Source organism: Melozone crissalis, unplaced genomic scaffold (assembly GCF_028551555.1).
Source record: "Melozone crissalis strain CALT ecotype California unplaced genomic scaffold, PUWL_Pcris_2 ptg000036l_1, whole genome shotgun sequence".
In the NCBI taxonomy this organism is placed as follows: domain Eukaryota; kingdom Metazoa; phylum Chordata; class Aves; order Passeriformes; family Passerellidae; genus Melozone; species Melozone crissalis.
Window position 1 is genome coordinate 5,586,300 of NW_026535814.1, and position 72,089 is coordinate 5,658,388.

The following is a 72,089-nucleotide window of genomic DNA, read 5'->3' on the forward strand; positions in this document are numbered from 1 at the left end:
CTTTCCAGCAAGAGAAATTCACATCAGAAATAAACACAGCTATAACAGCTTTTCAAAACAGCTTCTGTGTGACCAATTTGGATAAACAAGCATTTGTGGATATGCTTGTGAATCATGTCATTATAGTGAGACTCCATGTGAACCACAAGGTCTTCTCAGCAGGAGCAAGATCTGATCTGCGTGCCTGCAATGCAGAAGGCTTCATATTCAAAGTCACCTTTAGCACAGTAGAGATTGGAAAATGCCTGATCCAGACATCATTAGATTTAGTACTGAGATTCCCACTGACTTTTATACAGTCTGGATTTGATGCAGTGCTTACACAGGACCAGGCTTTTTCTGCTTCTCACCCCACGCAGCCAGAGAGGGGCTGGGGAGAGGACACTGCCAGGAGAGCTGAGCCCCACTGACCAAAGGGACATTCCACACCACTGGACAGCATGCTAGGTATATGAAGGGGAGGCAAAAAGAGGAAGTGAGGGACCTTTGGAGTGGTGGCACTTGTCTTCCAAGTCACCCCACTGTAATGGGGTCTCGGTCTGCTGGAGAGGAATAAACACCTGCCTGCCCATGGGAAGCAGCAACCTTGGTTTTCTTGTCTTTTGCTTTACCTTTCTCTTTACCTTTTTGCTGTATGCTTTACACTGTCTTTATCTCTACCCACACTCTTTCTTTTTTACTCTGATTTTCTCCCTTATCCCACCAGAAAGCGAGGAGGAAAGAGGAGAAATGGGAAGAGCAGAATGAGCCAGTGGTTGTTTGGAGCTTAGTTACTGGTGTTAAACCCTTTAAACTCTTCTTCTTTCTTACAAAAATATATATCTATACCACTGCACTGTACCAACTACTAGGAAGAAAACTAACATCAATCCAGCCAAAAAACCAGGACACCTGAGATAAATGAACAACTTGCTATGTCTCAGAAAGTCCTCCAGTACTTCAGAAAGATACCTGGTGCAGTGCTGTTCTGTAAAGCTGCTCAATTGTAATACAGACCTTAATACTAATTAAAACAACATGTTGGCATGGATTTGAATGGTCTTGTGCACATAATTATCTGCTAGAGATCACCAGTCAAAGTCTGAAATTAATTGTGGAAGAAATAAGAAGGAACTCTGAAAACCTCTGAGGAGGAGTGGCCCATAAATAGTTTTCAGGTCTCTATTCCCAAGCACTTATGATTGTACTTTGTCCCTCTCATGACCACTCTTCTCCAGGACACACACACACAAACATACACACACACTCAAGAAGTGAAGGGATTGAGGAACCTCCAAAAGAGAAAAAGACAAACCACAAATTCAAATGCTGCTGCTGCTCTCAAACTCAAGTGATTCCAAATAACCGTATCCTAAATATTTAGCACTTTTTTGTATACTTTGTTGACAGTCTTCTAGTTGCTGACTGATGAAGAAGACATTAATTCTTTTTAAAGTACAGATTCAGATCTTTCTTTCAAGGAAAGGACTGCTTATCATGCATTATACTCCATAGTGAACACTGTGACTAATTTTAGTGAGAGGCAAACATTTTATTATATTGGTACGTATGGATCCCCAGGTGTATGCTGATCTAGCTTCTTACACATTTGTTCAGTGTGTGTCAGCAAAGGTCTGCACTGAATGTTTTACAATAATTTATGGTTTTAGTGCTCACAGCTGAGTTTGCTGTGACACTGAAACAATTCAGAAAGCACATGCAGTACACAAATGTATTGGGTCTGGCTGACATGGAGCTGACTTTCTACAGCAGCCCACAAATGTTACTCATGGGAAAGCCCTGCTCTTCTGGTAGCAACTGAACAGCTCCTGGAAGTGGAAAGTGTATTTCTCTTTTTGATTTGCAGTGCCCCAACACCCATTGTTTACTTTATATTTTACTTTCAGGATTATGATTGGGATTAGGGTTGGGTCTCAAGCTGTAATTATCTCACAACTCTCCTTAGATTTCTTCTACCTTTTCCCATGCTGCAGAGAACAAAGCTAAGAAGCAACTGTGTGAGCATTTGGGTCTCAGTTATGGCTAGCCCACCATGGTAAATGAGCAGGTGATTTTTGAGAAGGAATTCGTAACAGGAAGGCAGACTAACTCTTTTCCTTTTCTACCTACACTTTTTTTTTCCCTAACTAAAGAGAAAATGAAAAATTGTGTTGGTTCTGACACACACATTCATGTCCTCTCAACTAGCAACTCAGGGTTGCTCCTGAGAAGCTGCTGTGGAAAATGAGAGTTTTTGGTTAAATGTGACGTGCTGGCAGTACGTTTTAATTTTTAGATTTCTTTCTCTCTCAACAACTCTACACCAGGTTCTCCAAGATTTCTGGGGAAATTAATGAGCTGAACTTAATCTTACTATGTGTAATCCTTTGATTTGTGTAATTTATTGTGTTTATGCAGTGTTCACTTGTTTGGTTGGTTGGTGTGGATTTTATTTTTATTTGCATGTGTATGTTCTAATTAATTAAATATTCACATTATAAGAGGCCAACATACAGTATGAGGTCGCCAGCTCTGACTTTTGGAAACTCAGCACTTGGCTCCTTGTGCTACTGCAGCTGCATGTGGGTTAACCAGGCTGCCAGGCTGGGAAGTACAGCCTTTTAAGCTTTCCCTACAAACAAACGCCACATTAAAAACAGGATTTCCGGCTCAGGTGTCTGCCCTTGCCCTGAGCTCCTCCCCTAAAGCTTGCTGGAGGTGTGGGTGGTCTGGGTCGCAGCTCAGCGCGCAGACCGAGGCGGGCCGCATCCCTGTGAGATAACAGCCCTGTAAGATAACAGATAAGAGGAACGGAAACAAGGCCCCCAGAGACGCCCAGCCTGGCGCACCACCGAGCAGCGCCAAGCTAACTTGCGAGCAAACTTTTCACTTTGTTACAGTGACACCTGGTGTTGCAAGGTAGCTTAATCGAGAGAGAAGCGTGAGGTCGTCGGTAAAAGCAGCAACACAAAGCTTGTATTTTGGCACTGACAAACAAATGTTCCAATTTGCAAACACGAGGTTTTTTCAGCTCTGCTTTCTTCCTTCCGCATTTACTAAGTGGGGAAAAAAATAAAAAAAAGGAGTCACTGTGACTTCGTGCATCTACTTTAGATGATTTATGTATGCATTATACTCTGGAGCAACAACTGTCACACAGTTTTGGGAACCTTCTCTTTGGGAACAACGAGACAGCAAAGCAGTCATCTAAATATAAATAAAAACTCCAACCCAATTCTTCATTGAAGTATGTCAAACATGAAGCCCACAAGGCTATCTTGATGTCAAATCAATTAGGGAAGACGTACTTAACTAACAGTATAGTTTACTCAAGGTCAGTAAATCAAGCTCCCTTCCAACATAATTTACCTTCGAGAAGGAGCACAACATTCTGTCCTGGTTAGGCAGGATGGGGTAACCAGGTAGAGTTACCCTCTACCTGGGGTAGAGTTAATTTTCTTTACTCAGGCTGTCATGGGGCTGTTTTGGGTCTGTGCTGAACAGAGGGCTCATTGTACAGAGATGGTTGTTATTTCTGAGCACAGGTTACACAGAACCAAGGCCTTTTCTGCTCTTTATGCTGCCACAGTGGTAGGGTAGGAGTGCAAGGGAGAATTGGACGAAACAGAGCCAGAACAGGTGACCCAAACTGACCAAAGGGACATTCCAGATCATCATCCTCAATATATAAAGTGGAGGGAAGAAGGAGAAAGGGGGGACATTTGGAGTGATGGTATTCTTCTTCCCAAGTCACCATCATGTGCCATGGGGCCCTGCTTTTTGGAGATGGCTGAACGCCTGCCTGCCTGTGAGAAGCAGTTGATTAATTTCTTACTTGGCTTTGCTTGTATGTGTGAGTTTTGCTTTCCCATCAAACTGCCTGTATCTCAGCCCACTCAAGAGTTCTCTGGCCTTTCCCCCTTTGATTCTCTCCCCAGTCCTGCAGGTGGGGCAGTGAGTAAGCACTAGCTGGGGCTTGACTGCTGGCTCAGGTTGAGCCTCAACACATTCCCCAGGTGCAGACTAACAAAACTCAGAGCTACTAAAGCAGTAGCTCTGTGAAGAAAAGATCTACACTCAACAGAGTCACTAATGGTAAAATGCTTTAATGTTAAGAAAAGCGAAACAACACCTGAACTCCTCAAAAAAATCCAAACATAAAACCCAAACAAAAGCTCTCTAAAAAGTGTCTCAAATTATAAAGGTAAAGTAGTGATAACTGTGTTTTGTCACTGTGAAGGTCTAGTGTTCAGTTCTATGAGTGGGATTCTTAATCCAAATCAGTCTTTTAAAGGCAAGTACAGGCTGTGTGCACTTCTGTACTTCCATACTCACAAGTTGCTTCCTGCCACACCTTCCCCTTCTTCCCACCTTCCCCCACCCTCTGCCTCTAAATGGCATTTTGGACAAACTTGGCTGAACAACCCTGCTTGGCACTGTCAGATATTTGACAGAGGCCCTTCTCTCCATTTAAAGACTAAAGCATGTGCATTACCCTTCCTTTAGAACCACACACTCTGTTCCCATTAATGGCACACTTTAGTGGCAAGGGACAAGAATGCCCAACAGGACTCATTCTGAGTGTCCTGGGTAAGTGCTCCAGCATGGAACAGGGGATATTGTTGTTATTGTTTTGTTCATTTTTGTTTTGAATTTTTGTTTTATTTTTGAGTTTCATTTCACTTGGGGGAGGACTCTTTGGTGGGCTTTTTTTTTGCTTTGTTTTGGTTCTGTTGTGAGGGGGGTGTAGGGGTGTTCACAAGCAGTCAGCTGCTAATGCAATTTTTTGAAGTAACATGGCCAGCCAGTACCTGTACTTGGTCTCCGTAGACCTTAGGTGCAGTTATGAGATGAGGATGAGAAAGAAGCAGCTAGTTAGGTGTGGTGATCCAAAATGCAATTCTTTCTTGAAGGGAGAGTTCATAATGCCAGAATTACTAATACCCAAATGCACCTCAAGAACAGGAAATAAAGAAAAACTTCCTGCTGAACCACAGTGGAAACCATAGCTCTGAGGTTCTGGTCCCTGCATGGTTTTGGGATGGCTTAAACCTTAAGGCAACTATTTCCTAAAATGGAAAGATTATAGCAATACAGCTTCAGTCTTTCTAGGTATTTTCTAGGCAAATTCCTTGTGATCTTTTAAAAGCATAAGATCAGTTTCATAACATAACGATTGCATTATGACTTTTCTCTGAGTAATGCAGGTACAACCTTGCTTCATTCTGGAAGGTTTCATCACTAACTTATTGTTAGAAAGAGAAAGCTGCTACTGAAGAGTTATTTTCTGTGGAGAATGAGATATTAGCCATTTCCAGAGAGACTTTTAAAATCTTTGTCATGTAGGTAATAGTAAATCTGCTGTTGCTTAAAAGAATAGAAGTTGTCTTCTTTATGGGTCTTATTTTTTCTTGGATACGGAAGCTTTGGAATTATTCTGCATTTCTCTAATACTATAAAAATATTGTAGCACCTTTTAACCTTTTCCCCCCAAGACCCATGGCTTTATTTCACTTCACATTCACCTCATAAGTGTATTTTGTATTGGGTTTGCATGACAAGGTTTGGGTCGTGTGGGTGCCACAGGGTTGCTCTTTCTGAGAAGCTGATCTACCATCTTCCCCTGTGTCTGATGAAGCCCACACAGTCCATCTCCAAGGTGGACCCACAAGGTAGACCAGTTTGTTTTACAGTTGTGGCATCAATTCTGTTCCTTCTACTTACTGGGAATAACCTGGAGTAATACATTGTTGCTGACAGTCAGAGGCTGTACAGCTCTGATGCAGCTAGAAACTTCCACAGTGCAGCGGCTCTGGGAAAAGTATACTAAATAACCCTAAAAGGAACATAATAGTCAGGAGGAAAAAACCATCCAGCTGTTACACATGTAGCTTTAAAACTACATATTATTCAACAAATGTTACAAGTTTCACTGCTGATACATTTAGTAATAATTACCCCATGGATACTTTTCATAGATAGTTTTGACACAGTGTCATATTTGCTCACATGAGATTAGGGAAACTGCAAGTCAAGTGCAAGAAGAAGAAGAGATATTACTATCTTGAGGCCCAAAAATGCAAGATGTCCTTAAAAGAGACTTCAAGTGAGTGCTGTCATTCAGTAACAGGCATAAACCTTTTTTTGTTGTTTGTATAAAGACATGGTATTCTCTGTTGCAGTTTAAAAGCAATTATTAAACTATTAAGTGCTGTTTTCAAAGCACTTACAAGAATATGTCTGATCCCTTCAATTTGGGTTTCTGAAGTTATGACAGAGGCAAATGCAAGGAGAGATTCTTCAGATAAAATCTCTCCTTGCAGGAGTCTTTGGCTCTTGTTTTCATGTCCTCAAATTATTATTGATGACTGAATTATGAGTATTACCCCCATTATTACAAATAGATGTTTTCTTATTGGCTTCAGAAAAAAAAGAGATAATTTTAATGTGACTTCATCTTAACTATTTTTAGGGGCTCCAGCAGGAAAGTTTGCTATTTGAAATAAGCCAAATATTTTATTTCTAGTCTGTTACGGATAATTTGTCTGCAAATGTGTTATCAAGCCACAGAAAGATCTCACTTCAACAGTTTCAGAGTTTAGGAATCTACTTTACAAACTCTCTGTATGTGATGAGTATGTATGGATTGGTTTTGAGTTCATGGATTGTTTTTCACCAAGAGTTTTGAATTGTATTAGCTTTCAGATGAAATGTAGGCAGGAAATTGATGTGGCAGTTTGCGTGAGCAGCTCCCTAAACATCTGATAAAGAAAAGCATCTCTCCCTGCCACTTACAAAGCTTTCCTCATTAACTCTGTAAGTCAGGCTAATGATTCCAATAATCACTTAGTTTTGCATTTTCTACCAGCATACATTTACTTATGAGAACTCCTAAACAAAGAAAACATACATAATTATAGGGCTAGAGGTTTACAAGGTGGCTCACATTTGATGACCTGCAATATTTTCTTCTATTTTCCTTGCTAATGCTGTGATTTACATCTCCACATCCAAGTACATGCCCATTACAGGGAGAAAGCAAGCTGTACTTTTCTTAATTAACCGGTAGTTCTATAAACCTTCAGAGGCTGGTATTATTACAGTATTTTGGAGGAATACAGATTAACGAGTAGCCAAGACAAGAATAGAAGAGCTCAGCCCATGCAAAACTGGAAGTAAAATCATGGGGCAATGTTTTTTGCATTACCTGATCCTGCAAAACATTTGATGATAGGATGTCTCAGAGATGCCTGTGAACTTTGACAAAGAAGGTTGTTAAGGAATTATTCTAGAATGTAGCACTGTGTCCACATCAGATTCTCATCATTCTGCAATAAATCCAGGTTGTCTCAAGAAATCCTTACACATAGGAATTTGGTTCCCAGAAATGTGTGCAAGTCAAGCATGTTGAATTCTGGCAGCTCCAGCTATGATGAGCATTTCCCCTTGTGGAGTAAGAATCATCTGGCATGCCTGCCTCACACATACCGGCAGTCCACAACCTCATGAATTACTTCAGTGTTGAGTCATGGCAAATGACACTCCTAAGGGCAACCTGGTAACAGGAACTCAGCTGTCAGCGACATCACTGCATCACTACTGATGCATCAAGTATTCTTCAGATGACTAATTAACATCTATCATTTTCTTCTTCAGTAATGTACTTGGTGAGGCACTGCAAGGTCCAGACAAATCCCGGAACCTCCAATCAGTCACACTGTTTAAACTGCATCTCAGTATCCTGCAGGCACTGTGGTATTTTTCATTTCCTCTCATGTTTATAGAAACAAATTCATTATTATTTGTGAAAGAATAGGCGGAAAGGTTTCAAAATCTCAATTAAAAACTAAAAATAATTCCATCTAGATGACTACCCCAAAGATCTCAAAAATCTTTAATGACTTTTGATCACCTTTTAAAAAATATTCTCATTTCTATATGATTATACTGAAGATCAGTATTTAAAGGGGCCCACTCCCGCATTATCCTCTGTTCAATAAGTTCCTCAAAAAGAGACAAAACCAAACTCCTGATACCCAGAACTCTTATAGCATGAGTTATAATAGTTTAATGCAGTTCCAAATAGATCCTAATCTTCAGTAAAATGCAAACTCCTTCTCCCTTGCAAAGCTGCCATTTTATAAGCTGACTCACCACCATGACAACCACCATGTTAAACGGTGTTGCAGAAATGATTCCCAGCAGTATGTCCTTCAGCCACAGCTACAACCAAAGACAGAAAGCTTGCCAGAACCAAAACTGTCTGCAGACAGGCTGGACGAACACCAGCCAGCCACCACTGCAGCTGTGCTCACCCACAGCAGTTTCATCAGCTATAGCACCAGCTCTGAACAGAGCATCAGGAGTGTGACATGAAAGCTTGACAGGACTTTCCCATTGTACAAACATTTTTGCACTGTGTTGCAACACATTGTTTATCTCTTTCACTCTGCTCGCTCCTGGTACTGACAGGTTTTGTCACCACTATGAGAAGAGAATTCTTCCCCTTATTTTCTCATTATACAGCTTCTGCCAGTTCCATCACATGCTTTCCTATCATTCCAGGATTTCCTCTCACCTTTAACAAAGAACAAGGCCATTATGAATTTTTCCAACTGGATGAACATTTCCCACACGTATGGCACTTTCAAAAGCCAAATTCACTTTTGGTTCTCCCTTCAGAGAGACCCTTTCTGAAGCTAAATCCAGATTACTTATTAACTTCCTTCCATGCAGCCTCCTACCTGATCATCTGCGGTGTGTGCATGGGATATTCCTTGTTTACTCTGCCATTGTTGACGTCAATGGGCAGGACAACAGATGTGACACTAAGTCAGATGTCATTGCTGTGCTGTTGGGAGGACTTATCTGTCAGTGAAACCTCCAGATAACCTTTAGATCCAACACTTCTGAACACACCTGACAACTCCTTTTCTGCCACTGAACACTTGGTGTTTTCCAGCTTGACAGGAAAGACATCGGGTGCTTATGTGCACCCAAAGAATCAAGTTTCAGTATTTCCTTCATTCCAAGGCAGGGATGGGCAACAATCTCAGAGCTAAACTTCCTCACAGAGCATTTGAAAAATGTAGTTTGAGAATCAAATTTTTCCATGCTCACTATAGCAAATCAGGCAAAGCAGCAAAGCAGATGTGGCATAGCATATTGTCTTAGGTTAATGTATATATATACTGTTAGTTAAATGTAAAGAGTAGGAAGACAAAAGAAATCAAGCCCTCCTAAATCCTGTAAAGACAGCTACTGCAACTTCAGTTAAGTTCTTTGTACACTGGAATAGAAACTGGGAAGGGAGTAACTTTATATGCATAACTCCACTATGCAAGTCTTTTCATATCAGAGAAAACGACATCAGAGTCAGATGAATCTCTGAATTCTGAAAATAAAATGAAAGTGTGATGAGAAATTCTAAAGCCTGCAGGTTTCTTCTTTACAAAATATTGGTAGCAAAAAGGTCAGAAATCTGTAATGCACACTTATACATGGTAAATAAGCTTTAACTGTTCATGAACTGTACTGGTGATGGCATTTATACACTTGTTTCTGTTTTGTGGGGAAAAAAAAATGAACAAAATCTTTGGCCTAGGGTAAGACCCCATTTGGAAACTCATTGACAGCATGCTGCAAGTTCTTCCTTCAGAAAACCACTATAGCTGCTTTAGCTCTTCCTATCTGTGTTTACTCTAGACTTTCAGGCAGGTTTCCAGGTAGCAATAACACTTCTGATGGTCACATAATACTGAATTTCAAACAATCACACAAAGAGACTTTATTCCATAAAAACAGGAAGTTGTTATATGTATGAAATAAATAACTGTGCTTACAGATAGAAAATGGAATATTTTCTGAATATTTTCAAAGAAATTCTGTTCCTAATACATAAAAATGTGTATTAATACAAATCCCCACATGCATCATCATACACAATGCCAAAATTAACATACAAGGACCTTAGATGTCTAATCAGGGTTTGGAGCAGTTTAAGGGCAAGCACTGGTTTACCACATTTGATGGCATATAAACTCTTGCATAAACACAGCCTTTTAGCTCTCTGTTTTTTCAAAATTCATACTTTTAAATTGTTCTTCAAGCACATCAGAATCTTCATCACTGTCTGCACTACTGAAATTTGTATCAAAATCCAGCTCATCCTTCAATTTAGTGCTCTCTTGGCCATCTTTAGAAGTCTCACTGTCAGTTCTGTCTTGTCCTTTATCAATCCTGTAGAAAGCAAGAGGGATATTATCAGCACCCACTTCTGGAATTTCAACAAGAATGGGATGGAGGATAGAATATCCTCCTGGCATTCCATCCCAATGTAGGATGGAAGATGGCAGGAGATGGGAAGAAGGAGGAGGGGCAATAAAAGTCCCTAAAGTTACTTCATACTAAATAGGAAGGATATAAAACACAGTAAAGTATGCATAAAATAGTATTTAGTACAGAAGAGACTGCAAAGAAAGAAAAGTAAATATTTGAACAGCTTGACCAAGCAAGCAACTGTTGGATTGTTGTCACAAACTACTAAATTAATTTTTCATGTGTCATGCTCAATAGAGAGTAAAAAAAGCCAAAAGCCTGCTAAATGTACCGTGGTAACTGTGCTTAATATCAGTCCTTGTTTAGTTCTTCGGTTCACTAGTAACTGAATCATCAAGTGGCAGACAAAATGCAAACAGTAAAGCGGCTTGTGCATATTTTATGATGCTCTACACCAAAACCCATTTTGAAGTGCTTTGTTAAGAAGAAATACAATTTACCCATTGGTGCTAAAATGTCTTATCCAAGTAGGACTTCTGTTGTCTCAGCCTCACTAACATCAATAAGCATTTTACCCCCAGTTGCATCTGAAGAAAGTGAGGAAAATGACTCCTACTGATTCATGTTGGGATAATTGAGAATATGGCATAAATTATGACAGCTTCTTGGCAGTTTCCAAACAAGGCTTATTACAAGGGGAATTATCAGAATAGGACTGAAACTATGTACTCTATGAGCTACTTACGGAATCACTATTTCTTCTTGTTTCCCACACTTAGCACAAATTTCTAGTTTACCAGCACATGGTCGACAAATAATATGATAAGGATCTTTTACAGTCTTCTGGAGGCATTTCACACTGTGAAGAGAAATAAAATATGATTCAAAAAATATTGTGGACATTTACTAAACATTCTGTGTTCAAATACAATATACAAAAGAGGAACAAACACTCACAAAAGAGGAACAACACATCTTCGGCTGATTTCAAATTAAACACTCAATGTTTTATCAAGTAGCATAATCAAAATCATTGCCATTCACCCCTCTCCCTTAGTTTCCTCAGGAAGAATTAAAAAAACAAGTATTGAGAAAGAAACATTAAATAAAGAATTTTATATTTAAGTTGACAGAATAAACATTTCCATTCATTTCAGTAGGCAGTTTTTACTCTAAAATTGCACAACTTCCAGTTTAAGGATAAAAGCAGCATATGGCATAAAAAAGTACATGGACTTTACAAATAAAAAGCTTTCAGCTGAAACACTGAAATGACTTCCTCCTGAACTTCCCAGAATATAAACTGAGTGAGTGCTAGACTTTGTTTTCTATGAACATAAGCCTGCATGGAATAGTATTCTCAACAAATCCAACCTAATAAGGTAGAGGGCTTGGGCTATTCTTTTTCAAAATGTGATAATATTCTGTGGATTCTGTAATTTCCAAAATTCTATGGCTTAACATTCAGCTGGCATTTCTAAAGCCTTGTATATCTGGAGAACATAACTGGAACAATATACCCCATGTAATGCTGATCTCTTGACAGTAATTTTTAATGCCTCAAAAGTTCTTCTCAGACATGTCTTACTAAACAGAGGCAATACCAATGCAAGGCAGATCTATATATATTTTTGAAAATAGTTTGACTTCTAATAATTAAACACTCAGAAGTAAAGTAGGGAATACTCGTGGTTATACTAAGACTCATAATTTTAAACATGTTACAAAACTAAAAATAATTGAGGTATTAATTGAGGTACAGGGAAGTCCTCCATCCCCATCTTTTGCAATAAAAAGATTCTTTTTTTTTTTTAAATTGTCACATTTTTAATGTCTTTCACTTCACCCAGAAGCTTCATATGTTGAAAATTTTCCTGGTCTTGTCCTTTCAGAACAATGGCTCACCCAGCCATTGTATTGCTGGCATAGAAATCATGACCTGTAAAGTCAGAATGCTCTGAGAAACAACTTCTTCATTCAAAAATATGAGAGAGAACATCACATATTCTTTTATAAGCTGCTGTTCTAAAATGTAAGTTCAGAACATTTAGAACAGTTCTTCAAAACAGTTGTTTCAACAGTTCTTTAAACAGTTGTTTAGAACAATTAAGAAGCTGTCCAATGCTTCCCTAATTTACATGAGGTTTTTCCCTCCTCTCTTCCCTTTGGGAAAAAAAAAAACCAAAACAGGATGCACAAATAACATAGTTATTTGAGAAAAAAGTGGAAAACCCAACTTCATCTGTGGTGCACAGAACATAGAATTCTTATTTTTTATTCAGCAAGCCTTCTACCTAATGATTTATTCTTTACAAGAAAGGGTGAAACTGGTTAGTAATACCAAAATACAAGCTACTGTGACAAACCTGGCTGTATTGTGCGCACAGCCCAACTGTGGTTTCTCTGAGTTCTATGTTTCATTGCTGAAACACTGGCTGTGTCTGCTACCGCAGGAGGTAAGGACCTCTGCAACAGAGCAAATAAGAAGGAAGCACAGAGCATCTCCTTCAGAAAACTAAAATAATTATGTGTTTGTGATAGGTTAAAGTATTTATCATCTTTGCCATAGAGTTACACAAAAACAAGCAATACAGAACTCTATGCAAACAATGCCAACATTTGCTACTTAGGATTATAGTTTCTTACAGAAAAGGAGAAAACATGCTAAGAGGTAATGAAATGCATGTATTGCAAACATTAGCAAAGTACAGAAGTCAAGAGATGTGCAGATCCCTCTAATACAGATGTGAAACAAGACCTTAGAAAATTGTGTTACAACATGGTCAGTAAGACTTTTTGTTCAGGAAGACACTGACAGTCTTGGAAACCTACAGGTCCACAGTTCAACCAGTTTTAACAGCAAAGAGGGAAGCAGTTGCTCTTCCTCTGTGTCTCCTTTTCAGAAGTTTGCAACAAAAGACTTAAGAATTAGAAAATTAACATTGCATAATACCAGCTTCTTCTTCTGAGTTTCCAAAGCCAGATTATTTTCCAAAAGCTCACAAACTACATGACCAACGATTAACAAAAAATATATTTACTCACCATTTTTTAGGTTTTGTCAGTAGCTTGTACTTTCTGAATTTTACTCGCCACTCCAAGATACCTTTGCAATGCTGACACACTCCATCGTGAAGCTTAGCATTTATTTTCTGAATAAGTTAAAAAAAATACATTGATGACTTCCTGCTGTAAAGAGTAAAATCTTGCCTAGAAAGTTTTTATCCATCTTATAATTGATATAGTACTATAAACATGTTTGCTTGGTATTAAGCTTTTCATATACATTTGTCTACAGATTTTCTTCAATGGAAAGGATACCTTGAAATTAAAGGACAGATGACGATGATTATTATTATTTTAATTATCTTAATACTCGTACTTCTTTCTGTTATTGTAGTGCTGAGAATTGATTACTGTAGGTATTTAATTTTTTTCATCTCTAGAAATTTTACAAAATGGATAAAAGAAGAAATAAGCCCTGAAATACACAGCTTTTGTCCAAAGAAGACAACTTACAAGATGTAGCATTTAACTTATTGCTCAAGCTATCACTATACTACATAGTTTAAATAGTCTCAGGATTTTTCCTCAGATAACAACGTGGAATCCACATACTACTTGCAGTCAAATTATTCAATCTCTCTCTAATCCTAGCCTTCCTTTATGAAAAATATTTTTGCTCTCTGCATCTAAGATAATGGTTTTTTAAATGGTAACTTAAACCATGGTATATTTTCAAGACAACGAAAAATTTACCTTAATATCTCCTACAACATTTTGCATTTAGCTTTCTCAGAAATATAAAATGTCAACTGGCTAGTAGTATTTGCACAAGAGAAGTTATTCTGAGATGGGAAATGGTACCAAATCACACTTTTACCTTAAATAACATGCTATGTCGTTGTAAGCTCAATCCAATTTTATTTCTTCTCTATTTAAGAATGCCAGTACTAATGTTGTCTATCATATGGGTGTTCAAGATAATTGAGAAATTTAAAACTAGAAATTTCAGGGTTAAAAATCTCATATAATAAAAAATGTATTTTTTAAGATAGTTTAAAAATGGCTACCACATCAACATTGCATTATTAAAATTGTTTAAACCACATCTACTTCTTAGCATACCTAAAAGGAGTGATTCTGCATTAATCTGGACTTCAATTGATGTTACTCTTTCACAAATAAACTGAAAAAAAAAAATTTCTATGAATACAGCATCTTCTGAAGTAATTTCCTGCTTTTATGACTCACAAGAGTTTCTTACTACTCCAAAGAGCTCTACTTCAATACATAAGACCAAAAAAACAAGGCAAGCTTTAAAAACTCAGTATCTTATTCTATTAAAAAAATTTATATGGCAGAGGAGACACTACTTTCAAGTGAAACTATACTCTGCAACTTATGTTCCATTGTCTCCTTTTTCATTAAACTTGCTCATTCAATATGAGTTTTCCTGTGGTGTGGTTAACTGAATGTGTGGTGCTTTCTGGCTGCTTCAGTTAAAAGAAAATTATTTTCTAAATGATCAAATACAGACTTGGCATATTAAGAAGCCAACAAAACAAGGTATTGCATACTGCTTGAATTTTGAATACAGAAAGTTGTGGTTCTGATGCACTATGGATATATTTTCCAAAAAATACCAACAATTGCTTAATCTGCAAAATTTCTGAGAGAAGAAAATCATCATGAAGTTCCCAGTAGATAGTTGTTAAAGGCAATTTAATACCTCACAATTTAGTATCTTGCAATTCAAACTGCTGTGAGCAGTGCCTGTGTTCAGTCTTTCAAAATTCACGCAGTTCAAAGACAAGCCTTGTTTTCAGCACTTGACCAGCACGAAGCAAGGCTCCAGGCACTATGGCCCACAAGCTCCTCACAAGGTGCAAACTAGCATGAACTTCCCAGCGCTCCCCCTCACTCCCCGGACTTGCATTGACTGGTAATGCAGGAGGCCAGTAAGATACACTATAATTTGTTTTTCCAGGTAGGGATACATTTATTGTTACCAGCTGGTTTTAGATTTGCTAAGGCAGAATCCAGTGAAAGTCAAAAGACTGGAGAAGCTTAAGCTGAAGGGAGATGGCTGTTCTTTCAAAGAAGCAGTTAGCTTCCTGGATGAAAATGATGCATATTCCCTTAACACATCCTGACATCACAGCTGGGGCTGGGGTTGGGAGCTGTGCCATGGAGTGATCCAGGGGCAGGCTCAGCAAAGCCTAAAGCTCCTGGAATGCAAGAGCCTGTGTTCAGGACTACACACCCTGAAGAATGATCAGAAACTGCTTCAGAAACCTCTCATCTGAAGCAAATCCAAAGTTCATCAAAAAGGCAGCCTATTAAAAATTCTGCTTAATATTTGCTATGGAACAAAGAAATACACATAGTCATTGTTCATGGAGCTTTATAAAGCTCTTCCCCACCCCAACACTCTCATCACCTGGCTCCAGAATACACAACAATCACACAGGGATGAGTCTCTTTTTTCTTCTTTTTCCTAATCAAACTGAAACACAGACCATCCCAAAAGCTGAAGATGCCAAAGATGAAGGGACAGTACAGCAGGGCACAGGCAATCCAAGAGGTTCCTCACGTACACTGATGACAACTGCCTTCTCCAAGTGAGAGAGGAGCCAACAAGCAGAGGTGCTGTGCTGGACCCTATTCTCACCAACGAGGAGGAGCTGGTGAATGAGAAGCTCGAGGGCAGCCTGGGCTGCAGTGACCATGAAGCAGTGGATTTTAGGGACCTTGGGGCAGTGAGGAGCTTGGGAAGAAGATCACTACCCTGGACCACAAGAGAACAGACTTTGGCATCTTCAAGGATCTCCTCAGTAGAATGCCATGGGATAGAACTGTGGAGGGAAGAGTGGCCCAAAAGAGCTAGATGATACTGAACAGTTGTCTCCTTCAGGTTCAATTGCAATGCATCCCGACAAAGAGGAAATCAAGAAAAAACTGAGATGCCTTCATGGGTGGACAAAGAGCTCCTAGAGAAACTTAAACAGCTAGCTCACAGAGGGTGCAAGCAGGGGAAAGTAGGCTGGAAGGAATACACAGAAATCGAGCCAAGGAACCAAGGAGATGGTTAGGAAAGCTAAAGTACAGGCAGAAATAATATCCTTGACATCTAGTAAAGGATGTCAAGGATAAGAAAAAAAAGGTTCTTTAGGAATGTCAGTGATCAAAGATAGACTTGGGAAAATGTGGGTCCTCTCAGGAGGGATACAGGAGGCAGAAAACCTGTTTTTCCCCAGACATGTAGAAGGCATCTGCACAGTGGAACTGAGTGTACCCTCAGCAAGTTAGCCAATGACACCAACCTGTATGATGTGATCAGCACACTGGAGGGAAGGGATGCCATACAGAGGGACCTAGACAGGTCTGAGAGGTGAACCTGTACAAATCTCATGATGTTCAACAAGGCCAAGTGCAAGGTCCTGCACATGGACTGTGGCAATCCCAAGCACAAATACAAGGTGGGTGGAGAATGGACAGGAGTACTCTGAGGAAAAGGGCTTTGTGGGTGTTGGTGGATGAGAAGCTCAACATGAGTTGGCAGCTTGCAGCCCATAAATCTGGCCAGCAATGCAAGGGAGGGGATTCTGCCCCTTCACACTGCTCTTGTGAGACACCACATAAGCATTCAGATCTGGATGATGAGATAACATAAGAAAGACATGGACTTATCAGAGCAAGTCCAAAGGAGGGCCACTAAGTAGACCACCCTTCCTATCAGAAGGACTAGAGGGGGTTTGCAACTAGATGATCTTTAAGGCCCCTTTCAACCCAAACCATTACATGATTCTGTCATCACATTTATGTGCATCAAAAATCACTTTAAGTATCCTGATCCAGGCATAAAGATGCCTGGAAGCATCAGCGTGGTAATAGCACAAATTTTACGCAGCTATTCAAATTGCATCTGCTCAGAAGGTCACCAACTGGAAGAAAGACAAAGCTTTAAGTTCTAACTTCCTCCTTCTGAGGGGCACACATAGAGCATCTTCCCCTTCTTCAGCAATTTCCTGTATTTTTTACTCAATTTTGATGCCTCAAGTATGAGGCGTTGTAATTAATCATTGGCTCAGCACATCTGCATACAAGAGCCACTAAGACTTTACAACTCCACCAGGCAGTTGGTTTAGAAAGTCAATAGAGAATGATGGATTGATGTAAAGAAAGCAGTTAGAGAGTTTAACTTGTGTTTTTCTTTTAGTTTTATTTTGCTCAGAAAAAAAGGCCTGGTATTTATGTGCAACCATTACTAAAATAAATTGTAATTTACTGTGGTTTTTTACACTTCATTCAGCATCTCCCCTCACCAAAACAACCCATAACACACCACTTTCAAAAGCAATGCTGACTTGAAGAAGTAAAGAAAGATGTCCCTAATTAAAAATTTGAATTGCCTGTTTTTTCAGATTTTTGAAAATGTTAAAAAAGCATGTGAGAGAAGTTCTCATAATAAACCTGAAGACAAATTTTCTTGTTTCTCAGTTCCCAGTCAGAATGGGGAAGTCAAATAAACTCCTCTGGTGCTTACTTTTCCTATTAATATTTACTTTTTAATATATTTTGTATATTGTTTCAACTATCACAAACACACATTTTTTTCCTTTTGCCCATTTAATAGCTTGCTTTTCCTTGAGGGTATTAAAAAACCCAACAGACCACACAAAACCCTGAAAAAAGCTAGTAAACTTCATTATTCTTTTCCAACTTTTCTACCCAACTTTTATGCAGGTAGTCAGGGCCTCACACACAAATAGGAGGTAGTACTTGAAATTAATTTCTTGGTGTAAAATTAATTTATTGGTGTGAAAACTACCCCAACATGTTAGATTATGTTTATGTTGCAGCAGTTTCTCTGGGGTTTTCTTTACGCTTATTTCCTTGTTTTAGTCAATAGCTCTCTCTTTTCTTTAGCATACTTTGCTCCAAGGAAAAGTGCAACTCATTCAGCACTTGTGGTACATCTATGCATTCTCCAAGGAAATTACAGTTATGCAATACAGACATACCTGAGCAGCCTTAAGGTATGATGCCACAAAATGCTCCATGTGCACACTATAAGCACATTCAGTTGTATATTAACGAATCAACATCCTCTGATCACATAACCTAACATTAAATCACCTAACAACCTGCCAAAAGCAGTTCAGAATGTATTAAAGTAAACGAATGCACCTACACCTACTAACTTGGCACACAAAATAATCCCTAGCTAAAACTAGCATTAAAGCGCTCCCAGGTAGGATGTAATGACAGGGCTTCAAAGAAGCTTCACCATCTGTTTGTAAGCTTCTAATTATGTGTGAACCTATGGGTATTTTGATTTCCTCTCCTGAAAGCAGATTCCTTCTACTGAGCACATATCAGTGGTCCATTCTGCTGCAACTGAGTGTAATGTTAATGCCACCCATAAACTTCATTGTCAGAAACACAGGTGGCACTGCTTCAACCAGCAAGGCTGAATGCAGCAGAAGGGTGAATGCAGGATTTCTGAACAAATGAACTTATCAAAAAAACCCAAAAAACAAAACTCCACAGGACCTCCAGCGCATGACTACTAAGCAGTTAAAGTAGGTCACTGCAGACTGACAAATGTGAAACTGAGCCACCAGATGCCAGATTTCAGGGTCCCAGTACACATTACACAGGCTAAAATTGTCCCCCACAGAGCTTCAGTTGCTCCCATATTGTGTCAGCATTACTTGAAAATCCTTTTTCTACAGATGTTTTCTCATCAAGTATTTCAAAACTTAAGGAACATACGCATATGGCATTTAAGAGTGCACTGGAAGGACTCTCATCATCTCCCCCAGAAAGAATGGAAAATACACAGAGACACATACATACACACCAGACACACCTCCAGCACCTACCCACACATTCTGTCTCTCACTCTCTGCCCCACCTCCAGAGTTGGGTTAGAGTCCAAAACAGATATTATATTTGCTCCTATTCTCCCTACATGAAAGGCTACAACCCAAGATGGAATGCACTTCTGAACCCAGAGTAAAAGGAGTGGCCAGAGAGTAGACTTCTGCCTACCAAGCTACTCTACGCTGCAGCAAGAACGTTATCTAAAAAACTGCAATATGGTTATCTAACAATTCCAGTCGGCCACTGGTTTATCTCTATCTCCCTTCTGTGTTTCAAAATAAGATTACTGACTCAGCATTTAAGCTCTACATTCAGCTGTTCTCTACCTAGCGCTTTCCCACAGTCTAAACCAGTGTTTCAACTAAAACAAGTGATTTATCCATGCACCTGGCTGAAAAAGTAACTGACATTAATACTGTGGTAAAGCTGAAGTTCAAAGGTAATAAACCCTGAAATTTAGGGAAATATGCATTATCATATTAATTAAAAGAATGAAATGGAGAAACAAATCAGTCCTTTGAGTGTAAATAGGAATCACTTTGTGGTTTACCATCTCACTACAATGGAATTCTAAATGTTCTCATTAAATGATATTTGCTTTCATTTCTAGAACTACTGCAGTTTTCATGATGACTTTTGTAATATACTTTACATAAAATGTATATTCATATAACGTAATGTATATTCCTCAGCTTGGTGCCGCAAAGAGCTATTCTGGAATATACCATGTAATGCAAACGCCAATAAACAAATTCCAAGATCCAGTAACTAACAAGACAGTGTCTTACCCTGTCCTGGCTATTCCTTCTTCAGGTCATCCTAAGATGCACACTTTTCCAGCACTGTTGTAGCTGTTTCCCAAATACAGTAGAGAGGCAGTGTACTTTGTTGCAAGGATGTTTCACCTCAACAAGCCTCAAGAGCAATTCTGTAGTAATGCTGTAGTAAAGACTGATCATTAGAGGAAAGACACGTGGATCTTCTAGCATGTTCTCAAGTAATCAGGTCTGTGGCCTCTAAGATTAGAAAATGGATGACACAGTCAGTGTCGGACAAAAAGCATGAAACATTTCAAAAAACCAAAACAAAACAACTGGATAATGACTGCCAGCAGAGAAAAGTCAAAATCCTATTAGATCAATTTCCTCTACAGATCCTGTTTCACTGAAAGAAATAGCAATAACACCATAATTAACTACCTCAACTCCACCCACTGTACAACCTGAAGGTATTCTAGCAAATATTCAACATTGCTAATGCAGTGTACAATTGCAGCAGGATCCAAATTTTAAGCTGATAAGCATTTTGCAGCCTTTCAAGATAGCATTGCATTGGACAGAAGACAGAAGAAGCCTGTACAACAGAAGACAGGCTAAACACAAACCCCCCTCCCCCATTATGTTTAACAGTGATTTTCAGGAGATCCATTTTCTTTGAGAAGCTTTAAGCATTCTTTTGATCTACTGAATAGAAAGAAGTATGCTCCACTCCTTTATCAGTCCCTATGACAGACTTTCTATGATTTCTTCCTGTTTCCTCATCACACCTTGAATATCCATGACATATCTGATCATCCAGGACTGCAAAAGACAGAGATGCAAAACTGTCATCATTCAGCATAGTCCATATCTAAACTATGACATTAATCACCACTTAATCTTTGCTAGTCTAGCTTCTTAAAAACAGCAAAATGGGGCTAGCATGATTATACTGACCCTTGTGTATCCCTGTCCTGGTTCTGGCCAAGCCAGGGTTAATTTTTCTAGGACACTAAGGTTATTCCATACCACCTCACATTATTTTGCAGGAGTGGGGGCACATAGCATGGTGTGGTCTGGTACTGCGAGGGGTCCCACATAGTGAACGCCTGTGTGTGAATCATCTCTTCTACACTTGCCTACAGTGACAACTGTCTGAAATGTCTTGTGACTGTTTTCTTATTTCATTTGCTGTTTCCAGTAAATTGTCCTTATCTGAACCTGTGATCCTTGCCTTTTGTGCCTCCAATTCTCTTCTCCAGGGCTATGCAGGGAGATAGGTAGGGGGAGAGGTGAGTGAGTGGTGCATGGTTTAGAGTGTTTCAGTTACAACACTAAACTGGGGAATATAATTCCTAAAACACGGCAGTACCTTAGGACTTGAATTTGCACATGACAGGATGCCCTAAGAAAAATAAACGTATCCTTTCCCCTTACCAAACATTACCTAACCCCAGAATACAATGCACATTCTTCAGGATGCTACTTCCACACACTCAGCCCTCTCCATGAACCAGCAGGAACAGAGAGAAAATAAATAATTTGCTTTAAATGGAAAGAAAAAAAAAAAGACAAGTAGATGTCCACAGCTAACCTTGGCCACATTAAAAAAAAAAATATTTTCTTGAGTGCATGACATTGTGTAGCCAGTTCTATAGGATATCAATTATTTTCAAAGGGAAGAAAAACAGTCATGTGTGTATTAAAGTGATTACTTCAGTTACAAAACAGATACCAGAATTCAGTTTCTCTTGGAAAACTTTTTTGATAGACCGGCTCTCTACAACATTTCTGTGTGTGTGTGTTTGTACCAGACAGAAGATACTCTCGTATCAGAGGTCATGCACTGACTCATACGATAAATAATACTGTCACTGCTTAGAATCCCAGGAAAGCAGCCTGCAAGTTCAACTTGCAGAACCGGTCCTAAAAAAAACTATCTCAAAAACCAACCAAAACAAACTCACAAAAAACCCAAACTTCCCTCTTTGGCATCAGGGCTTTAACTTACTGCTTTGTTTCCCTCCTCCTAGCTCTTTTTAACAACTCAGGCAGGTTCAGTTAAAGGGATATTGATATGACAGCAATAGCACCAGATAAACTCTCCTAGATTGTTCATCCTCCGTGTTCTTCAGCTCCTTCCACATATTATGCTACCAAAACTAAAAGCACAGAGCGTATTTCAAGAATATATTGTAGACCGTTTCCCCTATCCTGCTTAGTACCAAAAAAAGACAAAACAGTCTTCTGGAACAACAGAGTGAGGATGATAACTTTTGTAGCAAAAGTGCTGACAAGACAAGCTGAACACACCTTTCTATCTAACTAATCAAAAGAGCTCCCTTTTTAAAAAAAGAAATTAAAGCACACGTGAAAGTTATCTCAAACGTAAGCCAACTGAAGCTGGGTATTTATGTGGGATGGGGGAAAGTTGTCCAAACGTAGCTCTCAAAACATTAAGATTACTGAGTTATGACCACATAGTCACACACTTTGAGAAAACCAAAAAAATAGAAGTCATATGGATAACGCCTTTCAAGAAGTCATATGGATAACACGCCATTGAACATTTAATTGCTGCACTCACTGCACAAATGTATACGCTTTATTTCAGTCTTCCTCTTATAATTCTTTGGCTTAACAAGGTCCTTTCATGTCATAAGTATGATTCAAGTCTCACACTACCCATTTGCCTACAGTAACAACTGTCTGAAATGTCTTGTTACGATTCTCTCTTAGCAGCACTGTGCCTGGTGCGGGCGGACCCGGGCCAGAGGTATCTCCATCCCTGAAACGGTCCCTCGGCATCCAGCGCCTCGTGACTTCCTCTGCGATCCCGAAGCCCATCAGGACCTGGCACCAGACCTCAAAGGGACAGGGCATGGCTTCAGAGGCCGTGCGGGGACCTGCCCACGCTTTCGGCAAGACGCCCTTCCCAGCGCCCCGGCCCCAAGCGCTACATCGCCTGCAGAGGGGCGGCCTCTGAGGCCGGGATGGGCCCGTGTGTCCCGGCCTGGCCCCGTCCCCGCCTGCTTTGCCCCGGCCCTGCCTGCCTTGCCCCGGGCCCGCCCCCGCCTACCTTGCACCGGGCGCTGGTGTCGTACTTGTCGTTCTTGAAGGCGCGCGCGTTCTGGTGGCGCTGGGGCCGCGTGCGGGACACGTTCCCCCGCTCCGAGCTCATCGCGGGCCGGCGCCGCGTGCCCCGGAACCGCTCCCCGGCCCGCCCGCGCTGGGCGGTGCCGCCGGGGCTGCGCCCCCATTGGCGCTGCGGCCCGCGGGGCCCCGCCCCGGCCGCCCCCGCGCCGGTGCAGTCTGCGGACGAGGGGAGGCGGGCGCCGTTCCGGAGGCTGCGCGGGGCGGGCTCAGCGCTGCCAGGGCCGCGCGTTCTCCGGCCGGGGCCGGGGCGCTGACGGCCGCCTCCCGCCGCGCCGTTACTCAGCACAGCCGGTGTCCCCACGGCCCGCCGACCCGGCAGTCGGGAGAGAGCGGGGCCGCCGAGCGGAGCGCCAGGTGCAGGTAGGGACTGTCCTCCCCCGGCGTTGGGGGGATGGACGGTGTGCGGGTGACCCGCTGCCGCGGCGTGAGGGCGAGTTGTTTCCCCCTCGCGGCTCCGTCCGTGTCTCTTGCCCGGCTCGGACCCGCGGTCCGTCCGCGCCGCCTGGCGCAGGCGTGTGGCGGCCCCTGGGGCGAGCGGAAGGGCCCGCGGCCGCCACCGGCGTTTCCTCGGAGAGGCGGGCGGCGCGGCTTCGGTCTGCGGCACGAACCGGGCGGGGAGCTGCCGACCCCGCCTGCCTCCTGCCCGCGTCCCTGTGTCGCTGGGCTCGGGGGTCTCTGGGGGTGTCGCCTGCCTCGGGGTGCCCGGGTGCTGTGGGGATCTGTCCGGGTGCTCCCGTCTCCGTGGTCTTGCCCTGGACTCCGTTGTTGGAAACGGGTGCCCTGACTTGTGACACGCGTGTTGAAGTCTGGCTTTTCGGGCTCCGAACAGTGCCTTTGAGTCACTGCTGAGGACTTCGGCGGAGCCCTTTCCAGATTCGGACACCTGAGGAGTTAATTTAGTTCCCGCCAGCCTGGTTAAATTTATTCCTTCAGCTTCTGCTGTAGAGGGTGGTAGTGACGCTGGCCTCAACATTGCTCTCAGGTATTATTAATATAAAAATTTAAAGTATTTGGTCAGCAATTAACTAGGAAAGTTCATGGCTGCGGAAATCAGAGTAGAAGTACCTGGGCGCAGAGCGGCGTTGAGGGCGGAGCTCGGTGCTGGTGGCCGGGCCGGCCTGAGCCGGGACACCGGGCCGAGGGCCGGGACACCGGGCCGGGACACCGCGGGTCTTCAGCGCCAGCCGCCGGCGGGTGCCTTCAGCAGGGCAGCTCCGGGGGCAGAGGCTTGCTTAGAGCATGCAAGGCATTATGTAATCGGCTTAATCCCGCAGTTGTCTATCTGGAGCCTTTAGAGGTTTCGTTTGTTCTTCGGGTGATAAAGAAGGTCTGGATTTTTCAGTTAATGTTTCCTGGATTCCCTTTCTTTTTTCAGCTGTAGCCTTGGGTTTTGATATACGCAAAGTAACCAGCAGAGGATAAATAAATGATATGTGTTAAAATAGATAGAATTTGTAAGACTAGAAGGAGTGTTTATTTGTTTAGAATCAAATTAACCAAAGTAAAGTTTTGGTTTGATCAGGCTTCTCTGTTTTCATGTAGCCTACTTTGTCCTTTGAAAACTATCTTAAACACTTACTTCACAGTATTTCTTAATATAGCTTTTTCATAATTGAATATACTTTGTGTTGTTTTCTGGACTTACTGCGTATTCTTTCTTAATATTCTCTTAATCCTTTTATGTGGTACTGAATCAGACACTAATGATTTCTTTTTCTCTGAACATTTTGTTGCTTTAACTGTTGGACTAGTTAAAGGATGTTCATATCATTCTGTTCCATTTCTAATATTACACAGGTGTTGAAATAAATGTCAGTACTTCAGTAGTAGCTTGAACTCAAGTTCTTATTGCATTGTGCTCGATGGAAGTGTGAGGAAAAATGCTTTAGAATTTCTTCTTTCAGCAGTAGATAATGAACAATAAAGATGAAAAAAAACCCTAATCAAACAACAAACCCTCAACCAAAATACACACATATACAAAAAAAAAAAAAAACCAAACCAAAACAAACCACCAAACAAAAAAACCAGACAAATAAAAAAAGCCCCCAACAATTTGAATATCTTGCCCGTTATGGTTTGAACAACACTTAAAGTTCCAAACCAGCAGCTATATTTATGAGTTTGACTTTGTTCTTGTGAATAGTTCCCATGAAGTCGGCAATTTAATTTAAATAAACAATTAGAATAATTTCTATTTAATGTAAATATAAGATTTCTAAATAAGTGTTTGCAAGGTTGGGCTGGTTTTGAGACTAATACATAGCGAAGTATTCAAAGATGTGAATAATAGGTTCCACTGTCTTGTTATTATGTACAGAGAGATAGGAGGACAGGAATAAATTCTCATGTGAAAAAATTACGTTTGTGTTATCCTAGGAAGCACAAGGTAAATACTTGAGGTGTTCTTTAAGATTAAATAGACATTTTCCCACTTCTGTCAGCCTTTATGAAAAGTCTAATTGCCACAGAATGAATTGAAATCACTGCCTGTGGGCAATTTTACATTTGCAGTTTTATATGTTAAATCTTTATTCATAAGAGAGTTAAAGAGATAAAATTGATAAAATGCTCTTGCTTTCTTTTTAAAAGCTATCCCAGAAGGGATATCCCCAGAAGGGATAAGTAGTATAGTTTGGGTCTGTTTTATTTCTTAGCCTCTATTGCTGCAATAGAAAAGTTTTTTGCAATTTCTTCTATAGAATTTTCATACTTATTTACTAAAAATGCAGTATAATTTTAAAGGGGGTGTATATTTCTTTATCGTATTCTTTTTTTTGTCAGTATATTTTACCAGCTGTAGCAACTGTGTTTGCAGAACAGCACTGGCATTTTTATTACTACTGAAATGTCAAGTAGAAGGTGAGATAGTTGTGTTGTTGGGGTGTGTTGCTCTCAGCATCTGATTATGCTGTAATGAGCACAGAGATTTACATCATACATGTTCAGAAGGTGTTAGACTATACCTTAGGTATTCACAGCATATCTTAGTCAAATGAGTCTCATTAAAGTTACTCATCTGTACTTGTGGAACCATATGCTTAAATTAATCTAGTCAGAGTTGTTTTTGCCTCAGCTTCACTAAGAATCCAGATAAAGCACACATCCAGCTTATTCACACTCTCATGTGAGTACAATCCATCACAGTGAAAGACAAACCAGTTCCAGTATAATGGAAACATTGTTTGTATTTAGTTGGAGCTATTCTCCTGTGGAAGTTCAGTAGGTGTTTTGTATCAAATTGGTTCAGTTAGTGACCTGCTGGTTGTCTTAGGTCTTCTGAATGAAGAAAGTAGCATGTGTTTGTTTTAAAGAAGAGAGTTGTTATTAGCCATGATTTAGTTGGAGAATGAATCAGAATCTTTTGTTTCAGTAGGCATATTTTCCATTGGATTAAAAGATCAATACATAAAGCCTGCATTAGTCTAGCACAGGGGAGGAATAATACTTCATCTGCTGTCTTCAGCTTGTCATTTGCCATATCTGGTGACAACCCATTTTTCGCACATTTACACTATCTTGGGGGACATTACCACCACATCAGCTAATTCCCTGTGGTTTACTGCTGTACTGCCCTGTGTGTGAATCCTGCAGGCCAGTTTCCAGTCTTCTGAAATTACTTGGGTAAATAGCAAATATTTTATGAGTGAGATCATATTTGTAGTGTTTCTGGGCTGTTTATACTTTCAAATAATGTAAACTCCTGTTCTAATTCTTTCTGACAAGGGGATTTGGAAGAAATAAGAAATTCTGTAGTTCTCATTACATGCTGGTAAGAGTGCAGTCTGCTATTCCTGGGCAAAACAAACTATTTGTGTCTCACTTTTGGAGGTACAAATTCTTTTAAATTTTTCCCAAAAAGTAATAGTCATCCCCTTAGAATAAAATATAATATCTAACTTCACCTTCAGCGTTTCTGTACAGGTGGGAAAACTCACTCAGAATAGATCCATTTAATAGTTTCTATAGAAATAGAAGTGATTTTGAGTATTGTGTTATAAGTACTTGGAAAAAAAGCATGTTGAGACTGGACTGTGAAGACAAACTCCTTAAGTAGAGGTGAAAGAAGTTGCTTCTTTGGTGCTCATAATTACAAAAGAAGTGAGGAAGGAACAAATAGACACCACCACCACCCCACAAAACAGTAGGATTTTTACTTTGCATAAGACAATCTAAACCTTTTGCTAATAGTTTGACTTCCTCCATAGACTCCTTCCATTTATCCTGACTTGTGGGTATAACTGAAACTTAATGTTCACATTATCTCATCTGACAGAGGTGAGTTATTCCATATTTGAGTGACTAATTGTGCTGAAACACAATATTATTGTTACTTCAGCTATCAGGAATATGGTCCTTTATCCAACATCTTCTTTAAGAGCCTATCTACCTTCTTAAGAGAGCTGATCAGTACTTCCCGCCATGTCCTCTAAATTGGAAGTGTTGATCTCCCATGTCTAAACCTCTGTGGTTTCCCTCTGTTTTGAAGAAAACTAGAGACCTGGGTGAAAAACCTTAGCTGCGGCAGCCTCTTTTTTTTGTGATATTCCATGAATGCTTGTATGTTTGTCAGACTGTCTCACTGTGCCTGGTTTTGCTGCTGTAAAAGTATGCTCCATGTAACATTGTTTGCAGTATGCTTTCATACTGTACCACCAGGAAGAGACCATTCACGCATCCAAAAATACAGATAGTTGTTCTGTGACACATGTTAAAGTGTTTTTGCAGCACTGTCCTTGAAGCTTCTTTAAAAAGAAATTTATACATGAAAACTATGCTTCTGTAAAAATTTAAGGACAAAATTTGAAATAGCTAAATATTGCTGGTGTCACAGTTAGCAGTAAGATTTTAGTGTTGGATGACCCAAATACTTCTGGAGCAGCATGGTACTGTATACGACTGAAATCTGCTTGTTTTGTAGCTTGACTCAAAGTCAGTATGTGAAATTGTAAGTGTTCATGTTCACAGGGAACTGTCAGGAGATGAACTTGGGACTTGTAGGTAGATTTGGTATGAAAAAGTTGTTTAAGTTAAGATGAAATGTCAGATGCCTTAACTCAAGGAAAATAGAGTAAATGGTTATCTTTGGTGTGCTAGTTTCCAGCACAGTACTTGTCAAATTTCATTGCTCTTCTTATCTCTGAGAAAAAGTATTGCCTCAACAAAAGATTTCCCCCCACTCCCTTCTCACTGGTATAAATTAAGAGAAACACAAGGTCTATTTTAAGGGCAACTGTACCTTTACCTGTCTTGCTTTAGGTATAGGTGTGTTCATCTTTTTTTTCCTCCCCCTCACCACTTCTAAAACTAATGCTTTGAATTGGTGCTATAGATTATGCTGGTTTAACAAATATTTGTGATAGAAGATTTAGTTAGGGAGATGTTTCTTGAAGCATGGAAAAAAAACCGCTAATTGTGTCATTTTTACAATCCCAATTCCTATGGGTAATACAGCTAAGAACTTTTTTGAAGGTTTTCAAAATATTTATGTCGGCAAGTATGAGGAGTGAAGATAAGTTTATGGCTACATTTTTGTGTACCAAAGCTCTAGAGTGTTTGCTAATCCAGAAGCATCATCTTGTTTTGTCTTCTACGTTTTGACCTTCATGCACCCTTCATATTTCTGATAGTGCTTGCAGGAGCCCATAGCCCGGGATCGCAATACACTTTCTTTGTATTTAGGAGATGCTGTAGTGACTTTTAGCTGCAGAAATCTGCATAACCTTAGTATGCTGCAACTCTGCAACATACTTTAATTGTTCTTTTATCACGTATGTATTTGTCAGTGGGAAGAACGTTTTTCTTAATGTCTTAAGATGAGGAACTTCATTTCCGCCAAAGAAAGTCGAAAACAAATGCTTGTTCCTTCTCTAGGTACTGATGTTTTACTTCTGATATCTGGTAGTGCTTTAAAGTTATCACTCCCCTTTACTAATATACCCATTGTGAAATAACTAATAATATAAAATTGAATATTATACAGAAATATATATATATGGATTTAAGTCTTTGTTGTGTTAAATGTTCAGAAGTTATGCATTATTTCCTAGAGATATTGTGTTCACTTTTTTTTGTAAGTTGGATTTTTTTAATGTCAGATTGTACCTGGAAACTGATACTTATTCTCTCTTCCCATTTCAGACTAGAAGATGAATAATCTTTCCTTTAGTGAACTGTGTTGCCTGTTTTGTTGTCCACCATGCCCAGGGAAAATTGCCTCTAAGCTAGCATTCTTACCTCCTGATCCCACATACACACTGATGTGTGATGAGAGTGGCAGTCGCTGGACTTTGCATCTCTCAGAGCGAGCAGACTGGCAATATTCTTCCAGGGAAAAAGATGCTATTGAGTGCTTCATGACTAGAACATGTAAAGGCAACAGGATTGCCTGTATGTTCGTGCGTTGCTCACCTAACGCCAAGTACACTTTGCTCTTCTCACATGGAAATGCTGTTGACCTGGGTCAGATGAGCAGCTTTTATATAGGACTGGGTTCACGGATTAATTGCAACATATTCTCCTATGATTATTCTGGATATGGCGCAAGTTCTGGGAAGCCTACGGAGAAGAATCTCTATGCTGACATTGATGCTGCTTGGGTGGCTCTTAGAACAAGGTAAGACATTAGTTGCCATTTTTCTTTTACAGCATTCTTGTCAAATGGTTTTATTTCACATGCATTGGTAGTTGAAACAGCAGTGCTGTGATTTAGAATTAGCAGATTCATATCCAAGCTGACTGGTGGTGCCTGATGTTGAAGGCATTGTCAGTATTAAGCAGGATCAGTATATATTACTTACCTACTGTAAAAATTGAAATGGAATTAAATTTAATAAGCTGTGGTCTAGTCTTGAACAAGTAGAGTATCTTCCTTATTGTCATGGTTTGGAATCTTCTCAGCTGCAAAATTTAAAAAAATTGGAAAAAGTCTATAATAATTGATACCCCAGTGATTAACCCACTATTGTGAGAAAATGCAGGTTGTTTCTTCAGATAATTTCCATCACCTACTTTTTCTGTAGGGAGGGGCAGAGTAAAAGCTGGTACAAGAGAACTTGGTGAGACTCTTATTTCTGTGTGGTGTTGATATCACCTTTGTTTCAGCATTCTGACTAGCAGCTACAGCATTTCCAAAGAGAGAAAACATCTTTTTGCTTTATATAGAAAGCTAGCTTCACAAAACATAATGTGTGGGAGAGTTTGTAACAGATCTGTGTAAATACCTTGTGGTGGGAACAAAAAAAGAGGGATTTCAAGCAGTGATGTTAACTCAAGCAGAATAAAAATGGACAAGAAAAAAATAAGAATGGAAAGATGTTATTTCAGTGATTTCTGTGTTCTAAGCCTCTGGTTTTGTGGGACATAAAATAGCAAAATGAAAGATTGTGAATGTATTCACTGATATAAGTGAGAATCCTACAGAATCCTGCACCAAATATGTGCAGCTTCTCTAATTTGAGAGCAATTTTCACTATAATTTTTTCCATTTAGCTCAATAGTCTTCTCATGGTTACAAATACCCAGACGATAAATACTACTTTTAAAATAGTATTCTATCATAAGAATAACCGCCCACCAGAAAATCCCAGTACACTGTGTATTTCATATCAAAAATGTATAAAAACCTGAAATGTGTTGTTGCAGCTCAGTCATTGAAACTTGAGCATCCTGTTTAATAATTATAGTATCAGGGATTTGACTTAGTGTAAGGGCATGTGGGCTTTAAATCCTGGATCCTGGTTATTGTCACAGTGAGTTTAGAACTTCATCAATGTAGTATTAATGAGCAGATTACCCCTCTTCAGTGCTTTAAATACACGTTTAGTCTTGCACTCATTTTACGTTACAACTATAGTATGATTTCAAAGAAGCATATGTTATCCATGTATTAAATAGGGAAAAAGCTTATTATCATAAACATCATTCAACTGCAGGAGACAGGTTTTCAGCTTCATCTATTCAAAAACATGCATACTAGGTTGTTGGATTACCTTTTGGTGTTTATTTTTATTACAATGGAAAGTTGAGATATGGCTGTTCCATAAGCCAAAAGCTGCAACAGGTGCACTGTTGACCATGGTTTGTAGCTGGTAGGTGATTTGCTATAACATTTACCAAAAACATAATGTGGTTTGTGAGCAATTTGGAAGACAGTCTGAACTATTTAAATGTGACAGAAAATGGAAGAGAACTAGATGGTGAAATATAATACTTTATGTCAGTTTACAGGCTCTGTTTTATAAACTAATTTGTAATTATTGTTTCTTCTTCCTCATAATGAATGTCTGAATATAAAATCTGCAAAGAAATGTGATTACAATTTGAATTCTCACCACTATTCTTAAGCAATGAAGTGTATTTTCTCTAAACAAATAAGATTGTTCATAATTGATAGGACACAGGCTAATGGCTTTAAAGTGAAAGAAGGTAGATTGAGATTAGATATAAGAAATAAATTCTTTTCTGTGAGGGTGATAAAGCACAGGAACAAATTGCCAGAGAAGTTGCCACAAGAAGAACCATTTGTCCAGAGAAATTGTGGTCAACTTCCCCATCCCAGGAAGTGTTCAAGTTGTTGTTGAATGGAACTTTCAGCAGATTGATCTAGTGGAAAGTATCCCTGCCCATGGCAGGGAAGGTGGAATTAAAGGGTATTTAAAGGTCTCTTACCCCAGCTATTCTGTGATTGTAATCCTATATGGATGATGGCCATGAGAGAAGGTGGTGTGATTCACTGCCTTCATCAATTTTGGAAAAGTTGTACATTGTTGCATATTCATGTGCATGGGACTGCATAAAAGCTGCAAGTAAGGAGATTCTTTTTCCAGGTGTCATAACTACCAAGTGTTGAAATGCCAAGAGTCACTTTGGGATACGCCTATTTTCTGCTGTTCTGGTCTCTGAAGGCCTTTGATGACACCCTAGCAAGGGTGGAAAGGTTTAACCAGCCCCAGGCAAATGCAGGGCAAGTGGCACTCATTCAGAAACCTCTGAAGATGTGCCAGGTTGCCTCATGACCAGATTTACCTGTAAGAAGCGAAACAGCCCTTTCATTGTTGCTTATCATGGACTGCATAATAATTGAAAAATTAAAGGGTAAATCTCACCATCAGACAATGTGTCAAAGTGGACAGAATGTCCATAAATTGAACAGCCAAGTATAGGAATAATACTGTCTCGTCAGATGTTGACCAAAATTGTTCATTTCACAATTCATAAACTACTTTTTTTGGTTTTTTTCATTCAGAAGTAGAAGGGGGAGAGTTCAGCTAGAAGTTGAGGTACTCTAGTTTTATACATTTGGAGGGAAATTGAGGGTATCTTTAAATTCATAGGGAAAAATAGCTCAATTATTGTGGAAGAGAAATCTTGACAAATCTTGATGTATTGGTAGCATTTTAAAGTTTAGAAAGGCCAAACTGTGAGAGAGGCAAAGAAGGTGCAGTTTGTTGATATAATGTGGACAATGGGTTTGCCTCTCGTAAAACATAGTTCCTTTTTTCTTCTTCCTTTGTAAAATACTGTATGCACAAGAAGGGGGATGCCTGCATCATTTGAGGAAGCGCTGTGTGCTCCTGAATTTTATATGTGGCCTAAAATGTTGAGAGTTACAGGTGTGGATGAGGTTCATGCCCTTTGTGTTCTGCAACTTGCAGCTGTAATTTCATGTGTTATGTCCATGATGACAGAAGATTCTGAATGTACATTGAAAATTCCCTCAGTATGTTCCCCCTTGTTCCATGTGCCCCAAGTGCTGTGTCAGGTTTCTAAATGTATGTGTTGCAATAGCTTTGCAAACCTAGCTTCTCTAGAGCATCTAGTGTAAGCCTAAAGAGGTACTATGGAAAATGTACTCTTCTAAGCTTGATCTTATCAATACTTATTTCATTATTGTAAAGCAATCAAGTCTTCTAGATTAAGAGCAGTAGTTCAGAAGTAAATATAAATTACTTTGTCTCCCTTATGTATATCTGGAACAAAATGGCAGGTATTTTTAAGAGCCTGACACTGCAGCATGGTAATTTCTGCTAGTATTTGTTTCTTAAAGGTAACTGAAATTAAAAACCAAAAACGAAGGATAAAACCCAAAGAAACAAAAAAACTCTACCTACATTGTCACAGCTAGACATGCATTTTGTAGTTTTCTTATTGCATCATGATAATATGGTAAATATCCAGTGAAAATATAAAATAAGGTTAATATCCAATGTTAGTGATGTACATCCAATTAAAGTGTTTAGGGGTTAGACAGAACTTTGAGCAACTTGATTCAGTGAAATATTAATATTACCTCTCTATGGCAAGGGTGTGGACTATACTACATTCCAACCTAAACTGCTCTGTGATTCCATGAAGAGAAAAAGAGAATGGAGGGGTAGAGAAAAGGTGGACCACCAGTAAGATAAGTGTTTAGTAAAGGGCAGGAAATGTCTTGCTACAAATACAGAAATATCAAAGAAGTGGTGAAAAGAGTTTCTGCTAAATCACATGAAGTTCATCACCAAGGGGAAAAAAAAATATTTCATTACTGTTTAGCAGTTCTTTTCCTACCAGAAGCTGAAAAGATGAGGCCAAAAGTGTTCAGGATTGTCTCTTTTACAGTGACCATCTACATCCGGTCAGCATATATAGGGCCACAGAAAAGAATACTGGCTTCATTAGTGTTATCTTGGGCCCTGGTTCCAGGCACTGGAACAGTCTGGCACAGTTACAACTCCTTATTGGCTTGCTCCTTCCTCACCCAGCAGTGGCATGCTGTTTCCTGCCTGTCCCTGAACACAGGCAGCACAAAGGAGCACTAAAGCAATTGCTCCACTACTCCCAGACAAGGTTTATTTAGTTCCTTTCATTAACTGTTAAAGCCTAATGAGGGGGAATGCATTGCTGAAGCTGCAAATAGGAAAGTGGTTCTTTCTGTTCAGCTATAGTTTAGCTTTGTAGTGACATTAACCTGTGCCTTCAGTGTGGTGACGAGGCAGAAATTCGTAAATGCTCAGACACTCTTGTGAGGATGTCAGGAAGCTTACATGAACACAGGTTCTGTGTCAAAACCGCTCTTTAGATTCCATCTGCTTTCCAGGCAGGTAACCTTTAACTGTGTGAGCATAAAGGATGAATTGGATGTTGAAAGGAATTGAAATTTCAGCTGCTCTGGGAAAGAGAAAGATGTTGCAGTTAGCCTATAAACTGCAGAAAATATCAAGTTTTGTACCAGGTTCTGCCCAGAATGCCTTGTCCATGAAGAATAGTGCTTTCTTGACAAAACCAGCATGCTGGTACATCTGTGCATAGCTACTTTTAAGGTTTTCTTCCAAGGTCCTTTTTGGTGATTATGACTTTAAAAAAAATCCCCAAACCTAAAAACACCCTTCATTACCTTCACCCCCACACTGAAGGTCTGTCTGTGCTGACACAGGTTATCTAAGATTACTTGAGTTGACAACAGTGTTTACATTAGTCCTGTTATCAACATAATGAGCTTTCAAAGATAGCAACAGTCTTTACAGCATGTCTTTGACCTCTTGTAACCAGAGGAACCAGTTGAAGCATATGGCTCTGTAAATGTCTTGTTCCCCTTCCTCAGGATGGCCTGTACTTACAAGGCACTGATTAAGAGAACAGTGTTACTGTGACTTTTTCTCTTGATCTGACACTCCTCCTTTGGGAGACCAGGTATAGTCATCTGATAATTTGACACAAAACTTCTTGGAGTTTAACAGACTATGAGTCTGTCAAAAGTAAATTTTATGAGTAGGAAACTTAGAAACAGTTACCTTTTCAACATTTTTTCTGTTGTAGATTGTAAAGTGATATTTTTGAGAAATAGCAACAGAGGGACAGTTCATCTCTTTCTTTTTTCTAAATATTTCAGAAGCCTATTACATTGGGTTTGCATGGCCAAGCTTTGGTAGCAGGGGCCTACAGGGATGCCTTCTCTGAGAAGCTGCCAGAGGCTTCCTCCATTTCTGGCAGAGCCAATCTCTGTTGACTCCAAAGATGGCGGTGCCGCTGGCCAAGGCTGGGCCGATTAGAAGTTATGGTAGTGCCTCTGGGATAGCATATTTAAGAGGGGAAAAAGAAATCCTTGCACAGTTGTAATCACAGCCAGAGAAGAGTGAAAGGAGAACATGTGATGGGAACAGCACTGCAGACACCAGGGTCAGTGGGAAGGACGGGCAGGAGGTGCTCCAGGCACCAGAGGAGCCCCACACCAGAGCAGGGGATGCCTGAAGGGAGGCTGTGACCCCATGGGAGACCTGTGGAGAGAGGAGCGCACGCTGGAGCAGCCTGTCCCTGAGGGACTGCACCCCAGGGGTGCATGGGCCAAGGGAGGTTGTGACCCCATGGAAGAGGGACCCACCCTGCAGCAGTTTGAGGGGGCCTGTTGCCTGTGGGACAGACATCAGACAACAGAGAAGTTGGTGGAGAACCGGCTTCCTATGAGGGGGATGCTGTGGTGAGCTGGGGAAGGACTCCTCACCCTGAACAGTGAGAGAAACAACATGGGATGAACTGAGCCTAACTCCCATTCCCTGTGTCCCTGTGCTGCTGGGGGAGAGGGAGAGTTGGGAAGGAGGGAGGGTGGGGAAAAGGTGTTTTTAGGGTGTGTTTTACATCTCATTATTCCTGCTCTGACTTCGTTAGTAATAAGTTCAATTAATATCTCTACATCTAGAGATGACATTTGATGAACCATCTCTCCTAGTCCTTACCTCAGCCCATGATCTCATCATTAAATTTTCTCTCCCTGTCCAGCTGTGAAGCAGAATGAGAGAAAGAGCTGCTTTGGTGGGTGCCTGGCACCTAGCCAGGATCAGCCCACTAAACCTTTCCAAGAGAAAAGGGAAGACTGGAATGAGCAGATGTAATCCAAGATGCTTGGAGTTTTTTATTTGGGAGGGAGGGTTTGATTATATAGGTTTCCATACTACTCAAGCCATAATACTCAGAAGTGTACTTTGAACTACCACTTTGGGTTATTGACTTCTTTAGTTTACTGATTGCAAAGCATGTATTTTCTGGTGGGCACTGTGACGCAAACTATTTGACTGTGATGGAGTAAGAATTACTTTAATCCAGATATTGTAAATGCTTTTCTTGGCTTATTTGTTGTAGCCGTCATTTATCTATCTTGAGGCTGAAGGAATTTGATCAAAAAATAGGGGAAAGAATAGTGAGAAAGAGGAGAATATATGTTCTGAAATAGAGTTTTTAAGTTGTGCTTTGAAATCCTGTGTAATGGCCTGTATCTTGTAAAACTCAACATTCAAGGAAACCCAAGTGTGGTAATTGGCAAGGTTTATTATTTGAATACTGTTTTATCATAATGTGCTGTGCAAACTACATGCCATACTAGTGATGCAACATATTAATGCAAGTTTTGTTCAGATTATGTTGGAAGGAGGGAAGGCTGTCCTGTACTTTCATAAGGGACAAATGTGATGTGAATTGAGAGATGAATTGTAAAAGGATAACACCTATGTTCTTGGGTGTTTCAGAAGAGATGCAGAAATAATGATGACCTTAGATTTGTCTTTTGTTTCAAAGCTTTAATTTATTTTATTTATGTGTGTTGGAATTTTCAGAAAATCTTGTTAACACTTGAAATTGCTTTTTCTTTGAGAATTGTTGTGAAGGGGCTGTTAGTAGTTCCAGACTGATGATGAAGACTTAGAGTTTTAGAAGTCTTAATTTGATCATGATCTGATTATGACTAAAAACTCTTTCTAGGAAACACTGATAGTGATTTAGTAGTCATGATGTAGCAAGATTCCTGTGTCAGGCAGAGTCTGCCTCTGTGCTAATACTTTGAAACCTTTTACATTTCACTTTATCAGAACTGAAATTAAATAAACAGACAAATATTAAATTGATAATTTTAGATGTGAATAGTGGGTTTTATACCAAATTTAGCAAGTTAATGGCATGCCTAATGAGTTCTGCTGCTGATAACATGTAGGTAATACTACAACCTTGAAATTTCCCTAGATGCATATTTTTTTATTAATTGTTTATTATATATTAATGCAACTTAGAAAACATTTTTTCTGGCGTATTAAGAAGTACTTGTGGATTTGGAGGGAGCTGTTTTGTTGGTTGGTAATTTGAATGTCTTGATACACGTGAAACACTTTTTTTTCCTAATGTTCCTGATCTTTAGTCTCCTAAACTTTACTGATTTTAGTGTTTGGTTACCCATACAGTTATTTACTCGTGTTTATAAGATACTTGTGAATTTCTTCCATACTTCTGCTCCCCTGACTTTACTGGAGATATGCAAAATAGAGACATTTGATAACTTCTTTGTGGCTATGTGTGTTGTTGTTATATAATGTTTACAGAAAATATGCATGCCTTTATTGTAGACAAGGTAACAGGTGCTCTTTCCTATACTTGATTTTCATTCCTTTTAAAGTGGCAAGTGTCAAACCTACCTCCTGCTGTTCCACAGTGATGTTAGGCTAGGCTGCTCTTACTTAAAAAGTTGAACAAGTTTTTAATAATGCATGAGAACAATGGTTTGGGTTTGGGTTTTTTGGTTTAATTTGGGGGCTTTGGACTTTTTTTAGAAATTATTGGGAGGAGTTTGATTTTTTGGTGTATTTTGTGGGATTTTGGGAAGGGTAGTTGTTGGTTTTGGGGTTTTTTGTGTATGGGGTTTTCTTGAGTGCAATGTGGTATCCCTTCCTATTCAAGGTACTTCCTTTCCCAAGTTTAGATACACTGCTGCAGTCTGACCTGTGCTAAGAGTCCCTGGTTAGGGGTACAGGGCAGTGGATCAGCTCACTTTTTTTGCAGGCACTGTTCTTGGCCACATTATCGTTCTCTTCAGAGGCTTTTCCTGTGTAACTTGGGCAGCAATTGCTTTTTGCATTCACACTAATGCTGAAAAATATATTAAAATTACTTGTATGAGTGTTAACTAGATGTTTCTTTTGTTTGCCCCTGTTAATTGCATCTTACTAGGAGGAAGGCTTTGATTTCGATTCTGTATTCCCTGCTGGGCTGTCTTGCTTGTGGATTAGTTTGATAAGAACAAGCTTCTTGGCTATTATGTGGAATGATCAATATCATTATACTGCTCATTGTCAGTATGGGCAAGCTTTAAGTCTCTCTAAATTTATAAGCAATGTACCAGCTTGCAGGTTTTATCAGATAGCAGAAGAGTAAAGCTGACCAAATTTTTGCAGGCTTGATTATGCTTTATGTGATGATAACCAAAGATCTGTTAAGGCTCTAATCAGTTTTCTGTTGTAGGTCCACTGGAGTTAAAAGTAAAGACTTTAACAAGCCACACTGCATTCACAAATCTGTATTTAAAAATTTAAATCATTATTCCAATATCATTCAGGCATAGCGAAAAAATTACTGCAAATAGAGAGTAAATAAATAATTGTGTGTTTTAGTCAGGAATGTCATAAACAAAGTTGCTTGTTCTTCTACCAGCTCCTGTTTCATAGTTGATAGCATTGTGAAAATTTTCATCTTCAGAAATGCTTTTTTTGCCTTGCTCTGTAGGTTGCGTCTGTTTCACTTTATATGCCACTTTTTAAACATTTCTAATTTTCTAGGTATGGAATTCGCCCTGAAAATGTGATTATATATGGCCAGAGTATAGGAACGGTACCATCTGTGGATCTTGCTGCTAGATATGAAAGTGCTGCTGTAATTCTTCATTCTCCACTGACCTCAGGAATGCGAGTAGCTTTTCCTGATACAAAGAAGACTTACTGCTTTGATGCATTCCCAAAGTAAGTTGTAGGATATTTTTTTTCTCAGCATGCATTTTCTCTATAACAGAAGTTCTCAACTAGAGAAACAAGTAGTCTGGCATATTATCTGAAATTCTTTTCAAAAATATAATAAAAGAATTGGAGAAAAATCACTGAATAACATTGAAGAGGAGCATTTGATTTGAAGAAGTTTACAAAACTTTGTAAACCTTCTAGGCGCTTTGCATTTCTAATCATTTTAGTGGATAGCTGTAAAGTAATTCATTTTCCTGTATATAACATGTAAATCCCTAGTTTTAACAAGTAGTTCTGTCCAGTAAATTGTTAGTCTGGGAAACTGTGAGCAAAGTCATTTGCAATATGTTTCTATAAGACTAAAAAACTAAGTAAATCTTAACTGAAGGAAATTTTTGTTGTATTTCAGAACTATGCCATTGTTTTCATAGATATAATCTTTTTCTTTACAGCATTGACAAAATTTCTAAAATAACATCTCCTGTCTTAATAATCCATGGAACTGAAGATGAAGTAATTGACTTTTCACATGGCCTGGCATTATTTGAGCGTTGCCAGAGACCTGTAGAACCACTGTGGGTAGAAGGAGCAGGCCATAATGATGTGGAACTCTATGGACAGTACCTTGAAAGATTGAAACATTTTGTGTCACAGGAGCTGGTGAACTTGTAACTTTCATTGTGTATTTACATGTTTTTTTTCATTTCACTGCAGAACTGCACACTTTGATAAATATATAACTTAAAACCTGAATGTTGTGTTTTCAAATCATCTTGGTTGCCTTCATTAAATCTACAGGTAATGATTTGTCAACATAATTAATGAAGGTTTTAATGTCAACATTATAAACTGGAATTACATGATCATGCAGTCAGACTGGCAGTTCGTATTTCTTTGTGTGAGGTTTTTTCTTCTTAGATGCAAAGAAAAAAATCACAAGGAGTACTGTAAGAAAATTTAATTATATAAAACCAAATGCTGTAAAAGTGTTGCCAAGTGCTTTAGCATATCAAAACCAAGTTTATAAATATTTTTTAAACATCTCAAAGTGTACTGTGACTTACTCTGTTGCACAGGTGTAATTAAAAAACTGACTTCTGAACTGTTGTTCTGTAAAAATGTAATAGCCATGAAATTTGAGCAAATACTAATGTATGTAATGAGAATAAACAGTCACTGGAAATTACTCTTGCCCTGTTACAGGGAGAGAGGGGAAAAATAGATCTTTTCCCATATTTTTTATTTCTTTTGTGCTTAGTTTTCCTTTAGTTATTTTGTACTCGTATTGCCTATTAGCTTTCAGGATAATAAAATGTACCCACTCATGTTCTCAGGAGTCCTAATCTTGCCAGAGTAATTCTACAAATTATCATTGTTGTAATGCAGGTATCATTCACATGATTGCTACTGAGGCCACAAAATACCTCTTTGAAACCAGACTTAAAACCTAGAAGACTTCTTGAACCATGTAGTTTTAAACACTGATTTTCTAGAGCCACAACGTGTCATTAAGAAGAACCTTGAAGCTTATCCAACATTGTAATAAAGAGTTTGCAACATAGCAGTTGTCTGATCAGGCTAATTTTGGATGTTTAGTGTAAAAGCTTATTGTTTTTGAGTATTGTATGGAAATTTTACTAATTGGGCCTCTGTGGGGTGGGAGGAGTGACAAGAAGAGAATATTGACATTTTTCTATTAACTCATTATAAAATAAACTTAAGTTGCCTTTCCCTTGAATGCATTTTACATGAATAAAACTATGAAAAATAAACTTCATTATATGTGGCCTAATTTTGAACAAAATAATATTCCTACAATACACACTGTGCTTTTAAGGCCTTACATAATTTAATTGTTGTGCTTGTTTTTGTGATTGAGACTATTGTGTACTTAAATGTAGTTTTGAGTATTGTGAAGACTTTGGTTAAGATGTGTTGATTAACAGTAAACAATATTCCACAAACTTGCAGTTTTTTCTTTTTATTCAAAGTAATAGCAGCAGTTGCTTGCAGTATCAAAATACTTAGCAACTCCCCATTTATTCAAGGAAATCTGACATCAAAAGCAATAACTTATTGTTCGAAATTGCCAGCACATTTCTTTATCAGCAGCTACTGTTCTGGATCACCCTTCTATCCCCATGCCTCACCTTACTACAATTTGCCATTCAGGACACAGGCTTTCTGCTGCAAAGCTGCTTGTAAACTTTTTTTTCTGTAACAAATTCTAGTATCTCCTTCTTTGAAATTAAAATGAATTATTGTCTTGTGCACTTTGAGTTAATTGAGTAGAAAGAAATTTGTTCACAAGGCACTAGATTTCTGTGTGATTTTTTGTTCAAGGATGTTACAGTGAGTTCTGAAATACAGAGTATATTCAGAAACAGCAGCATTAGACTTAAGGATTTTCATCCTAGTTCAATGCTTTTGGATACAGGTGTATAACTCAGCTTTATTAACATCATATTTAATACATAGTTTGATTTCCTTTTCTTACTACCTTAGTAAGGAGGTAGCCACTGGCCACTATCTCCAATGGAAGTCCGTGCCATTGAATGTTTAAGTGCTTTCTTTGTAATGAATGGAGCTTGTTTTGAGATTCACCTTCAGGAATTCAGAAATAAAGAGTGTAGAAGTGCAATATTAAGTGATATATATTGGCTGCAGTTTGGTTGCCTGCCCCTTGCAGGCAAATGATCAACTGTCACCACAAGAACTATCTGATTGTGCCAGGGGATATTGTGGCACCCTGTAATTGAAAAAGACAGAAAAGGTGTCATAGTAGTTTTGCTGCTTTTGTTTCTGTATTTTGTTGAAGCAGAACAAAAGACCTGACTAATAGTGTTTTGGCTTCAGTATGTGCAGCTGTGCTGGATTGCACTGGTGAGTAGAGATTCTGGTCTCTTGCATCATTTATGCATGGTTAATTATTGCCATTTTGTGCTGATTTATGTTTTATACTAATATTTTTTCAGAGGAGTTGTATATGTGAAGGAATTTAAATAGCTTAGCCTGTGGTGCAGATCGTATTATGGCAGCAAACTTGTTAGTGACCAAAAGCAACTCTGAGCTATTGCAATGATGAGGAAAACATTTGACATCCTGATTGTCTTATCCTTATACCATCATTTTGGTCAAATTGACAATGGGCTGTTGTTTAATGTTACAGATGCAATTGTCTCCTGATAAACAAAGTTGATTCAGCATTCATTGAAAAGACAATGCCTGTATTTTAGGGAAAAAGAAAAGAGCATTTTGTAAGCTTCATGGTGTCATTCCTGGTTTGGTTTTTTTTAAAGAGATGTATTTGACAGTAAGCTGTCGTTTTCAGTTCTGCAAACCTTGGCAAATCAGCTTTCAAAACAACTTCATATATGTAAAATATGTGATTACCTTCTAAAGGTGGGGTCTATTTAGGACATGTTTTGCTTTTACATTCACAACTCCATAACTCCCCTCTCTTAACTGTCCACTTCTGGCACCAAAGGATTCTAGTGTATGTTCAGTTAGATACTCTTATTAATTGATTCTAAGCTTACTTTCCTTTTCAAGATTTTTTTTTTTTTTACTGGGGAAAAATATTACATGTTTATTTTTGGGCTCCTTTAACTGGGTGACATTGGACAACAAGGTACTGCTCATATGGAATATGCCAGGTCCTACAGGTCCTAATTTTTCTCACTACTCTGTAGGCATTGTTAATATCTTAAAGTCACAAATAAGGAAAATAGTATGTAAGTAGGAGGCTGATTGGTTGAAAACTTTGCAGAAAAGGAGTTGGGGACCCTGCTGCAACAGGCTGCACATGAACCAGCATTGCATCCTTACGCCAAAGGCAAACGAGACCATTCTAGGCCTGATAGGCAGAGGTTTGCCAGCAGATCATGGGAAGTGATCCTACCTCTCCTCTCTGCTCTGAGTCCAGATGTGTGTGAAATGCTGAATCTAACTCTGGGCTTTTGCATGAGGAAGGTAGGGATGTACAGAAGGAAGTCCAGTGCAGGGCCACAGCTACAACTGAAAGACTGGAGCATCCAGCATAGGAAGAGATGCTGAGAGAGCTGGGACTGTTCATCCTGGGGAAGAAAAACTTTGAGGTTTGGCAGGATATTAACTATTATGTATGAATATCTGAGGGAGGTAGTGAAGAGAGCTGAACATTTCCCTGTATTGCCTTCTGAGAGGGCAAGAGCCTATGATGACACACTAAAAACCAGAAAACGTAATCTGAAATTAGAAAGCGAACAGGGTTTTTTGAGGTGTTTTTTTGTTTGTTTGTTTTGGTTTGGTTGGTTTTTTTATTTGCTTGTTTGTGGGGTTTTTTGTTTGTTGGTTTTTCTTTTTTTTTTCTTTGTGAGGCAGATCAAACATTGGGACTGACTGTGTAGTTCTCATCTTTACACATAATCAGAATTCAGCTGAACACAGCTTTAGGTAACCTGCTGTAGCTGAGCCTGCTCTGAGCACACAAGTAGATGTTCCCAAGGGGTTCCTTTCAGCATCTGTCATTGTGTGTACACCAGCTCAGAAGAGGAGAGTGTTTATTTAAAAGAATTGTCTTCATTTGGTGTTCCCTACTTTTGACGCTTTATTTTAAAGCAACAGAAAGCCCTTTTTCTCTTGGTTCTGAGACCGTTGTTTGATGCACTGCTGCTGAGTCAGACTAATACCAACTTTTATACCACAGACAGTGTCATCAAAGATCACAGATTGCTACAGTGTACTACAAATGGTTGAAAAGCTAGAAGTATAAGTATGCTATCCTGAAAAAAGTGCTTGAAAGATATCTTAAACATTGTCAAAGACGGAAATGTTGCATTCACAGCTACTATTAAGTTATGAGATACAGTTGTTTTCGGTTGTTTCAATAAAATTGGGTAATAAAGTTGGTTTTACTTCACCTGATTAATGAAATGAAAAATTGTTTGTGGGCAAGTTTTTCATGAGCTAGTAACTGTCAGACTTGCTCACCATCACTGATACAGTACAGATAACTGATTGTTACAAGTTAGTGTGAAAACCCATTCAGCTTGAGTACCACCAGATTGAAATGTCATCATGACATTACCTTAGAGCTCTTGACATATTGAACTTCATATTAATTGTAAAATAGCCATTAAAAGAAACAATGATTCGCCAATAAATTCTATTTTATGATAATTTCTATACTGTATCTGCTTCCCTTTTTTATTTATTTCTCTATTAAGGGGTCTTCTTTCTGTGAAAGGGAGTAAAATCTTTGCAAACTTCTGGTAAAATGCCAAGGAAAATGTTTCAAGAAAGACAACTTTGTAAAACGCATGATCTTAACAACAGATTACTCTTCCAGTGAGGAAGGGCCAGCCATAAAAAATTATGTCAGCATTAACTTTTTCCCAGGGGCATTAGTAGGTTGTCTTAGTCTAATAACATCTTTCTAAATTATGAGGAAACCTTGAAATGGTCTTGTTGCTTAGAAGAGGTTTTGTGGTTGGTCAAGGAGGCCATCATACAAATGTTTGTCATTTTAATGTTTAATTTTCAAATTTTTTGGCTTAAAGTGGGCAAATAGCTTTCTAACTTTCATTGAGCACTGCAGAGAAGACATGGGAGTGACATTGATGAGACAGTACATATAGCTTCATATTAGGCTAGAAGCTGTGTGCACCTCAAGTAGGTAACTGTGCCTTTTCTCCTAGAGCTTTGGGTGAATGTAATATGGATGTAATCAGGCTGTCATACTGGGACATTTTTAATTTTCCAAAGCCACAAAATTTTTTGCCAGATGTGTTTTTCTGGAGTCAGGTAAATGATAGATTGACTAAAATTCTAAAACTGAACTCTGCTGACTAAAATTCTAAAACTGAACTGTACCAAAGATCTGAATAAATTGTAAACTAGAACAGCATTTTAAATCATTTAATCAGTAACTCATCTAGTAGCTCAAGGGCATATAATGGCACTGCAACTCTTTATCCAGCACCTGAAGTATTGCAAAGGTGCTTGATTGGCCAACTCATCTGTTTTTAAAGGTATAAGTACACTTTCAACATAAATGTATATTTATGTAAGTCATTCTAAGGAGAGCAAGGAATGTGTGTATAAAAATCACCAGCAGCTTTGCAAGAGCATTACTGATTTGGAGACACATATGATGCATTCTGATTTTGCCCCAAATATTTCCTAAAAAAAGTTTTCTAGGTCCATTTGGTAGATGCTGCACACTCTTCAAAACAGGAACAGAAATATCTGGTCTCTGGTTTAAAACAACCTCCCAGGATGTTTTGTTACATTCATGGCAACACTTTAATCCATTAGAAAAATGTTCACAAAATATTTGGGTGGTAAAATCTAAGTGCTGATGAGGCATTTCAGTTTTCAGACATCTCTGCTTCTCAAGAAGTTACTAGTTAAATATATACTTCACTTCGTTTTCATGTATTTGGCCAAGTGTATCATAGTGCGCTGCATAGAGAAAAGCAAAGGGATGAATGCTGTACTTATCAGAATTCTGTTTGTGTTGTATCTATCAGAATTCTTTTTGTGTTGTAGTATCATTTCTAGTTGGCAACGAGATTTAATGTAAGTTTCTTCCTGTCAGAGATTTTGTGTCCTCTGAAGTGCTGGAACACAAACCCCATGCTTGGAGCCAGAACAGGAAGACAGACAAAAAATGCTGACTTGAAAAAATGTATGAGTTCCTGTTCTGCTGTATTTGTAGGGCCCAGCACTGTCTCAGTTTGCCCATCATAGCAGGTGTGTAATAGATAAACTGTCATTATGTTACTTAGGGTCCCAAAACAAAAAGAATTTGTGTCTTGGTTTAAAACAACTTGAAGGAACATACTCTGGAATGAGCTGCCTCCCTTTATAGGTTCAACCAATCCCTTTCCACCAATAAGTGATGAATACAAGTAGAAGTGAAAAGAGGGCAGCAACGGGTGCAGCAACAGTCAGGAAATAACAGCAAATACCCATCAGATAGAAAACTGCTTAACCTCGCAGACTCCACAGAACAGAGAGACCCAAAATGCCGGGGACAGCCCCCAGGATGACGCTCCACAGCCGAGTGCGCGGTTCGAGGGACAAGGGAGAGGTGGTGCCAGTCTTCCCCCACCATCCCCTCTGCTCATCTCCAGCTGGAGCTCCGGCTGGTGCTCCACGGATCAAGGGCTGGAAACTTGCGGAAGGACTCCCCCTTTCTCTCGGCAGGAGCAGTAAAGGCAAGGTGTCCGCGCTGGGGTGACTCCGTAGTCTTCTCTCCTGGAGCAGGGACCGATGGAGCTGGACCAGATTGCTGGAGAGTAGCCACCCTACTCGATGCGGCAGTACAGGCGACATGTGTGGAATTCTCTTCCATGGAGCTCAAAACTGCCAACTGCAAACTCTCCAACACGAGAGAAAAAAAAACCGGATACGAATCCCAAAAGGAAACGGCTCTGCCTGGGCAAAGACCAGGAAGTCAGCGAGCCAAAACTCACACGGCAAGAGGGGATGAGCTGTTTGTGACAGCCGATTTAAAAAGCGCCCGATAGCACCTCACACCGCAGCTTCCCGGCTGCAGGTCAGAAAGAGACAGGAACAAATAGATCTGGAATACGACAACATTTTGGGTTACAGATGACAATTTGAGTAATCTAGAAGTTAGGATGTAGGTTGTATTGTATGTGTTTCTTGGTAGTCACAAAATCTTGAGGGTTCTGTTTCAAGGAGAGATTCACTCATCAGTAACTAGAGTTCTTCAGAGGCATATTACATCACAAGGCATGATCAAACCACAAGGACTGGCAAATCTGAATATGCAGTCCTGGAGGCAACTCCAGAATAATGCAGATAAGGTAACCATTAACTTTAATACAGATAAGGTAAACATTAAATTTAAATTTTTCAGACTACTGGTACAATGCATTATTGTCCTGCCATATTTTGTCTTTCTAATGTAAGGAAATGGATTTTATGCAAGATACTGTTCATGCATTGTAAAATCACATTGTGTTTTCCCATATGTGTCTGATTTGTGACATTTATGCTTGCTTTCCACAGAAGTTGGCACAACAGGTTTTTTTACGTGGTTCAGTCTCTCCTTCCAGGCAGCAAGTGATGATAGGAAAAGTGAAAATGGCCTCATATTGCACCAGGGTTGGTATGGATTGGATATTAGCAAAAATATTGTCACCAAAGAGAGTGACAGGGATTGGAAGAGGCTGCTCAGGAAAGTGGTTGAGTCACCTTCCTGCGGGTATTTAAAAGACAAGTAGACACACAGCACTTGGGACGTGGGTTAGCAGGAAACCTAGTGGTGCTGTGTTAGTGATTGGACTTGTTGACCTTAAAGGTCTTTTGCATCTTTAACAATTTGATTAATTCTATGGGGAGTAGCTATTTTACAAAAATAATCATATGTGAACAATAGTGTTCATATGTGAACAAAACATTATTACTTCTGATTATTACTTTGTCAGTGTTCAGCAGCTGTTCTGAGTCAAATTGTCTCTGTGATATGTGAGGACATAGCCATAAGAATGTGTGAGTTTAATGGTAATTTGTCTTTTTATTTATTTAATCTATCACTTGTTCTGAATTGTAATTAGTACTGTATGACTTCAGTAGACAATTGGATTTTATAAGTAACAAGGAATCATTAAGGTGTGTTTAAGAATTAATGTTTTGAAATATTCACATTTCCATGTCTCATGACTGATACACATACAGCTATTGAATAATTGTAGAGTTTCATTGTAGTCAATCATGTGATCATTTATTATTGCCAAAAATTGGATTCTTTTTATTAGTGAATCATTCAGCTGGCTGCAGTGCTTTTCCATGCTTCCCCTTCATGGTTCATATGAGTTTTTTCCTGTTATAAAGGAATTAAAGAACCAATTTGGTAATGTTGGTGGGAGCTGATCCACTGCATTGAGCTTAGGAAACATGGTGACATCTGTTTTCATATCTGAGTTTTACACTGTTGCAGATTTCTGCACTGTGTAGAGTGCATGTGGAACGTGGATAGGGTCTGCAATAAAGTTTTTATTTAGGTAAACTTATGAATTTCTTATATGCCAATTTTTCTGCAATAACCATGTGACTCACTATAAATGCATGATTACTTATGCTTTCCTTTAATTGTATCACATTTTCACATGGCTTAGAATCTGCAAACAGATTAGCAACTAATGCACAGAAAATGCTGTTCTTGTAGCAAATTCTCTTGAAAAGTGCTGTAATATGTCAAGTTGTCCATCTGTCCCACTGCTCTGTAAGCAACATTGCTAGTCAGAGGTGTGATTTAGAAAGAGCTTTTCGACTGTGTATTTTCTGTTGTCAGATCTTCTCATGCTCTGCTGACATCCCTAATTAGAGAACTAGAAATGTGAAAAGACTACATCCAAACCTATGCCCTTTAAAATCTTTAGTGTAAGATTGTATTTATTGCCTTTTTGAACTTCTTGATACTGTTATTTCATGGTTACAAATCCAACAATTTCATCACTCTGAAAGATGTACTTCCTTTTCTCTGTTTTCAAATCCATCTCATTAAATTTTCACTCATAATGAATGTCCTCCCTTTCGTTTTTTCAGGGTTTGGTGAACAGTTCTGCTGCCACCTTACCCAAATATTCTCTAGTAGATATCACAATTTTTCTTGTGAAGGTAAAGGAAGTGCTTCTTCTCGTTAGTCATTTAGTTGTCCTTGTTTGAAATATAATACACACTTAGGGTACACTAAGAAACTGTATTATTGACAATATATGCTCATGCTTTCAAATAATCTTATAAAAAGAGATATAATATGTATTATCTACAGAAAAATACAGTGTATAAATATATAATCTAGCCATTGCTGTATTTTATGGAGCAGTATTCCTATGGATATTTCTATTGATGTTTTGAGAGCATTAGCGTGGAATAGGATATCATATCTATAGAATGTAGGTGCAGATACTCTTTCTGTCATAGAATATTTTTAAAAATATATTATTAGAAGAAACCATATCTCCAAGCTTCATTTTTTTAGTATAGTTAAAGCAGTGAAACTAGGAACTATAAAATACTTCGAGAAATAATTTAAGTGGCATCTGTAACATGTTAATAAAGTTTTCTGATATGTACGATAATACTTTGATGTGATATTTTTGACAAAAAACCAGTGCATATGCATTGATAATTCCTGTACTAATCCTTTTTTTAAATTCTAGTAAATTTCTAGAGAGGAAAAAACCCATTAAGTGTTATAAGTATCTACAGTGCTTTTTTTTGGATTGTACTTCACTGTGACTGATAATTTCTTATGCCATTGTGCATCTTGAAACACTTAGGTTAATGATTTTTTGAAAAGTGCAGCAGCAGAGAAGCAGCTAAATTAATAATGTCAGACTTCAAAGGCTCTTGATCATTAAGTCACAGGTTGCCAGATTGTTTATTGTGACATTTTCTGCTGTGACAATACTCAAATCACAGCAACTGCCACCTGCTGATGTGGCCAGTCTTCCCTTGAGTTTAGATTGTCCCTCAGCTTCACACAAAGTTCCATTTCTTCCTGCAGGCTCTTTGTTGTCCCTTGCACCTCTTGTCTCGCTGCCCCTGTCTCAATCTCTGTGCGGCCCAAGCCCGTCTCAGAAAGCTTCCAAGCAGCAGCCAGAAGTGGATGAGACTCCAAGGACTCTACAAATCCATTCTGCATTTCAGTGGCACAGAGAAGCACAGACAGGAAGGGACTTGCTGCAACAAATGTTCAGCTATTCCTGCTTTCATAAGGAGACGTTGGTTTCCAAGTAGCCCGAAGGCCAGAGGAAACAAACCCACTTATATGCTCCTAAGTATTTCTCTTCCAGCTTATTGTGGGAAAAGAAAATAACAGGAAAGGAAGGATGTGGAAAATAGGACGTTCCACTGGGGAAAAAGAAAAAGGGTTAAGGTAAATGTTTGGCCTGGTGAAGGCCTAAAGAAATATCTGCAGATCAGATGCAAGGAGTTTGTGGTTAGGTAGTGGAAAGCAGAACCAGCAGAGTGAGACAGAAAAAGGGAGATGCTGGGAGAAGTGAGAGATTTTGGCAGAACTAGGCAAAATGAGGAAAAGGAAAAAATGAAAAGAAAAATGCAAAAGGAGCTTAAAGCTTTTGTCTTTTCAAAATAAAACTTTTTTGAAAGAAAAATGTAACTAATTGAAATGGAAGTGGAGCAATTAGTAGATGGAGAAATGCCAAATACAATGAAAAAAGGAGAGGAAAAAGGAAAATGTAAAAATGAAAGGAAGTGGAAAAGGGGAGGGGGAACACCCTACATTACTTCTATTTTCCAATTCCTTTGTTTTGTCATATGTCCTTGGGAAATCAGTTTATTGTGATAAAAGAATTTATGTCTAACAATGGCATCTCCTCTGTGTTTACACACTGATACTGTTACTGTGCTAGGGCTAGACCAGTGACTTCCAAAAGTTTTTGATCATGCACCTCTATTAGTAAGACCTTTTTAAGCATGCAACCATAATCAAGGCATATATATTTATTTATAAATTGTACACATGATCTATTCCATTAATGTATTATGTACATTTAAAAACATTTACCAAAATAGGAACTGAGATAATGTGAGATAAAGATGAAAAAAACAAACAGTATTTTGAAGATTTGCTTTTTTAAAAAATTTTTTTTTCAGTTTTTAATGCTAGATCCCATTATTTCTTCACTGCAGTGTACTGTCTGGCATACATCCTGGGTTGTACATTTCCCTGCCACAAACATAATTTCGAGAGCACTAGACTAGACACTAATGCAATGTCTAAAGCCTTGTGATGAGCTTCTCCAAGCTATTGCTTACATTTCTGATGGCCTTGGTGAGGAAGATGAGGAGGTGGCCTCGTTATCACATGATGCCGAGCTGCCTCAGCTCTTCATAAGTGTTTTACAGTACTGCACAGAAATGGATTTAGAAATAGCTGGTTAGCACCAGTCAAAATCATTGACAAAAATAGTCATTCAGCCTGATGGCATCCGAATTTTCTATGTTGTATTCTCTTACATTTACCAGCCACAAGGAAAAAAATTATGGTTTCCAAAAATAAAAGCACAACTTACTGAAAGCAATGGCCATGACTTTAGAAGATTCTAGTTCAGTTACTGCCAAAGTAGACCTACAGCTATTTGATAAAGACATTAAGAATTCAATTTGGTTTTTTATATTTTCCTAAGTTTCTTCTCAAAGTAGGATCAGCAAATTGAGTTGTGGACATCCTTTGAACTAGACCTGCAATCATGCTTTGAGTTGCACAGAGAAGATCAGACCCACTTTTTCAAGCATAATTGATTTATATATGTTGACTCTTAGTTTTCAAATGTGTCTGACAGAACACATTTGAAAGTAGTGTGACATTCAAAACTTCAATAATAAATTATACTGGGCTTTCTTGCAGAGAGTAAGCCACAAAAAAACCTTCATTTTGCTGTTTTCTCACGTGCTTTCCTGTGGAAATTCATATAACAAAGGTTTTGGGAAGGTAAGAGCTGTACAAGCATGTACAAGCATAGGCTTGTATTTAAAGAATATTTCTTTATATTTGTTTAACAACATTTATACTTAATGTTTGTATAATTCTTTTACTTATGTCTAGAAGCAGCAATTTGAAGTAGTAACAAAAGGCAAACACTGATAGTGAAATGAAACTATGATAAAACTATGAATCGTTTATAGATATTTTCAGGCTAGTTTATATTTAAATGCTTTCTGACCTTCTTTGCGCCCTGTGCTGACATAGACTTGAATTGCCAAACATTATGTTTAACATCCTAGCCTAAGTAACATCCATAAGTCTTTGTTGCCAGCAGATTATCTAATGCAGTCTGCAGTTCAGTCAAAAGGCTGGGTTTAAATGCTCTAGAAATGTAGGAACTTATGCCAGCACAAAACCTGGCAAATTATATTAACCCCTTTAGTCAAATTCACACTTGTATTTCAAATATGTAATTGGATTCTGGCATTGGGGGGGAGGTTTCTGACTTTAGTTGTTTCCTTGTAAGAGTCCATCATTGCTATCGACTGGTCATGTCAATGGCTTAAGGACCAGAATGGAGAGATCCCCAAAAGGGGTGTTTAATCTCCCTATGCCTGACCTTTCTGCTGAGAATATTGGAAAAGTCAGTAATGGTTACAAAACAGACACCGGTTTGCATTGACTTGGACTGAGAAGATTGCTTGTCTTTAGTATGCTTCCCCATGGTGGTATCAGGCAATTCCTCTGTACTTTGTTTTCAACTCACTTCATAAACACAAATCCATCATTCTTTTAATCTGCTGGAGTGCTGGTTGAAGTTGACTCAAACATAAAAGAGTCTGTATCCTGTTGGGCCTCTGCTATCCTTTAAGTAGTATTTAATGACTGTACTGTTTGTGAGACAATACTGGCAGAGTAGTAGGAAGACTCTACTGCATTGTGACCTAGATCATTATCAATCAGATAAACTTTGGAAAGAAAAAGAGCCCTACAGAGCTGGTTTTTAGATTTAGTTGTAAATAGAATGCATTCTATAAAGTTTTGTATGAGATCTGTTGTACAGAGGATGTTTATGAGTATTTTCAAAAAGGAAGGGACATAAACTCTTTAATATACTAATTAATATATTGAAAACATATGTTGGGCCACAAAAAGTCTTGAGTTTATCCTTCTCGCATAATACAAACTAACCCAAGACTGGTCCTTTTAATTGACCTCCTGTGTTTTGAACTGTCAATGGACACAAAAGTTATATTTCCAAGTTCCAACTTCAAAACAAAAGCTAAAGTACTTCATTTTTAAAAGAAAGCTTAGTTTCTGATGTAACCATAGCATTCTAAAGAGAATAAGAGGGTATAGAGACTATAAGGCAGATGTTATTAAACTTCAAGATAATGAAAGGGTCATGAGAGCTGACAACACCAGATAAGCTTGAGTTTCCACATTGATTTATGGTGCTGCTCCTTGCAGAACCAATTTGAGATTCTGCAAGCTGGGTCTTGAGGATGTCAAGGACAGGTGCATGAGGTTGTAACCAGTGGGTACCTTGGTGTATATAACATGGAAGATCACAGCTTTGGCTTCTATCTGAGTTTAACCCATTTGTATTTCAGGGGAGATTAAAAAGAAAGATTAAAAATGTTTGTGTCGGCCAGATATCAAAAGTAGCAGTCTGCTTCTTTAGATTTACCCAGTCCATAGTAAGATGCAGCTTTGTCATTGCTAGTGTTGAGAAGATCCTTAAACCACAGACAATTTTGTGCTTAAAGTTCTGTTTCTTCTAGTTACTGTGGAAAGTCTAGGAATCATCTTTTTCAGTGCAATCTTATTCCCTAGCCATGTTCATATCCAAGAAAGCTGCATTCACCTAACAGTTCTATTCAGATCTTAAATACTTCTCTAACTTGAGTTCTAGCTCAAGACTAGTCCAAAGAAAAAAACAAGCCTCCTGTCAAATTTTGGGTGTTGTCAACTGCATATGAAAAAGTCAGAATTTTATTCACGAAAAAAGAAAGAGAAAGGTTGTAACTGTCTGCTGTCCTCTTTGAGGGAACATTTGAAAATATGGCTAGTGAAAAGGACAGCATGTATGCCAGGATAAAAATTAAATTCCTTAAAAGGGAGGAAGAAATTCCATTTGACTGGCAAGCAATTCCAGTTAGCAAGGAAGTATGTGTTCCACTCCAAGTTTGAATTGGAACATAGCATTAACCAATAGTTGTGAGGAGTTATTAGCCACACTAACATTTCTTTTACCAATTAGTAATAAAATGTTTACTAATATTTCCCTTTAAAATGTGGTTACTCAGTTTCAGGATTAACATCCATGAGACATGCAGGAGCCATTCACATCTCATGTCTTTCATTATACCAGTCAGCAATCCGTTATTAAGTTGATATGCATATTTTGAAACTTAATTGTACCGCTGCAGGCATTCCAAGAGAGATATTAAGATTCTTTGAATATATTTTTATAGTATCTTGCAAGAAACTAGGACACTGGATCATAAATACATCAGATAAAATAGGATTCTGTTTTGGGGATATGAGAGATAAATAGTAAATCAAAGTTTAAACTCTGAAGACCAAATAAAGCCATGTACTTATAAAAAGTAGAGTCATTACTACTGAATAATCCTTTAGACATGTATATAGCAACATATTCATGAGTATTTGCTACCCAAGATAGATGGATCAGGTAATACTGCTTCAAATTAAAAAAAAAAATTCTATGAGAAGAGGTCCTAAATAACAGCATGTAAAGATTTTTGTGTCTATTTATGTCTGATTTTAATTCATTATCTGCACATGAAGTCAACACTTTGAAAAGTGGTATAAGTTTTAAAAATTAATGTGATTTCTGTACACTCTGGCCTTCAGAAAATTTATGATTGATTGTCACATTTCTCTGATTCCAAAAAAGTGTCTTCATTCCCTGGTTTCATGTGAGAGACTTATGAAGCTGACCAAAGGTAAGCTGTTATCAAAAAAGCAAAATAAACAGACAGAAGCCTCTTTTAAAGTCTTTCTGTTTAAATGACACACCACAAAGATTAAGTTAATATCCAATTCTGATGGCTTGACCTTGGCTGGATGACCAGTGTCCACCCAGCCACTCTATCACTCCTTGACTGACAGAAGTCTGTTCCAGTGCAGGCTTCCCACGGGATCACAGCATCCTTCAGGCATCACCCTGTTCCAGCCTGGGGCTTCAGGAGCCACAGGTGAAGCTACAGGTGCATCTCTGCCCTCCTGTGGATCTCCATGGCTGCAGGGGCACCGCTGCCTCACCATGGGCTGCACCAGGGGCTGCAGAGGAATCTCTGCTCCAGCACCTGGAGCACCTCCTGCCCCTCCCTCTGCAGGTCTTTTTCTCTCAGGTATCCTCACTCCTTCCCAGTGCAATAATTTACATTTATGATTTGATTTTTATCTCCTGAACGGTGTATGATCTAAAACAGTAATGTAAAAATTGTTACTTACATAACAAATGAAGTAAAATAACAATCCAAAACCATATAATAGCCCTTTCTGCATAGCAAGGCATTTGACTTAAGGTGTCCATAAATTTGGGAAATTACTGTATCGCACTCTTTGTCTTTTTGGTTAGCCAGAATGTAAATGTCTAAGAGTTTGTGTCCAACTGCTGAGTGTTTCAAGGAGAGGACACAAATTTTCCCAGTCTCATACAGCTGTTGTTCTGATCAGCCTGTCCAGCATGAATCTGGTCCATGTAAGGGCAGGTTCAGTCCAAAGCCTGCATGAATCTCACCCCTGCAGCAGGGGCTGATGAAAGCTGCTGCATTATTTTGGCCTCATATGAATTTTAGTCTGAACCCATGAAAAGGTCTAATCACCGCGTAACTTGGCACCACTGGCGATTCCTTATGCTTGTAAAAAGTGTAAACATATGGTGGGAAACACCAGGCTTTATGAAGAATATTGTCCAAATAAGTCTTTTAGACAGCCTCTACCCTACATAAGGCCAGCAAGACCTTTTCTGTGCAGTCATTACCTTTGAGTCTCTAGAGGCTTGGTTGTGATTTTTTTCTTGTAGACACCCTCTCCCAACTCTGGCATTGTTTTTTTCCCAGGAGCTGACTTCAGTTAAGCCTTTAATCACTAAAAAGTGTATGCTGTCTAATTCAGAATGGAGAAAATTGCTTGGAGAGATATTGTACCTTCACTGTGCTCAGCTTGAAGTTTCACCTGTCATAGTTTGTTGTACAATCATGAAGAACGTTTCTATCTGTAGTATTTTCCTTTATTTTTTTCCTGTTCTCTCTTTTCCATGCAGCTTGCTACATGGAATTTTGCAAAGGTAAGACTTAACTATAAAATGTTGATATCAATCCCACATGTACAACTGCCTGGCTAAGTAAATATGCTCTTACTGCCAAAAAAAAAAAAAGGAAAAAGGCTAAGGGAGTGGAACCAAAAAGCAAGAGAGAAATATAAGATTGGTAGCAAGAGAACTTGAAGGAAAATTAAAGAGTCAGCAGAAAAGAACTTCCCTGAGTAGCCTTATGTGTAAAAAGAATGGCAAGCTTGCACTGAGAACGTTGTCTTGCCTTCAGCACACAATACAGTTTGATAGGTATTTTTTCCTGTCTTTTTTTCCCCCCCTTTGCTTACCTAAAATCAAATTACAGTATTTGAGGAGAAAACAGGAAACTGATGGCCTATTTTTTCCAAAGGGCTGGTTTATGACAAGGGTTATAATTTTTGAGTGACTCCTATTTTGCAATTGACATAGAACAGGAACTCGCTGCTCAGAACAGAACATGAACAATCTGAAATGCAGTTCCTTCTCAAAAGCTCACTGATGTGATTGTTATAACACATGGCATTTACAGGTTTTTGGGAAATCCAAACCAAAGTTTATGTACACAATTACAGGCTCTAAAGACTTACTGTTCAGAAATACTACTAAGGAAACATCAATGCAATATTCAATGGTGACCACAAAGCAATAAGATTTTAGATATGATTGAGGGAGAAAAATACAATTAAAAGAAAGCACTTTTTTAAAATCTAAGGTAGCCATATTCTGGAGGATACTGCAATTCTCCTTCTGTCTTCTTTAAATAAACGGGCAGCAAAATTGGCAAAAGAAAAATAAAGATGCTGAAATATAAAACAGTTTCCATGAAAGGGACGGAAAAAGATGTTCTGTTAATACATATATTATTATCTCAATGAGCATGAGAGAATTTGATGGCATGTGAAAAGGATGGAAAAGGTAAATAGGGAATAACTTTCTTTCAATGTAAGAACTATGGGGTATCATATAAGATAAATGGAACCTCTGAAAGAGATATTTCTTATTACAAGATAACTTCTTGTAATTCATATGCCCCATGTGGTTACTACAGAGCTCTTTGTCACAGTACATCATGGATGTTAGGAATTTATATTCAGAAGGCAACAGATTCTTTAATAGAAGCAGGTAAAAAGCAGCATATCAACGGTGACACAGAGCTGCAAATCACTTGAAGAAGGGGAAGTAGGCTATCAAGTTTTGATGTATGTTTACTTATCTTTTAAAAATATATTATTGCAATGTCTTGTCAAGAGCTGTTGGAAAGAAGATACTTTTTTAGATGAATGTCTGCTTTAGTGTAGAGTCCTGTTTTAACATTAATTTATGGTTTTTGTAAAGAAACAGACCTGCAAAACCAGTCATGATCATGGTGCTTTCACCTCAGTCTCTTGTTTAAAGAATTGATTTTTAAAAGTAGCATGATTTTTAGAATTATTGAATGTCTCAACCTAAACCAAATGTTTAAGGATCATATTCTGCAGGATTGCAAATGCATCTCAGCAAATCAAAGTATTCATTTCTCTTGGGCAAAAAAATACTTATTGTTTTTACATTTGGCTGTCATTCATATTACACACTTCAGTTCCTGGAGCTTTTTCGTAAAAAAATCAAAAGGTCAGGATGATATCCTATGCACAGAATCCAACAGATAACTTTTCGTGTAACAGTGATTCACATTTGTATTTGTTCTACCAAAAAGGAAAAAGGTTCAGTCTGTCATTTGGTGACACACTCGGTTGGCAGAAAACCGAAAATTTACTGGAAACAATCCCCTCTGACTTTATATATGTGCATTATTACTTTGTTACAAAACAAAGTTAGCATAAGTGCTTTATTCTACAATGTTACTTAAACACGTGTCAAATGTGTTCCTGATGAATTTCACACAAGTTTTTATAAAAGAATGACATTTTGAGGACTATGGTGTAAATCTGAATAAACAAGCCCAAAGCTTTGTAAGAAGATTTACATTAGCAAATCACCATGTGCAAGAAATGTATCTTCTTGTGTTTGATGAAGAGTTCTGTTTTGAACTTGGTTTTAATGCCACGGAAAACAATGTTATCTTAGTGTCCTAATGTTGTACTTTGCCTTTAATATTTTCAATTACACGTTGTTCCTATATACATATGTTTCTTCTGGGACAAAACAAGGTACTAGCGAATACAGGTTTTTAGAACTTTCCATATCTGGTTTTGGCACCAATTTAGAAGCATTACAACTTAATTATTTTCCAAATGTTCAAATGCTTTTAAAATAAGTAATATTCCTGAGCATTTCACCTTGTGAAAATATTTATCTTTCTCCTCAATCAGATATATAATAAATAACTATAACAGCAGAACACTTAAATGCATTTCTCTACAGTGGAAGTCAGACTCTCTGTCTCCCTCAAAAATTAAAAGAACCCAATTATGTAATGTTTCTGGCTTACTAGTATATGAATGCAAATCAGAAATCTGTGCTTTAAGCCCTGCTCTTCTTGTAAAATTCACAGAGTTTTAACCAAAATCCTTCTCTGTTAAGATAAAAACAAAATAAAAAAATCCAGGACTTAAATTTATCACATAGAAACATTATGTGCACAATTTAAAAGCAATTACACCAAGCATATGGGATAAAAAGCAAACGGTCACAAATATTTCAAATAGTCTCAGCCAAAGTCTAGCAGGCAATTTGTAGGAAATTGTGCACTTAACAATTTTTAGTCTGCCTTATCAATTACAGAATGCCTCATAGTTAAAATTTTCTGACAGATCTTAAAAAGTCTGTGTAGACTGTGGCTCGTCTCATGAGCACAGCACTCCAAATACAACTCTCATGGATCTGACTTAGCCATTGTTTATGTTTATTGACCAAACAAGCAACTAGAAACAGCAGTCCTTATGGCTGTGTTTCTGGTCACTCATTTGCCAGTCAATTTCCATCAATATTTACCTTAAATGCAAGGCAAATTTACTGCTGCACTTAACTTGTAAAATTGACATAAATGTCAACCCAATTCACATCAAAATAAATACTGAAGTGACTTGGAAGGTGGACACCTGCTGTGAGAAACTTTCCCAAGGAAAAATTTTTTAAATATGGAAGACAATCACAATCAAATGTTTTTAATAATGTTGGACTAAAATCTAAACACACCAAGTATCTGTGTTTCTTAGTGTGAATGAATGAATGAATTGATTTGGTAGGGAATTGTGACTTTTATTCTGATGATACTTAAAATTGGTGCAATAGGGCTTCGTTGCATTTTGTCGTTCATTAAAGTGCACTTTAGAAGTGTAAAACACAAAATACAGCTTTCTGGTACTCATATTGGCTTTGTGATTTTGTTTTCTTCTTTTCTCCTTTTGTCTCAGTTATGTGCTCCCCTTCATGTATTCCATGTACGTATATGTGCTTCCCCCTCCTGTTCTTATGTGTTCTTAATACTTATTCTCAACTATTCTTTTAAAACCCTGATGTATTAATTCTCCTTTCACCCTTGAGTGCAACCTATAATACTCCATTACACAAGTTTTTAAAGTATTTTGCTAATTCACCATCAACATTTGAATACTGAGGAGGAAATCTAAAAGTCACTAAAAATATATCAGGTTTTGTTGTTGGTTTTCAACAGTTTTTCATCTTTATATGACCCAGAATCTTAAAATTCTGACAAGTTTCTCCACAGTAAAAATTTTGGAAACATACAAAGTGACAGAGGAGAATGACATGTAGGATCTACCAGAACTCAGCTATAGGTCACACTGTTTTGTAAACCTGCAAAAAGTAAATCAGTTTCATATGGGTTGTCTTGACATACAGAAAAAAACCCACATTGGCTCTTCAGTGAGCATGGGAAGATGATGCACTAAATCTGCTTCTGACTAAATTTGCTTTAAAATTACCTCTACATTCCCCTAATATTCATTTTGCACTCTTGTCTTCTCCCTTAAACTGTTGTTATATTTTATTAACTACTGTTACCTTTGGTTGAAGCACAGTATTTCAAAGTAAGATCAAGTTTTTACTAAGAGCAAACCTTCCCCCAGCCCTAGGCAGTGTTTGCATTACTTTAATAACTTTTATTTTGCCACAAGTGCTAAACTCACTGAAAGTTAATTAAAAATCTGTGTAGTTTATGATAATCTAAAACATGGCTACTATATGGAAAAGGTATTATTGCAGAGTACCTGGGACATATGCCAGAAAGGCTTAGGTCAGGAAAGAAGTAGGTACATTTGCTCTCTTATCTAAATAGAAAAACAGCAATATTTTCTAAGGGTCTGCATGGGAATTGAGAGAATAGGACATAATTTTAACTGGTAACTGCCTATACTTACTCCCACCTCTTGCTTCCTACCTTGCTCCTTCCTCTCTCCTAGTACCTCTTTTTATTCAGAAGGACAAAAGCTGCTTCCTTCTTGCTTATTTTAAAATCATCTGACCATAGTGATGGCATCCATCATCTCTTTCAAGTCCATCTTTTGTCATTTTAAAACTTTGGTTTGTACACTTTACCAACCATTTGTCTGCTGAAACCCAAAGCAGCATGAAGAAGCAAGTGACACGAAATGGAGATGCACTAATGCTTTAGTGCACCATTTGGGTTTGATGGAGAGATTTCAAATACTCAGGAAATTTCAAAGTCCAACATTTTACATACTTACAAGGTTTAGAGATTGTTTTATTCAAATGTATCCAACATTTAAAAGCGTTGTTGTTGTTTGGTAATAATTCCATTCTGTAAGAGATCTGCAGCTGCCTGAAAGGAGGTCATAGTGAGGTGGGCGTCAGTCTTTTCTCCTGGATAACAAGTGGTAGATGAGAGGAAATGGTCTCAAGTTGCACCAGAGGAGGTTTAGACTAAATTTTTGGATTTTCTTTTTCACAGAAAGGGTTGTAAAGTGTGTTGGAGTCACTATCTCTGGAAGTGTTCAAAAACACTGTGGACATGGTGCTTGAGGACATGGTTTAATGGTGAACATGCTTGTGGTGCTAGGTTGACAGTTGGACTTTATGATCTTAAAGATCTTTTCCAGCCTTATTTTTTTCTATGGTCCTATGATCTAGTGCTTTTATAGCTCAAAGGTGTTTGTGGCCTACCTGAGACTGAAAAAGAATGTATTATGTGGGTTGTCTAAAATACACATATGTGTGCACTCCTACACACACACCTAATGCAATATATTTAGTTGCAGACTATTTAAGTATGTAGAAATGTTTTACTTTATGCCCCAATATAGTAGTACTGGCAAAAACATCTGTACTTGGGTATAACTAAACCTTTTTTCAGGCTTCTGGCTGAGAATGTTGATTACAGTTTGTATTTCTTCTTTCTTTAGATAAGTATATAAGAAAAGTAAATAATTTCTGTTCCTGGACTAATATCTTTCTACTAGATAAGCAGTGCTTACATTCAGTTTAATTTCAGCCAAAGTAATAGGCAAATGTAAGTATTCAGTTAGCATATGTTTGTTGAAAAGAGGCAAAGTTTTACAATTACACGTGTTAGAATGATTGTGCTCCTGGCCTAACAAAGGAAAAATAGAAGTAGAGACACACTGCAAAAGCCAAGATGAAATGGTCTTATTCATACACCTACAAGCTTTCCTCTCTGTGGTTTAGTGACAAAGGCAAGTTAGGAACTGTCTCAACCTGTTTTGTGCCTATACAGGCAAATCTCTGTCTTGAGTCAATTACCGCTGTAACTCCTAGGCCTGAAGCTCAAACTGTGCAGCAGAGCTGCAGTCACAGTCTCCTCCTGAGCCAGTGCAGCTGCTCCTTCCACCACGCTCCCTGCCCAAGGACAGCTGCTATCCAGAGGTGCGATGGTTTGCACTAAAACTCGTCAGCACCCTGCAGCCCTGGGGTGAAACATCGCAAGCAACGGGTCTGACTGTCATCTCCAAGATTTCAGATTAATGAAGCTGATTTGCAGTCTGTTATTTAGGCGCTAGATGTCTCCATGTGCTATAAGTACACCACACCACGCAGGCTATGCTTACTGTGCTTTAAACAAAGAGGAAATCGCTAGAGGCAAAGTTAGCAGGGCAGTGTTCATAGGCATACAAGTGAGTTATCACTTTGACTTCATCTGTTTGGAATATTCCCAAGGAAATAACTATGTTGGGAAATGCTCGTGTTTCCCGAAGCATTTCATTGACCCATCTGGAATCCGATCAGGGAATGCTTTTTTCTTTTTTTTTTTTTCTTCCACTGGCTCATCAGTAATGAGTGTGGCCCAACCTTGCAGCACGGAAATGGTGGGAGGTCCCAAACTTAAGAGAAGCCCGTTGTCAGATTTGCATCAAAGCTGACAGCCTGAGGTGCCCTGAGGCTTCACAGTCCCTCTTGAATGTCTATACCAATTGACGCTCTTTGCTGGGTAACAGCTTCAGGCAGGGGTTCCCTGAAATTCAGAACATTTTGGGCTTTAGTTTGATTTTACTTAAAAAACATTAGAACCCGAAACAAAATTAAACCAAACCAAACCAAAACAAAAAAGCAAATCAGAAAGCGGCATCAGGTTCTCCAGTCGGCTCTTTCCCCTGGTCAGACTGCCCGGACTACAACGGCCGTAAGTAACTGTGTTCAGCCCGCACGTACCGACCGCCGCCGCGTGTCTCTGCTCTCTGCTTCTGCCGCCTCTCATGCGCTCCGGGTGTCCCTCCATCCCTCCCCTCTGGAGACAGCACAGTCTCTTCCCCCGCTCTCGCCTTGCTCTCGTTCCTCGCGCACATTCCACACCGCCCAGGCAGCACCTGCGCGTTTATAACTGTGGAATTACTATTATTACAAGTGTTATTGTCATTATGATTAGTAGTAGTACTACTGCTGTTGTTACTATTACTTTAACACGGACATCGGCATCTAACGGTGCGTCCAGTATTTGAACTGAAAATCAGCACTTTTCCACTCTGCCCAGAGGAGAGCCGTAGGTCAAGGCACGGATGCAAAGTACCCCCCTGTCTCCTCTTGCCCGCCAGGCCCGGGTGCTGCAGGAGGCGGCGCCTGGGTGCCCCGGCAGCAGCGAGGCCGGAGGGATGCAGTCCCGCAGGAAGGAAGCGCCAGGCCCGGGCCGGGCAGCGCGGCGCCCGCGGAGCGCAGCGCGGAGGTGCGGCCGGGCCGGGCCGGGCCGAGCCGGGCGAGGGGCGGGCGGGCGGCGGGGGCGGCCCCGCTCCTCCCCCGGCGCGGGGGCGGCGGGAGCGCGGGAGGCGGGGCAGCGGCGGCGGGGCTCGGCCGCCTCCGCTCGGGGCCCGCGATCTGGGTCGCCCCGCGGGGCTTGCGGCCGCTGCCAATTGCGTAAGGGCGGCAGCCGAGGCGGGGAGCGGCGGGGTTGGCGAGCAGCCGGCGGCCTCCCGCCGTGTCCGGGGCGGGGAGCGCTATGCCGCCGCCCTGAGCGCGCCGCCGCCGCCCCGAGCGCGCCGCCGCGCCGGGCCCAGGTGAGAGCGCGCCCGGCCCGGCCGGGGCCAGCGCGGTGCCGGGCCGTGCCGGGCCGGCTGGGGCGTGGGCCGAGCGCCGAGCCGCCGCGCCGGAGCGGCCGGGCTCCGCCGCACTGGCCTCTTTTGTTCCCGGGCCCGGCGGGAGGGGAGGGAAGGAGGGAGCAGAGGGAGGGAAGGAGGGAGCGGGGGCGGCAGCAGCAGCGGCAGCCGGCGGCGGGGCGGGGAGGGCCGGCGGCGGCGGGCGCGGCCCCCCTGAGGGGCCGCCCTGAGGGGCCGCGCGGGCCCGGCAGGTGTGGGCCCGGCGGGGCCGCGGCAGGTGCGGCGGCGGGGCCGTGCTCACGGAGCCGCGGCTTTGTTGGCGCGCCCGGTCCGGTGCTGCCTCGATCGCGGTGGAGAGCGGCCGGGCTCGGGTCCGCATCGCGGCGTGACTCGCTGGGACTTGTCACAGGCATCGCCGAGAGCTTGGGCTGTCGTGGAATGCCGTCCTTGTGACTGATAACCAACAGCTGCTTCATTTGCCCAGAGGCACGGGAGAAGCAGTGGGAGCTGTACATCATCGCAGCCCCTCTAAGAAAGGACGGTGTGCAGCGATTATTGCACTGCATTTGTGCTACATCACAACTAGATGAGGGCTGTGTGTTGAAGATTATGCCCTTGCTGGTACTGAAGTGTGCATTTAGTGATACAGTTTCCTTGAATGGGAAGAGATTTTATATTTTTGAGTGGTTCTAAAAGCAGAATAGCAGACTAAGACAATGTGATATGGAGGATAAAGTAGTACTTGGTACTTTTTTGTGGCATTAGTCTGTTTTCATGAATCACAGAGAAAGATTTGCAGTGGTTTAGCTACTGATGTGAAATGGCCCATGGTAGCAGTAAGGAGAGGGAGGTTCATCTTTGTTCTTAGGAGTCTGCCGCTCTTCAAGGTGCTTTGTCTACATGGATCTTGAACACTGCCTGCACAAATGTGAAGTCTTGTTGGGCCTGCTCCTCCTGCACTCTCTCTACTAATAAAGCATTCAGCAGACTATGTCAGGGACTTGAGCTAGGCAGGGAGGCCAGAGAAATAAGTTGTATGTAAAGCATGAGAAATACCCCCAAACACAAAGGGATTCAGGAATAAGACAGCAAGTGTGGAGGGGAAAAGGACAAAGACAAGGGGTCTTGTGGGGTCCATGCTAAGGTGAGTGTCTTCTGGAGTTCAGTGTCTGGTCTCAGCAGGAGCTGTGGTGGTGTGTGCTGTTTTGAGATGGGGATATATGTTTTACAGTGGCACACTGTGGGTTTTTAAGTACAAATATTACAACATTTCTCCACGGTATTTTTGGGGAAAGTGGTGTTAAGGATTGGCTGAAGGCTTTTAGCCAGTTCATCTGACTTGTTGCTAGTTGGTAGAGACACTAACTAGTAGAAGATGGTGGCCCCTGTGTGTAAAAACCATTGATTACCGAAGGGCCTATGAAATCCTCTGAACATTTCCTAGTTTTTACAGGACTAGTGACTGGAAGTTGCCTTTTGGTGGTACAGTTCACTTTTCTTCCAAGGTGAGAAACCAGGGGACCTAAAAAAGGTTGTTTTTACTTTAAGCATGAATATGAAATTAGATAGAGCACTACTTGTGGGGCTACTTTGGTTATTTCACAGCTTTTCTTTCTTTCTTTTTTTTTTTTTTTTTTTTTTTTTTGGTTTGAGTTGATAAATATTTGAATAATTTGTACTTCAGTGGAAGTTAAGTAATGACAGAGGGCAGTGGGATAGGTGCTTTTCAGTCTTATTTAAATACTTCAAAACAACATTCTTACCACCAAGGCTGTGAAGAAATGTCTGCATGCCTTGGACAGTTGGACTAGAAATGTTATTTAATTATGGATAACTTTAAATACAAAGGACAGTCATTAACTTCCTTTATTATATGTCCAGTGTGTTTCAGAAGTTTCATTAAACAGTTTTAGCAGACTGTTTTTGTATATTTTGGGGTAACTCCAGTTTCTTGCTGTGGAAGTCTTGTGTGCAGAAAATGAGCAGTGACTCAGTTTTGTTTATCTTACCTGTTGAATAGGACAGAGCTGTTTGTTTCTGTACCCGTGGGACGGCTCTAGCTACTCTCTGTGCTAGGATTGGAGCTCCATCTCCTCTTGATTCTGCCTTGTACTGGAGCTGGGGGAGCTGGGGAGGAGAGGGCCCCTGGTCCGCATTGTCTGCTGGAGGCTGATGCTGTAAGGGCCACCTCTGCTACCTCTGCCCTGCAGCTGAAGGAGCTCCGTGGCTGACGGGCCACATCGTGCGTGACTGCAGGGAAAGTTGTCCCGCAGTGTTTGTGAGGAACTGTTCTTTACCTTCTGTGTGCACGCACCAGTGATTTAAAAACTTCAGACAGAAATTAGTGGGAAAAATGCTTTCTGTATATTAAAAATCTTGCTTTCTGTATATTAAAAAATTAAATCATAGGAATATAATCTGAAGTATATCGGTAAGGTTCATGCTTTGCATTAGTAAGGCTGTTCCATAGAGTCACGTACAGTATGCATCAAAACGTTAATAAAGTCTGTGTTGTAAATTGCAGTTTCTTGTTTGGAGTCAAACTGTGATTAGGCTTGATACATTCTCAGCTTATTTTTACCAAAAGGGATTTCACTGTCGATTTAATTGAGATATTTTTGGCAAGACAAATGGGAATGAATTATTTGTAGATGTGGGTGTAGAAATCCACAGAAATATTTCGTGGAATAGTAATACTGAGAAATTGGAAAGGAGTAGGAAAGTTGAGCAAAGATCTGAGGGAGAAAAGTGGTGTATTTGCCAATATGGAAAGAAAATACTGAAGGCATTAAAGAATGCATACTTTAGAACTTGTAACTGATTTTATTGCTTTGTTGTGAAGTAGGTTAACGGGAGGGATGTGCTAGTAGCTCTTCTATCTTCTTGGCACATGGAATTAAGAAGAACATGTAAAAAGGAGTAGTGCAGTCATACAAGATGACTAGCTATACCTGGCAGGATGTTACAGTACTTGGCAGTAGGGTGTGGAGTTCTTGGAGTTTCCTAGAATGGAATTCACTGTAGGTAAGCCGAAATATGAGTGTACCCACCAGCTCAGTAGAATGCATAACTAATGGTGGATTACTGGGTTTTGTTTTGATCTTTGAAGATTGAGATTTTGTTTTTTTGAGATATCCCAGATATGCTGTTTGTGTTTTTTACAAAAGGAGAATTATAGCATGTTTTTTCTTTTACAAAATTCTACAAAGGCATCATATTGCGTAAGTTAAGTCATTGTTCCTTTTTCACTGGGTTCTCAACTCATGTAGTTCTTAGATTTCTGAGATACTTTAGAGCCATGGATTATTTTGCCGTTCAGATACACAGTCAAGTTACTCTTCTTAGTTCATCAGTAGAAACTCTTTTCACAAGACTTTGTACCCTCATGCCTTAGCTGGTATGTGCTCTGCCCTTCTGCTACATTGCCACAATTCCTACAGCAAAATGAAAACTGTACTATATTTCAGCTACTGTGTATCAATCAGTGTGGCATTTTGATGTAAGCGATCAGGTAAAGGTGTATTTTGTGTTGCTGATCTCAGCAGGCAGTTGCAGTGGCTGAGTTGAGGGGGATTTGGTCCTTAGAGGAGGAGAGGTGATTTTGGAAGAGTGAAGGTGAAAGACAGGTAAATGAGGTCTTAAAGTGTGGTAGAGGAATGACCACATCACATCAGGACAAGTGTCCATCCAGGCAATTACCCAGGGTCTGACAGTGGTGAGTAATAGTCATCTGGTGAAGCTACTGCATTATGATGCTACTGCTTCCAGCTTGTGTTTCAAGGACTTCCTAAACTCAGGACAGTGTTATTTATCCCATACTCCTCAACTGAATTATCTTCTGCAACCTTGTTGTTCCCTGAAGCTGTGTAAATGCTTGATGTCCAAAGCATATAGTACTGAGACAGGTTCAAAGACTCCTGTGTCAGTCTTTTTTTTTTCCTCCTGGGAAGAGGCATGAAATGTTTTTTGCATTCTACCAGCTACTTCTGATTCTATGGACCTAGTGACATATAGCCTCTCTCTTAATCATCCATCACGAGTATGAAGAGTCCTTTGGGGGTTCAAAGAGTTTTTCCTGGATGTGATTTGCAGCTCTTAATTATTTTTTAATGCAGACTCATTTAACTTGGCTTATACAAAGGCAAGACAAAAGAATGTGTGTGTGAGACTCCAACAATTCAGTTTTTCAAGCAGCATTTTTTTTTGTGGTTGATGCACAGTTAAAATCTGCTGAGGCAGTCCTTCAAGTATGCAGAATGAGGGGTGACATTTCATTTACTGAAGCTTGAGTTGGGCTGAAGAAAAAATTCTAAGAACTTAACAGCTTTGCCAAAGAAAGAAATTTACATGCTGATATGGAAGAGAGTGTGTTATTATGCTGATTCTTGTTTTAAATATAACTTAAAGATGACAACCTTTGATGATTAAGCGATTATGTGAGTACACGCAGGAATGCTTTTCATATGTCAGTTTACTGAAGCTAAATATTGAATCTGATTATTTTCCCCACTGCATGTTATAGTCTGTACTTTCATATATGCTTATAATCTATTTATAGGAGCTTTTCTAATTTACTAATAGATATCTAATCTTACTGTCCTTCTCTTTGGAGTAGGGTTGTAGGCCCAGTGATTCAAGGTAGTGCCAGAACTCAACTTCACCTCTCTGAAGTGTAGTACCATTACATAAAAACTTTTCAGCTTTGAAGTCCTAGGCTGTAGTTGTTAGATTGGGATTTGTGTTTTTCTAGAGACTGCAGATATCTGTATACCGCTTCTTATTGTCTGTATGGGAAGTAGTTTAAATGCTTCTCCCTGATTTTTATTTGGATTTTTCCCTACCATCTTATTCAGGTTCCCTAAGGTGAGTGTGGCAAATCCATCACTTTCATGTGAAAGTTGTTGACTTAAGTGTAGCTATTTATTTACCTAGAAGTAGACTTGTACTCAGATGCATCACTGATCTGAGGCCAAAGCGTTCTCTAAACTAACCCTCACAATGTCCCTGTGAGGCTGGCGACCACTTTTTTGCTCATGTTACAGGCTTGGGGCCCAAGTAATCTGTGACTCATGCAGCAAGCGAATGACAGATGGGTGACGAAAATGCAAGTTTCCACTCTTGATCTCTTACACAAATTATTAAACATTTCATTTCTGAAAGTGGAGTAGTAAAAATTATTCCATTCATTTTGCCTATGTTGGCACATGCCATGTTTCCTCGTGTGCTCTTGGATGTGCTGTATTTAAGTTGTCGATAATTCATTTGTTTCTTCGTGGTTTCCTCCAGCAGAATATGCTATTTTTTAAACAGTGAATGAAAAACAGAATAGACTTCCACCAATTTATAATTTACAAAGATAAACTGTGTCAAAAAGAAACAAAGGGCAGGAAAGTAGAACTCACTGGAAATGTCAGATACTGTTTTAGAAACGCTGACTACAGTTTTCTGTGGCTTCTGGCTTGTGTTTCTTTGTTTCAATGGGCAAAATCTGAAGCTACTACAGTTCTGCTTGAGCAGACTGAAAATTGCAGTGTCTGCTGGTCAATTCAGAATTCTTGAAAGCTTACCTACATGTTTGGTGTCTAGGAACTGGAAAAAACATGTCCCTTCAGTTTCTGTGGTATTATGCAGCATTACAAAAATCCCCAGGTCTTGTACATAAACTTTCTGCAGATCAGATACTTCATCTGCTGGATCAAATGCTCTGTAATTGAAGCAGCTGAGTGCTGTAGAGCCTGTTCACACAAACTGTATCTCAAGGACAAAAGCCCAGTTGTCTTTGGAGCAGGGAACCATTTTATTGTACAAATACCCTCTGGTCTTTGTCTCATCCTTAATGGTGATCTGCCAAACACCTGCACAAGAGGATAGCAATGAAATTCATGGCTCTCCTGTATGCTGTCAGCTGTGGACGTGGGAGTGGTTTTACTTGACCATAATTTCGTACTTCTTCTCACAGACAAGTTCTATTCCAGAGTGTTTATTTACTTATTTCCGTTGGAATGCAATCTTTTCACCATCCTCTGCCCCTCACCTCATTATCCTTATGAATCCATAGATAATAGCTTAATTGTTTTGCCTATCACCTAAACATATGTAGTCCAGCTTTCCCTACTTGTATATAAGTTTGAAATTTCTTCTGAACTGGAGAGAGGCTTGTGTTCTTCAAGATTTCATTACACTAGCTGACAAAGGTTATTTCTATCTATAATCCTTCTCTTATCCTGTAAATATAATGCATGGTTTCACTTCTGTTTCTTGATGCGTGGTACTAAAGTGGTTCTGTGATTCTGTACTTTGAAAGAATTGGTTTAAGAAATACAGACCTTGCAATTTTACACGTTTTCTATATGCCAAGTAAATCACTAAAGATTATTAATTGCTACACAGGAAATTCAGAGTTTATCTTCTAAGTTTTGTAACTTTTACCATTCTTATATTTCTGTTTCTTGCTGGTTTATGCTCTAATTTTCTTCTGAAAATGTGGAGCATGGGAGAAAACTTGTTGGAGGCATGCAGAAAACACATATGTGTGTAGATGTCAGTAGAGTTTCTAAAGATTTTTTTTGTAACTCAGTTGAGATTTTTCAGGCTGTTCTAAATATTGTGATTTCCAACAGTTACTTGACTTAGCAGTGCATTTTACTGTGCACATATTCTTTCCAGCTTTTGTACATGGGTGGAAAAGTAGGTTCCTTCCAATATGCTGTCTGTTGTCTTATTGAATAGGTGTAATTTCAGAACAAGCAGAAGGAGAAAATGTGAAACCAGGAAAGAAAGCATGTGGGCACCCTGTTTAGAATTGTTCTTACTGATGAGGTGATTTGTTGACCTGAGGACTTCCAAAACACTTGAAGCATTGAAATTTGCATTTCTCTTATGGTTGACCAACTTGAAGGTCTACAAAGGTGTGCATGTCATGCTTTAGGAGCTTGCCTGACGTCACATTCTGTTCAGTGATTCTTTCTAATTAGGAGCTTTTTGATACTGATTTCATGTCCCTTTTCCTTTTCATGGGTTTCTCACTGCCCTTTGGTTTTACACCAGACAAGTGCCTCTATCAGGAAAGCAGTAATAACTTTTGTGGTACAGTATCATTAGGTTGGAACAGACCTTCAAGACCATTAAGTCCAACACATGCCCTAACACGCCTCAGCTAAGCCATGGCACCAACTGCCACATCCAGTCTTGTTTTAAACACATCCAGCAATGATGTCTCCACCACCTCCCTGGGCACACCATTCCAGTATTTTAACACTTTTTCTGTCAAAAGCTTTTTCTTATAACCAACTTATATTTCCCTTGGTGCAGCTTAAGACTGTATCCTCTTGTTCTGTCAGTTGCTGTCTGGAGAAAGAGACCAACCCCCACCTGACTGCAGCCACATTTCAGGAAGGTGTAGAGAGTGATAAGAGTGAGTCTCCTTTACAGTAGATAGAGATATCCTTTAGATAGAGAGCGAGTCTCCTTTTCTCCAGGCTGAACACCCCCAGCTCTCTCAGCCATTCCTCACAGGGTTTGTGTTCCAGGCCCCTCACCAGCCTCGTTTCCCTCCTCTGGACGCGCTCAAGCGTCTCAATGTCCTTCCCAAACCGAGGGGCCAGAACTGGACACAGCACTCAGGGTGTGCCCTCACCAGGGCCGAGCACTGGGGCAGAATGACCTCCCTGCTCCTGCTGGCCACACTGTTCCTGACACAGGCCAGGATGCCATGGGCCTTCTTGGCCCCCAGGGCACCTGCTGGCTCCTGTTCAGCCGGCTGTCAGCCAGTACCCCAGGCCCCTTTCTGCCTGGCCTCTGTCCAGCCACACTGTCCCCAGACTGTAGCATTGCAAGAAATTGTGGCAGAAATGTAGGACCTGGCACTTGGACTTATTAAACTTCATTTTATTGGACTCTGCCCACCCATCCAATCATTCCAGGTGTCTCTACAGAGCCCTCCTACCTTCCAACAGATTGACACATGCACTCAGCTTAATGTTTGCAAAGTTACTACTGTGTTGCATGGGGAAATATTTTTTTGTGTATGTGTTTTCCTCCACCCTTTGCTCAGTCTTTTCCTGAGCGGTAATTGTATACTCTGAGACTAGACAGTGTGGTAATAGGTCAGCACTAGAGCTGGTGTAGTTTGATGACCCAGATCAACAGAAGTGTGTAATTTTTTCTTGTTTCTTTTATTTCATTTTTAAGACCTATGATCCTTAAAATGTGCTTAAAGAGAGGTATGAATTATGAGGTAAGCAACCATTCTGTACAACATTTTCAGATGGTGCAGGTGTGGGAGTTTTTTAGCATGTTTGACATATTTTATTACACTTAGCATTTGACAACACAGAAGTGTAAAATATCTTGGGTTTTCCCCCACTTTTTGGGTGGTGTCATGTGACGTTTTGAATTATCTGGTAAAATAAGCCAGTTTCTTTCCAGGAAACCAGCCCCAAAATGAGCAATGGATAAGCACGCTGCTTGCTTCTGAGTGCTCAGAATTGTCTCAGGAGGTTCATATGTTATGCCCTGGCTGCACAGTGCATATGTTTCCAGTTTCTGACCGTGTGGAACAATGTGGGGTTGTATGAGAGTGTGGTAGTGACACAAGTTAAAAGTGGTGAAGGAATACTTGAGGAGACAGGAGATGTTGCAGCCTGTTCAGCGGCTCACTGCTGTCTGCAAGCTGGGGTTTGCTGTCCACATCTGTTTGCTCAGTTGCTCTGTTGACATATCCAGACTTGCAGGTAATCACTTGGAAGCTGTGCAAAATAAACCTTTTTTTTTTTCTAATTTAAGGTAATTTAAGCTGGCTTGGTTGATGTGAGCAGTGTGAGAAGTAATTGTTTGCTTATGCTGTAGGAAGAGGTGCATGAGCAGAAATGTGGATTGTGTGGAGTTGCACTACTCTTGCAAAAGAGCGATATGCAAATAGTGCAGTCATCCAGCAGATGGGTGGCAATGAAATATCAAAGATCCTTCAGCTGAGTCTGTGCAAGGAAGCTTCCCTCTTAGTGATGGGCTTGATGCACA

General features: G+C 39.5%; 2 protein-coding genes across 2 annotated transcripts; one reads left to right on the plus strand and one right to left on the minus strand.

Moving 5' to 3' along the window:
• Positions 1-9,271: 9,271 nt before the first annotated feature.
• On the minus strand, positions 9,272-23,120 carry CUNH9orf85 (chromosome unknown C9orf85 homolog). The gene is made up of 4 exons (XM_054283515.1): positions 22,987-23,120; positions 13,303-13,409; positions 11,003-11,116; positions 9,272-10,218 (listed from the first exon to the last, which is right to left on the minus strand). The coding sequence occupies exons 1-4, from the start codon at positions 23,086-23,088 to the stop codon at positions 10,041-10,043; spliced, it is 501 nt and encodes a 166-aa protein (XP_054139490.1). The 5' UTR covers positions 23,089-23,120; the 3' UTR covers positions 9,272-10,040.
• Positions 23,121-23,274: 154 nt separating this feature from the next.
• ABHD17B (abhydrolase domain containing 17B, depalmitoylase) lies at positions 23,275-41,100 on the plus strand. The gene is made up of 4 exons (XM_054283369.1): positions 23,275-23,423; positions 29,205-29,679; positions 38,636-38,815; positions 39,265-41,100. The coding sequence occupies exons 2-4, from the start codon at positions 29,213-29,215 to the stop codon at positions 39,482-39,484; spliced, it is 867 nt and encodes a 288-aa protein (XP_054139344.1). The 5' UTR covers positions 23,275-23,423; positions 29,205-29,212; the 3' UTR covers positions 39,485-41,100.
• The last annotated feature ends 30,989 nt before the right edge of the window (positions 41,101-72,089 follow it).

What these genes read in the sequence shown, in the direction of transcription:
- ABHD17B (XM_054283369.1), top strand. Translation starts at nt 29,213, where the DNA reads ATGAATAATCTTTCCTTTAGTGAACTGTGTTGCCTGTTTTGTTGTCCA. An exon ending in TGGGTGGCTCTTAGAACAAG is followed by an intron (nt 29,680 to 38,635) that starts GTAAGACATTAG and finishes CTAATTTTCTAG; the next exon opens with GTATGGAATTCGCCCTGAAA. An exon ending in TGCTTTGATGCATTCCCAAA is followed by an intron (nt 38,816 to 39,264) that starts GTAAGTTGTAGG and finishes TTTTCTTTACAG; the next exon opens with CATTGACAAAATTTCTAAAA.
- CUNH9orf85 (XM_054283515.1), bottom strand. Translation starts at nt 23,088, where the DNA reads ATGAGCTCGGAGCGGGGGAACGTGTCCCGCACGCGGCCCCAGCGCCAC. An exon ending in ACACCAGCGCCCGGTGCAAG is followed by an intron (nt 13,410 to 22,986) that starts GTAGGCGGGGGC and finishes TAACTTATTCAG; the next exon opens with AAAATAAATGCTAAGCTTCA. An exon ending in CAAGAAGAAATAGTGATTCC is followed by an intron (nt 10,219 to 11,002) that starts GTAAGTAGCTCA and finishes TGCTTTCTACAG; the next exon opens with GATTGATAAAGGACAAGACA.